This window comes from Magnolia sinica, unplaced genomic scaffold (assembly GCF_029962835.1).
Source record: "Magnolia sinica isolate HGM2019 unplaced genomic scaffold, MsV1 ctg169, whole genome shotgun sequence".
In the NCBI taxonomy this organism is placed as follows: domain Eukaryota; kingdom Viridiplantae; phylum Streptophyta; class Magnoliopsida; order Magnoliales; family Magnoliaceae; genus Magnolia; species Magnolia sinica.
The window spans coordinates 1-72,089 of NW_026682772.1; the positions used below are offsets into that span (position 1 = coordinate 1).

The 72,089-nt window shown below is 40.8% G+C and overlaps 3 protein-coding genes across 3 annotated transcripts; 2 read left to right on the top strand and 1 right to left on the bottom strand.

The window, feature by feature from the left end:
- The first annotated feature begins 5,282 nt into the window (after positions 1-5,282).
- Positions 5,283-23,128, top strand: LOC131236067 (cytochrome P450 71A1-like). The gene is made up of 2 exons (XM_058233156.1): positions 5,283-6,283; positions 22,294-23,128. Exons 1-2 carry the CDS (start codon positions 5,366-5,368, stop codon positions 22,906-22,908), a joined length of 1,533 nt encoding a protein of 510 aa, XP_058089139.1. The 5' UTR covers positions 5,283-5,365; the 3' UTR covers positions 22,909-23,128.
- A 22,838-nt stretch (positions 23,129-45,966) lies between these two features.
- LOC131236069 (CAAX prenyl protease 1 homolog) lies at positions 45,967-47,027 on the bottom strand. Its single transcript, XM_058233158.1, has 3 exons — positions 46,884-47,027; positions 46,589-46,673; positions 45,967-46,517 (listed from the first exon to the last, which is right to left on the bottom strand). The coding sequence occupies exons 1-3, from the start codon at positions 47,024-47,026 to the stop codon at positions 46,416-46,418; spliced, it is 330 nt and encodes a 109-aa protein (XP_058089141.1). The 5' UTR covers position 47,027; the 3' UTR covers positions 45,967-46,415.
- A 21,111-nt stretch (positions 47,028-68,138) lies between these two features.
- LOC131236071 (organelle RRM domain-containing protein 6, chloroplastic-like) lies at positions 68,139-68,732 on the top strand. Its single transcript, XM_058233159.1, has one exon. It carries the CDS (start codon positions 68,139-68,141, stop codon positions 68,730-68,732), a length of 594 nt encoding a protein of 197 aa, XP_058089142.1.
- Positions 68,733-72,089: the final 3,357 nt, after the last annotated feature.

Consider the following 72,089-nt stretch of genomic DNA (forward strand, 5'->3'; position numbering starts at 1 on the left):
AACCGATTTGACATACAGTTGGCCTACCCCGAACCGAGTCCGACTCGGTCAAGGGAACCGAGTCGGATCGGATTAGATACTATTCAGTTCGACTTTTTAAATAGTGAAAATCATTATCCTCGCTGCTATATTCGGTGTGGTCCATCTGAGCTTTAGATATATTCGTTTTTTTTTCCAAATGCTCTAAAATGATAACGAAAAATGGATAAACGGCATGGATATAATAAATCCTTCATTGTGGAGCCCATGTGATGTTAATCTCATTTGAAATGAGCGGAAATAGATTGGCTACTCCCCCTGCCACCTACTCGGTGACTGTGGTTGGTGCTCTGTGGGACCCAGCATGATGTTTGTTTTTAATCCATTCCATTCATCCATTTTTAAAGATCATTTTAGCACTTGACCCAAAATATGAGAGGGATATAAATCTCAGGTGGACCACACCATAGGAAAACAATAGTGATTAGATATCCATAATTAAAATCCTTGTGAGGCCCAATGACTGTTTATTTGAAATACAATCTGTTGATTAGGTCATAAACGTCCAGATGAATGCAAAATATAAAGAATAGATAGATCCAAAACTTTTATGGCACCCAAAAGTTTTTTAATGGTTAACGCTCATTCAACGCTGTTTCCTGTAATGTGTTCCACTTGAGATTTGGATAAACCTCAATTTTTGTCTATCACCATAAAATGACCTGGAAAAATATATGGACGGCATGGATGAAACACATTACATCATTTTGGGGCCCATGGACCACGGACCACTCCATTCCCATTTAAGCCGTTCGTACAACTCGGAGCTCGAGGCGGAACAAGGAGGCAGTTGCGTTGCGTGCTGTACACGGCATGCAGTACACAGCATGCAGCGTGCCGTGCACGAAACCTGTATTGCTGCTCCGTTTATGTTAGCAATTGATCATAGGATGTATTATACCCAAACTGTCCATCCATTTGGCGAGCTTGTTTTAAGGCTCGAGACGAAAAATAAGGTAGATCTAACTATCAGGTGGACCACACTGAAACAAGCAGTGGGGATTGAACGTCTACCATTGAAAGCCTTTTTGGGGTCACACCTCACAGAAGTTTTGGATCAATTTGAAATTTGTTTTGCCTCTTAATTCAGGTCTTTGTGACCTTATGAACAGATTGGATGGAAAATAAACGTTATGGTGGGCCTTACGAATTGTTTAGCGGTGAAAATCATTATCTCTGCTGCTATTTGTGGTGTGGTCCACATGATCTTTGGATATAATTCATTTTTTGGATAATGTTCTAAAATGATCTCTAAAAATAGATGAACGGTGTAGATATAATAAATACATCACTATGGGGCCCATATAACTTTGATCTCCTTTAAACCATTCGTATAACTCGGAGCTCGAGGGAGCGTCAGTACTGGAAATGGATTAGCTACTCCCCCTACATTGGCTGGTGGTCGGTGCTCTGTATATAGCTGTGTATGGTAATGGTACTCCAGCAAACCTCTTCTTATTGTACTAAGTAAACTCTGTTGGGGCCCACCGTGAATGCATGTGGTTTATCCACGCTGTCCATTCGATTTTCCAGATCATTTCAGTAGTTGAACCCAAAATTGATGCATATCCAAAGCTCTAAGTGGACCATACCACTGGAAAAAGTAAAATTACTGATAAGAACCACCCGGATCGGGTCAGATAGGGTCGGTCCGGATCCATTTGGATCGGGTTTTCGGATCGGGTCTGTCCGGATTGACCACAACCCATTTTCGATCCGAAAAAACATCGGATCTGCATGGCCCTACCCGATCCGTACCGATCCAGACCGTCGGTTCGGTTCGGAACGGCTCGGATCGGGTCTGATCGAGTCGGATCCACCGGATCGGACCTGATATGCCCAGCTCTAGATTTAGCTACACGATGTAGCTAAATTATTCTAAGATTGAGGGACTGAGTGAGCTGATGGATGGTTTCTAGGTGATACCAAAGCTTCCAACGGCAGGAAAGGGAGTGGCGGGAGGCTGCTTCGAAGAGAACACGGAAGTCGGTTTTGACTATGATTGAAGATAGCCCCATATCCCTGTAGAACATGAGACCATCAACCATCGATCGGGCTTCCGCTATCATGTTAGAGACCTGGCTGTAGCTATTGTGGAAGGCAAAGATCAGATTCCCCAAGTAGAAAAACAAATTTCACATTGAGCCTTTGAAATGACTCATTTTTGGGAGAAAGTGATCTCTCCAAATGAATGAATGCTGTGGATATGATAAATACAACATTGTGGGGCCATGTAACTTTGGGATAGATCTAAAGATTAGGTGGACCACACTACAAAAAATAGTAGGAAATTGAACGTCTACCATCGAAACCCTTTTGAGAGTCATATAAGTTTCGGATCAATGTGAAATTTATTTTTCCGCCTCATCCATGTATTTTTTACCTTATTGACAGATTGGACAGAAAATAAACGTTATGGTGGGTGCTACAAAGTTTTAACTGTGAAAATCATTATCCTCATTGCCATTTTTGGTGTGGTCCAATTGAGCTTTGGATATGATTCATTTTTTGTCTAATGCTCTAAAATGATCTTGAAAAATAGATGAACGGTATGGATATAATGGACAAATCATTGTGGGGCCATGTAACTTTGATCACTTTGATCTCATTTGAACCGTTCGTACAAGTCGGAGCTCGAGGAGCATCGGCGCTCATCTTCACACGACACGTATCTACACCAACTATAGCTAGATATGTATCTACACCAGCTATAGCTGGATATGTGTCGATGTCGTGCGCGCCACTGCTCCTCAAGCTCCAACTTGTAGGAATGGTTCAAATGAGATCAAAGTTACATAGTCCAACAATGATGTATGTATTAAATCCATACCGTTCATCTATTTTTTGATATCATTTTAGAGCGTTAGACAAAAAATGAATCATATCCATAGCTCAAATGGACAACACCAAAAATAGCAGCGAGGATGATGATTTTCACCGTTAAAAATTTGTAGGGCCCACCATAATGTTTATTTTCCGTCCAACCTGTTAATAAGGTTAAAAATACATGGATGAAGCGGAAAAACAAATTTCATATTGATCCAAAACTTCTGCCCCCCAAAAGGTTTTCAGTGGTAGACGTTCAATCTCCCACTACTTTTTGCAGTGTGGTCCAATTGATCTCTAGATTAGTTTTATTATTCAGGTCAAGCCTTAAGATGAGCAAAATTGATGGACGGTTTAGATATAACACATATCTCATGATGGGACCCACATTAGTTGTTGACGTCAATACACCAGCTATATAGCTGGTGTGTGGTACACCAGCCAATCCACAACGGAAGCGGATTGGCTGGTGTACCACACACAAGCTATATAGATGCTGTAGGTATGCATCGTGCAAAGATGAGCACCGACGCTCCTCGATCTCCAAGTTGTATGAACAGTTCAAAGGAGATCAAAGGTACATGGCCCGGCCCACGGTGATGTATTTATCATATCTACACCGTTCATCTATTTTTAGAGATCATTTTAGAGCATTATTTAAAAAATGAATCATATCCAAAGATCATATGGGCCATACCATAAATAGCAGCAAAGAACATGATTTTCGTCGTTAAACAATTTTTAGGGCCCACCATAATGTTTATTTTATATCAAATCTGTTCACAAGGTCACAAATATCGGAATGAAAAGAAAAAACAAATTTCATATTGATCCAAAACTTCCATGACCCCAAAAAGGGTTTCAATGGTAGACATTCAATTCCCCCACTGATTTTTGCAGTGTGGTCCAATTGATAATTAGATCTGTCTTATTTTTCCTCTCAAGCCTTAAGACGTGCTGGCCAAATGGATGGAAAGTTTAGATATAGCACATAGCTCATGATCAAACCCACAAAACTTGCTGGCGTTAATACAGCAGGTGTGAAGTACACCTGCCAATCCGCTACCACCTTGAACTGTTTGTACAAACCGGAGCTTCTTCTTCGCACGACACGTACCCACACCAGCTACGTTTGTGTGTACACGCGGATTAGCTACTGTAGCGGGACTGGCTATTGAAGTGATGTCATCAAGTTATATGGGCCCTACCATAATGTATATGTTGTATCCACACTGTCCATACATTTGGAGAGATCATTTCAGGATATGATAACAAAAAAACAGGCAGATCACCATAGAAAACAGTGGGGAGAGTGCCGTTGAAACCTTTCGAAGGTCCACCGTAATGTTTATTTGAGATGGTCCACCGTAATGTTTTTTTTTTTTTGATCCAACCTGTTCATGTGTTAACGCATGTATGAAAGAAGGGAAAGCATAAATATCAGTTTGATCTGAAACTTTTGTGGCCCTTCGAAAATTTTAATGGTGGCGTCACTCTCCCCACTGTTTTCTGTGGTGGGGTCCTCTCAAGCTTTAGATCTGACTCATTCTTTGAATCATGTCCTAATATGGTCTCTCCGAATGTATGGAAGGTGTGGATACAAAACATACATTATTATGGTGGGCCCACAGAAAATAGTTACGTCATTTCAGTAGCAAGTCTCGCCACTCAACCTGTCAGTAGCTAATTCGTGTCCGTGGTGTATGTATCGTCATTGGTGGACGCGGATTGCGTCCTACCCCGCCGGGACGGTAATCTGGAAGGGCCACGTGGATAAAACACTTACATCACGGTGGCCTCAGTCATTAAACCGAATTAGATTGCAACAACGATGATTTCTCAACCTGTCAGTAGCTAATTCGTGTCCGTGGTGTGTGGTACAGCAGCTAATCCGCTTCCGGGGAGGTCCCCAGCAAAACTCAGCATCAGCCTCCGCATATAGATAAGGTCCGGACCCTCTGTTAGCTAAAAGTCCTGCTTTTCTGTATCGTCATTGGTGGACGCGGATTGCGTCCTACGCCGTGGGGACGGTAATCTGGCAGGGCCACGTGGATAAAACACTTACATCACGGTGGCCTCAATCATTAAATCGATCGAATTAGATTGCAGCAACTATGATTTCTCAACCTGTCAGTGGCTAATTCGCGTCCGTGGTGTGTGGTACAGCAGCCAATCCGCTTCCGGGAGGTCCCCAGCAAAACTCAGCCTCAGCCTCCGCATATATATAAGGTCCGGACCCTCTGTTAGCCAAAAGTCCTGCTTTTCTGTATCGTCATTGGTGGACGCGGATTGCGTCCTACGCCGCGGGGACGGTAATCTGACAGGGCCACGTGGATAAAACGCTTACATCACGGTGGCCTCAAGCATTAAATAGATCGAATTAGATTGCAACAACTATGATTTTCCTGTTTGACACAAACGGAGGATCCGTATTCATAGATATGATAAATAGATAACATCAGAAGGTAGGCGAAAAGGAAGAAAGCCAATCAATCATTCAATGGCTATCTTTCCATCTCTTCTCCTCTTGGTTGTAGCCATTGTTCTTCTAATCTTGGCTACTTTCAATGGAGGTCGAAGAAGGAATAAATCCAACCAACCACCTTCTCCATCCAAGCTTCCGATCATTGGTAACCTCCACCAGCTAGGTGGGCCTAGGTCCCTTCTGCACCGTACTCTGCAGTCGCTTTCCAACAAACACGGCCCGCTAATGCTCCTCCACATGGGGAACATTCCTACTCTTGTAGTTTCATCAGCAGAGATGGCTGAAGAGATCTTGAAAACCCATGATCTAGTTTTCGCAAGCCGGCCTTCGCCTTGTCCGAACGCAGCCAGGCAGCTTCTTTACGGCGGCACCGACTTGGCCTTTGCACCCTATGGGGAGTTCTGGAGGCAAGTAAGGAAAATCTGCGTCATCGAGCTTTTGAGTGGTAAGAGAGTGCAGTCATTCGCGTTTATTTGGGAAGAAGAAGTTGGAAGTATGATCGAGGAGATTAAAGGTTCAAGTTCGATCTCTACCGTTAATCTGACCGATATGCTTCTCTCCTTATCGAGCGGCATAATCTCAAGGGTTGCTTTAGGGAAGAAGTACATAGGAGGAGAGAATGGGAAGAATAGATTCATGGATCTAGCCAGGGAATCGGAAGTTCTCTTGGGATCTTTTAGCGTAGGAGATTATTTTCCATCGCTCGGATGGATCGATGTTCTGAGTGGCTTGGATGCTAGATTGAAGAGAGTTTCCAAAGGCATGGATGATTTTCTTGATCAAGTGATTGAGGACCATCTCATTCGTAGGAATGTCAACAATGATATAAATGACGATGAGCATAAGGACCTCGTGGATGTCTTGCTCCACCTTCAAAAGGATACCAATGCCGACATCCATCTAACGAAAGATAATCTGAAAGCCATCATCTCGGTATCTCTCTCTCTCTCTCTCTCTCAACACAGATTATGGTATTCAATACAGGTAACAGTGGCCGTAATATGGGCTGTTAGGGACATTAAAAACTATACTAGCCCCATAACGGACCGTTCAAGGCCATTTCTAAAGTAGAGGTCAGGCCATTACAGCTTGTAACACATTAAGGTCCCACTGATACCATTATGGTAGGTAACTGCTTTTGAATACCATGGGACAGACACACATGTAGGTTTGTGCACACAAACACCTAATGATTAATGACTAGGTGGACCAGATTTTGTGGAGCAAACCTTTCCATGGCTCGCGCATGTGGTGAATGTTATGAAATCTGTATTTGATGTCTTACATCAAGCCATATATACATCTTGTCAATGCAATTGATAGATTGTTTGATGTTACCCTCGTTATATGGCATCGAACAGTGCTCGATCTTATCCAGATTTTTTAAATTTTCTCTAGTTGGTCGCTGGACTAACTGGGCATCTTTTCGATGCCATCGAATATGGCTCCGATGCAATCAAAGAAAATCGAATTTTCTAGTTTGGTCTTTGGGTAGTTTGGGTGTTAGTTCGATGCCATTGACATGGATTTGATGCCATCGAACGATAAGTTTTGATGATATCGTAGTGTATTCGATGCCATCAAAATATTTGGTGCAGATTTACACAGAATTGCGATTTTGCAGGATTTGTTTCCAATTTCATTTGGGATTCCTTCTTGGCTTATATGTATGGATGTTAGCGGGATTGGGAGAGTATCCTAGGCTTGTACATCATGGTTTGATTTATTTTCTTATTGATGCAAGTGATGTGTTGGAGGTCTCATATTTAATGATTCATATATTTTATCGTAGACGTAATGTGCTCTGGGTAGTGACCCTCTAGATCGGCATGTAATTCTATGAATTTTGGGTAGTGGTGTACAAATCGATATAAGTAATTCATAATGCGTATTACATCACTTTCGGGATTGGATGTCACAAATAGTCGTTTCATGAATAAATCGTGTCACGTAACTCATTTGATTCATGCGTTGTGCCGCCTCGAGTTGTTCATTTAAATCCACTGTAGCATTGGACATATTGGCAAATCTCTGTAGTGTGAGAATGCGGGGCGAGTTGAATTTTCTATGAATTATATTCCACATTGTGATGATCATTAAGTATGATGGACTGCATACACTTTACTAGGCATGCATTCATATATATTGGTTGCGCATACCGATACCACTCATAGTGGTAGAGTACGAGACGTATCAGAATCTTTACATTACTTTTATAAATCTCATGAATTATTATTAATCTTAGAGGATAACCATCACTATGAGTAGGCGTTAACCCTCTCCAACCATACAGATGTTGCATATAAATTACAGGTTGATGATACAGACGATAACCGTTCTGTGAAAGATATATTCGAATAGCGAAGAAGAATATCATATGATTTACTTTTATTTATTTTTTCACTGCTTACTTTAAGATAATGTAATAAGCTTCCATTAAGGGGGCATTAAAGAGTTAGTTAAACTTTTTTTACTCTAATAGAATAAGAAATATAGTCAATTTTATTCTCCTGAATGGTTACCTTCGTGAATGTAACTAAATGTGATCTATTAAAAAAAAGGTGTGATTTTTTTTCTTTACACACGCACACACACCGCCACACACTCACGCATAGTGGGATTTCACCACCTATGGATGCTCGAACCCTTGACTGAGTGTTAAAACTCCTAAGAGTCTACCACTGGAACAAGAGCAAGGATCCCTGCAAGGTGTAATTTTAAATCATCCAACTTTACATTATTAATACTCAAAATTCTTGGGCATGAGTATATATTCAGGCTAGGAAAACTCAGGCGGGGAGAATTCAGGATGTTACATGAAGGTACTTTTTGATAATTGTTTGATTCTAAGTTTTAAGAATTCTAAGTTAGATAATGCGAGCATTGTATATATGGTAAATAATTTAAATTATCTTTTAAATTTGAAAAATATGTATGTAAGAGAGTGCTTGATTATGTGCACTCTGACATTTAGGGGCCATCGCCAGAGGTTTTCGTTGGAGGGTCATCATGGTTTGTTTGATTCATTGATGGCTACTCCTAGAAAGTTTGAATTTACTTCATGAAACATAAATTTTAAGTTTTCACCACATTCAGACAATAGAAGTCAATGGTGAAAAAACCGTCAAGGCAATAAATAAAAGTTTTAAGGACTAACAATGGTGGTGAATTTACTTCTATTGAGTTTAATGAATATTGTAAATTAGATGAAGGAGTCATTATTCACAAAAAAGTGTGCCACACGCTTGAACAAAATAGTCTAGTTGAGCAGATGAATTAGACTCTCTCAGAGAGGGCCCAATGCATGTTACATAATACTGGGTTAGGCAAGGACCTATGGACTAGGGTTATCAATACGACTTGCTATTTGGTGAACTAGTCCCCTTCTACAGAAATCGATTGTAAGATTCTAGAGGAAGTATGGAGTGGTCATAAGGATGACTACTCAGATTTACGCATATTTAATTGTGAGACTTACTCTTATGTACCGTCAGTTAAGAGAGATAAGCTAGACAATAGATCTAAAAATTAGTACATCTTTGTTGGCTATGGTGTTGGTGTGAAGGGTTATAGGTTATATGACAAGGTCGCATAGAAAATCATCACTAGCTGGGATGTCATATTCAACAAAAGCTCCCTATTCCGCAAGAATAGCCATGAAGAGAAAAAGGAACTAGAAAGGTTGGTCATATACGTTCAGATTGACACAGGTGAAACTGAGGTAGAGATAGATGTGCAAATAGAGGTACAAGAAGAGGTGGAGCAGCCGCCTAGGAGAAATCCGTCGCGAGATCACAGGTTACTGGCAAGATAGGACAATTCTAATACCGTATATGCCCTCATTACAGATGAGAGGGACCCGTCTACTATTTAGGAAGCTCTTGATGAGCCTAATGCAGAAAAGTCAAAGACAACTATAGACAATGAGATGGACTCTTTGCACAAGAACAACACATGGGAGCCGGTGGAGCTTCCGGTGGGACGAAAAGCGATCGGATGCAAGTGGTTATTTAAAAGAAAACATGATAGATACAAAGTGAGGTTGATAGCGAAGGATTATGCTAAGAGAGAAAGAATTGACTTTATAGAGATATTCGTGCCAGTAGTTAAGTAGGTGTCTATCAGGTTCATGTTGGCACTGATTGCCTAATATGATCTTAAGCTGGAACAAATGGACATGGAGACTACATTCCTGGATGGGGAATTGTCAGAATAGATCTATATGAAGTAACCAGTGGGCTACAAAATTAAAGGGGCAGATAACAAGGTTTGAAGGTTAACGAGGTCATTGGTGGCTGGTGTGAAAGTTTTTGAAGGTGTCTAGCGATATGTTTGCCCTCCACCTTTCGTCGCACAGTTCGGTCGTTGAAAGGCTTTCCGCTTGGTAGCAAGCATTTCTTCCCAGAGGTATTACGTCCTATCTTCATTGCATCACCCATGCCTCATTATCTGGAAAATCTGGAGAGCTAGGAATTCAGTAAAGTTCGATGGCACTTGGGTTAATGTCGTCGTAGTGGTCGAGCGGATCAAGTAGCTACTGGCCAAAATCAATAGGGGGCTTCCCACTCCCAACCCCAACAGGATGATTTAGTGCTTGATCTTCCATAACCTGGGGATTGTAGTCTTGTCCCCCCTGCAAAGAAATTCCAGATCATGAAATGGGCCAGGCCAGGTATGGGATGGTTTAAAATTAATGTTGATGGCTTCGCTTTTGGCAACCTAAGGCCATCTGGGGGTGGTGGGATTTGCAAAAATTCTTCGGAAAATTTCCTCTTTGCTTTTTCCTTGGGATATGAGGAGGGAACCAACAATAGGGCTGAGCTCCAGGTGTTGCACGATGGTATGGCTAACTGTGTATCCTTTGGGTTCGCACAGGTGGTGATAGAATCTGATTCCCAATTTGTGGTGGATGCCTTCAGGGGAACGTCAAATCCAGTGTGGAAATGGAGGTATTGGCTGACCAGGATTAAGGGCCTTAAAGGGAGGGGGATCTTCGCTATATGCCTCATCCTGAGAGAAGGAAACAGGTCGACAGACGAGTTGGCTAGAGATGGTGTGGGTAGTCAAGGCAAGACATTCTTTAGGAAGGCAAATGACTTACTCATTCGTAGTAGGGGCTTGTATTTATTAGATAAGGTGGGTTTGGGGGCAATTAGAGAGTCTTAATGGAGCCTTTTGTCGCCGCCCGGGTGCGGTCCTATATATGGATATGATAGGTGGCTCGGATGTTTTTTGTTATTAGGGGGCCGCTTGAATTTTATGTTTGATTTTTCTCTGAATATATATAGAGATCATTTAAAAAAAAAATGTTAATGATGTCGTTGTATGGCCTGAAAGGGTCTCCTATGCAGTGGTATAAAAAATTTGATTATTTCATGTTGAGTTTAAAATTTACTAAGAGTAAATAAGATCATTATGTCTATTAGAAGACATTGATTGATGACAAGTTTATCATCATCATATTGTATGTTGCTGATATATTGATCGCTAGTCATGACATGTTTGAAATCGATGCACTAAAGACTCATTTATCAGGGACATTCGAGATGAAATATATGGGGGCTGTAAAGAGGGTTCTCGGCATAGATATTTATAGAGACATAAAAAGTAGGCTTTGGTTTTCCTAAGCAAAATACCTTGAAAAGGTGTTCATCAAATATGAGATGGACAAGGCAAAGCCAGTCAACGTTTCTCACGTGACTCACTTCAAGCTTTCCTCAGAACAATGTCCTAACTCAAATGAGAAAAAGCAGGCTATGACTCATGTGCTTTATTCGAATGTTGTGGGCAGTTTAATGTATATCATGGTCTGTATGAGATCAGATATTTCATAGGAACTCGGTGTTGTGAGTAGATGCATATCAAATCCCAACAAACAACATTGGGAAGCGGTGAAATAGCTACTTCGATACATTTGAGATACAAAAGACTACGTTTTAACTTTTGAGAAGACAGAGGCAAAGTTGGTTGGGTACGTGGATTTAGATTACGTAGGTAGTATGGATTCTAGAAAGTTTACTTCAGGTTACTTATTTATATTAGTGGGTAGAGTAATTAGTTGGATGTCAAAGTTTCAGTCTATGGTTACTCTTTCCATGGCTAAAGCAGATTATATGGCAGTGATGGAGGTGTTTAAGAAAGGTGTTTAGTTGAGAGGTATGATAAATTAGTTGAGAATTCAACAAGAGGCCGTATCGGTTAATTGTGATAGCGAGAGCGCTATCAATTTAGCTAAAAATTTTGTTTATCACTCACATACTAAACATATTGATGTTCGTCACCATTTATCTAATAGGTTTTAGAAGGAGGAGGCATAACTCTGAAGAGTATTCACACCAGTGTGAATCCGGCAGACATGCTCACTAAGGTAGTTTCTACAGAGAAGTTGAAGTTCTGTGCGACTTTTCTAAGCTTAATGATGACGTAAAATGAGGACGGATTGTGCACGAGAAGCGTTGATGGAGCAATGATAAAAGGTAAAGATAAGAGAAGAGAACAAGCAGCTACACGTTTAGTGATTGAAGACATGGTGAAACTTGTTGTATTTGATGTCTTAAATCAAGTTAGATACAGGTCCTGTCGATGTAATCGACAGGCTGTTCGATGTCACCCTCAATGGCATTGAATAGTGCTCAATCCCATCAAGATTTTTCAGATTTTCTCTAGTTGGTTGCTAGACTAACTGGGCATCTTTTCATTGCCATCGAAGATCTGTTCGATGGCATCAAACATGGCTCAACGCTATCAGAGAAAATTGAATTTTCTAGTTTAGTCTTTGGATAGTTTAGGTGTTAGTTCGATGCCATCGACATGGCTTCGATGCAATTAAAGGATAAGTTTCGATGACATCGAAGTGTGTTTAATGTCATCGAACTATTTGGCGCAGATTTATGCAGAACTGCCATTTTGTGGGATTTGTTTCCAATTTCGTTTGGGATGTCTTGTTGGCTTTTATATATGGATGTAAATGGGATTGAGAGAGTATCCTAGGGTTTTTAATTCATCAAGAGGGTTTCAAGGGTGTAGCAATGGTTGATTTGAGACTGTTCGAATTGGGTAAGCTCTTTCCTTTGTAATTTCTTCTTTCATAGTGATATATGTCGCTTTGTGTCGTGGTTTTTTCCTGTAAGAGTTTTTACACATTAAATTTATTGTGTCCTTTTCGTATTTAGTTGGTATAATTGGATTACTCTCCTAGATTTATCTTTATATGCTTATGCGGTCCCCCAACAAGATCTAGGTGGGTGTATATGCTGTAAGTAGGTCGAAATCTAGCGATATTAGCAAATATAAGGAATATATATATATATATAGGGAAATGGTACTATGAGGTCGACCTCATGGAAATGTCCCATGAGGTCGAGTTATGTGGGCCCCACCGTGTTGTGTGTTGAATATCAACACCGTGCATTTGATGGGTCCCCCTTTAGGTTATGAGATATCCCAAAAAACAGCCGTATATAGAACTTAAGTGGGCCATACCATCTAAAACCATGCGAAGACATGCCCAAAACATATAAAAGTACTTGGTGGGGCCCACTTGAGTTTTGGATACGGGTGAAACTTTGTTTGACCCCTCATCTAAGTGGGACACATGCAATAGATGGTCTGGATTTGTGAACCACATCGTGGTGGGCCCAATAAAAGTTAATGAATATTTTAATGGGAGGATAACCCCTCTCAACAGTTGTATGTGGTGTGGCCCACTCAAGTTATAGATTGACTTGATTTTTAAGCTTGTAGCCCACCATGTAATGGTGCATCTAGCTAATGGGGTAGATGTTAGACACACTTCAGGGTGGGGACCATATAGTTTGACCTTATGGGAAGTTCCCATGAGGTCAACTTCACAGTACTATCATAAATGAGTTCTCAAAAGGTTCTCGAAAGAACTCGTGAAAACTGGTGCGCATCTCAGCATTATATATATATATAATGCTGAGATGCGCACCAGTTTTCACGAGTTCTTTCGAGAACCTTTTGAGAACTCATTTATGATGATATGAGCTCAAAATCTAGATTGTCCACTTGATAAAGCACACCATGAAAACCCTGAGGCCCAACTTTTACCTTGATCTAAAAATTTGGTGGGCCATGATGAAAGAGAGGAAAATCAAGGGAGGGAACTATTTTCTTTTTTCCATGGACCACCAGAGTTTTAGATTATGGTAAAAGTTGGGCTCTTAGGGTTTCATGGGGTGCTGAATCAGGTGGACGCTTCCAATTTTGGGCTAATATCCAAGAAAATGAGTTCTAAAAAGTTCTCATAAGAACTTGTGAGAATTGGTGCGCAGCTGAGCATTCGCCACACACAGACAAACCTGTGCATGTATGTGGGTGGAAAAAAAAAAGAAAAAAAAGGAAAAAAGAATAAAAGAAGTAAAGGAACCAAAGTAGCATCATGGTAATGCCAAACGCCCTCAAAATTCGGGACCTTTAAAACATTTCTAGGGATAGCCCCAACAACTTCTCAAAAAAAAAAAAAAAAAAAAGAATAAAATTGCCCATGAATACCTTTTCTATTGTGCCTAGCATCTGATGACGAGATATATTTAGATGGGGTAAACATTGTAGGGCTCATTATGGTATTTTTGAGAAATTCTGACCATTCACATGTTTTGCCAAATCATTTTATGACATCTTAAAAATAAGGTAGATCTAAAGCTCACATGGGCAATGTAACAGAAATAGTGGAGATCATATGCCCATGATTGAAAATAGTGGAGATCATACGCCCATGATTGAAACATCTATTGGATTGCTGACGCAGGGATGAACGTGATGAGGACGATCACCGTCTTCCTCAAGGATAACTACTCCGAATCCACGGAGCTTCTATGGACTCCTCACAGAGACTTCTCGAATCCACGAGGAAAGAAAGCAAGAAAATAGAAATAAATTCTAATAAATTCGAAATTGATTAATTGATCAATAAAAACGAGTTCACAACCCTTTAAATAGGGCTACCAAGCAATGGGAAAGAAATTAGAAGCAAACTACAACTCAAACTCTTAGAATCCGCGACTTACTATAAATAGTAAACTTACTATTTATAGACGGTCGTGATGTCTACTAGTGCGCAAGGTTTTCGGCCAAAAATAGTAAGTGTCCTATTTGGCTTCACCAAACCGTTCTCCTAATTATTCTAAGCTCTTTTCACATTGGGCGCAACTCCTAAAGCCCGACGGATGAAGAGTTACAATCAAACTAAAACTTACTATTTATAGTAAAAATGAAATTAAAACAGGGAAACGACCATCAATCCAGGGGTTTTTCGCAATTCCGGGCTGCGCAACCCGACGTAGCGGGTTGGTTGGCTTCAGTAGCTCGTTCTACCCCAAAATCATATATTTTACGTCAGATAACTCATTCCGGATTGCAAGATACGCCCGATTTAAGGTTCGATGGTCTGGATCACTTCTGTCGTCGACCGGGCCTTTTCTGATCCATCTTGGCCATGTAATTGTCTGCGACCCGCTCTACATCAGTCTCCTCCACTTCAAAAGAACTCGTCCTCGAGTTCTCGTCATGCTCTGGTTCATGATACTCGGTCAGGTCCGCGACATTGAAAGTCTGTGAGATTGCCATATCATCTGGAAGATCAACAATATAAGCGTTATCATTAATCTTTCGGATGATTGGGACGGGTCCAATCTTCTTATTTTTCAACTTGTTGTACGTCCCGGTCTCTTTATGCAGATGGACCATAACGTGGTCGCCCACCTCGAACACTTTTTGTCGCCGATGCTTGTCCGCTTGTTCCTTGTACTTCTCGTTCGAGGCATGTAGCTTGGTCTGCACTTCTGCATGGATGCCCATGATCTTGTCTGCCATATGTTCTGCTGCAATGCTCGTGCCTGGGTGCTTGGGTAGAGAGACCAAGTCAAGTGTGTGGCGAGGCACTCGTCCGTATATAATCTGGAATGGTGATCTCCCTGTTGAACGGTTCATCATGTTGTTGAATGCAAACTCTGCTTGAGACAAGGCCAAATCCCACTGCTTCGGTTTTTCTCCTGAAATACAGCGAAGGAGGTTTCCCAACGTGCGATTCACAACTTCGGTCTGCCCATCAGTCTGTGGGTGGTAAGCACTGCTGAATTGAAGTCGTGTATCGAATCGATTCCATAAAGTCCGCCAAAAGTGGCTAATGAACTTCGTGTCACAATCGGAAGTAATGGTCTTGGGGACCCCGTGTCGCTGAACGACCTCCCTGAAAAATAAATTCGCCACGTGTGTTGCATCGAGCGTCTTCTTGCATAGGATAAAGTGCGCCATCTTTGAGAAACGATCTACCACCACGAACACCGAATCCATGCCGCGTTGTGTTCGTGGGAGACCAAGCACGAAGTCCATTGATAAATCCTCCCAAGGACCGTTAGGCACAGGTAACGGGGTGTAGAGGCCCGTATTCTGAGATTGCCCCTTGGAGGTCTGACAAACATGACAACGTTGTACGGCTTTTCCCACATCACGTACTAATTGCGGCCAGTAATACCGCTCTTCCACAAGAGCTCGCGTCTTGTCTCGCCCCACGTGTCCACCAAGGCCACCCCCATGCAGCTCCTGAATAATCTGCTCCCTCAGAGAACTTTGGGGGATGCACAATCGATTCCCTTTGAAGAGAAAATCGTCCTGTATATGAAGGTCACTGGGGTGACCTTCTTGACACTTCATCCAAGAACCTTTGAAGTCCTCATCCTCGGCATACAACTCCTTGAGACAATGAGGCCGACTACCTCGTTGCTCATTGTAACTAGTAGTGATGCACGACGGCTAAGTGCATCACCACCTTGTTCTGTTGCTCTGACTTGTGCTTTAGAACGAACGTGAATTCCCGTAAAAACGCAACCCATCTAGCATGCACACGATTCACGTTAGTCCGACTATTAATAAACTTTAATGCTTGATGGTCGCTGTACAAAACAAACTCTCTTTGAATCGATAATGCCGCCAATGTCGCAGCTCCTGAATCATTGCATACAACTCAAGCTCATAAGTCGACCACTTCTTTCGAGCTTCGCTGAGCTTCTCGCTGTAGAAGGCTACCGGCCTGCCTTCCTGTGATAATACTCCTCCAATTCCGACGTATGAAGCGTCACACTCAACCTCAAACAGTTTGTCGAAATTAGGAAGCACTAAGACCGGTGTTGTAGACAAACGATGCTTGATCTCATGAAAGCTCTTATCAGCTTTATCGGTCCACTGGAACAGTCCTTTTTTCATGCAATCTGTTATAGGCGCGACTATGGTGCTAAAATCTCGCACAAATCGACGATAGAAAGTCGCCAACCCGTGAAAACTCCTCACCTCATGAATGTTTGTCGGGATCGGCCATTCCCTAATAGCTCGCACCTTTTCATCGTCCACCCGAATGCCTGTGGACGTTACAACAAATCCTAGAAACAATAGGCTGTCAGTTAAAAAACTACACTTCTTCAAATTGAGGTACAACTTGTTAAGTTGTAGGACCTGTAGCACCTGCCTGAGATGTTTCCTGTGCTCCGCCTCATCCTGGCTATATATCAATATGTCATCAAAATATACTACCACAAATCGGCCAGTGAACGGTTTTAGAACTTGATTCATTAAACGCATAAAAGTACTTGGTGCGTTCGATAGGCCGAAGGGCATGACCAGCCACTCATACAACCCTTCCTTGGTCTTGAATGCCGTTTTCCACTCATCACCGGGTCGAATACGAATCTGATGGTATCCGCTCCTTAGATCTAGTTTAAAGAACACCTTGGCCCTTCTAACATATCGAGTATGTCGTCCAACCGTGGTATTGGGAACCGATATTTGATAGTAATTTTGTTGATTGCCCGACTGTCGACACATATGCACCAGCTTCCATCTTTTTTGGGCGTTAATAATGCTGGTACGGTACATGGACTTATGCTCTCTCTCAACAGACCCTTACGGATCAATTCCTCCACTTGTCCCTGAAGTATCTTACACTCCTTCGGACTCATCCGATAATGAGGGCGGTTGGGCAGGCTAGCCCCAGGGACGAGGTCTATGTGATGTTGGATGTCCCTCATGGGGGGCAATCCATCAGGTAAATCTCGTGCCAGACTTCTTTGAATTCGTTTAGAAGGCTTAAACTTGGAGGGATGTTTGAGGTTCCTCTTCCTCGCCCTTTACTATTACGGTGTATACCTCGCCAGCTTCCTTGATTCCTCCATGAAATCCCGAATGGTCAAGAGGGAACTCCTCCACTTTAGAGGCTTCGTGGTGGTTCTCTGGTGCCATAGGCAAGGATTATTTTTCGACTATCCTCGACGAATACGTAGACATTATCTCGTCCCCGATGGGTCGCATCACGGTCCGCGATTGCCATGGTCGACAGAGTAACATATGACAAGCTTCCATATCGACCACGTCACAAAGTATTTGATCCTTATAATTTTTGCCAATTGAAAACGAGATAGTGCATTGTTCAATTACCTTGGTCTCATCACCTTTTTTATCCAGCCAATAGAGTATGGGGAAGGATGCTTCATCGTTGGTAGCCGCAATTTGTCCACCATTACTCTCGAGACGATATTTTCGCTACTACCACCGCTTCATGATCACATCACGCACCTTTCCGCCGATTTGCACCGAGTACGAAATATATTGTGTTGCGTTGTGGATGTAATTCTTTTCGTGGGGCATACGAATCGCCTCACAACTAGAAATTCGCCACGATCCTCTCCCGTCACTTCATCTTTCTGATTAATTTCTTCAGTGGTTTGTTCATGTTCATCAAAGCGATGGTCTTCTTCTGCGGCCTCATCTTCAGTGCCCCCTTCGTTTATAGTTAAGTGTGTCATGGGACGTTGAGGACAAGTGTTTGATAAGTGGCCTGGTTGGTCACAGCAGTAAAAATTATTTGACCTTGGCCGATCATAAGGATTTGGAATCCTACTTAGACCTGCTGCTGTGGGTGCTACACGTTGAGGTCTAGATGAGCCGCTCCCCGTATCACGGTTTGCGGTTGTAGGAAGTTGAGGTACTGGATCTTTTCCTCGTGGCAGCACTGGATCCTGCGTGGGACCCGTCATGGGGGGTCGATTTGAAGGATATGGACGAGCAGGAGCTCTTGCAAGTTGTGTTTCTGCCCTACCCGCCAATTGAACTGCTTCATCCACAGTCCCGACTGGGTACATCTGAACTCGATCCTGAATTGTCGGTCGCAACCCACCTATAAATCGTGCCACCTTCTGTGACTCAGATTCTGATAGATCGTTTCGTGTAGCCAGCCGTTGAAATTCTTCAGTGTAATCTGTGACAGTTTGATTTTCTTGTCTGCAATTTTGATATTGCTGGAATAATATCTGTTCATAATCACTGGGGAGAAATCGAGATCGAAGAAGACGTCTCATCCGTGGCCATGATGAAATGGGCGCCTTGTTCTGGCGGGCTCGTGAGAGTTGTAATTGTTCCCACCATGCAGAAGCACCAGATTTTAATTTAAATGCTACCAATTTTACCCTTTTATGATCTGGCACGTCCATGTAATCAAAATATCTCTCTACTTCGGCTAGCCAATCGAGAAAATCTTCTATACGTAATAAACCGTTAAAACTAGGAAGTTCAGCCTTACCTCGATAGTCTCTTTCAGCACGATCTAGATGATCACCTCCATGGATTGGTCGTCGAGCAAAACCCTCATTAAGGTCCTCGTCGCTAGAACTTGAATCATCTGGTGTAGCTCTACGGTTTGCCACTGGTAGTGCTCTACGAAAATCGGGATTGTGTCGTATAACAACCATGGGTGGTGGAGCACCATCTTTAGGGCTCGGGCGGAAGTAGCGCATCGCAAGACGGTCGAGAGTTGCCTGCAGCCCTTGCATGGTCAATCGACTCTCGGTGGAAAGCTTCCATTCTTTCCGAAAGATAACGAATCCCTGGATCATCGTCCACAGGATTTTGATTCATACCTTCGTTGTTTGCCATCGGCCCAAGGGAAATCCTCGCTCTGATACCAATTGACACAGGGATGAACGTGATGAGGACGATCACCGTCTTCCTCAAGGATAACTACTCCGAATCCACGGAGCTTCTCTGGACTCCTCACAGAGACTTCTCGAATCCACGAGGAAAGAAAGCAAGAAAATAGAAATAAATTCTAATAAATTCGAAATTGATTAATTGATCAATAAAAACGAGTTCACAACCCTTTAAATAGGGCTACCAAGCAATGAGAAAGAAATTAGAAGCAAACTACAACTCAAACTCTTAGAATCCGCGACTTACTATAAATAGTAAACTTACTATTTATAGACGGTCGTGATGTCTACTAGTGCGCAAGGTTTTCGGCCAAAAATAGTAAGTGTCCTATTTGGCTTCACCAAACCGTTCTCCTAATTATTCTAAGCTCTTTTCACGTTGGGCGCAACTCCTAAAGCCCGACGGATGAAGAGTTATAATCAAACTAAAACTTACTATTTATAGTAAAAACGAAATTAAAACGAGGAAACGATCATCGATCCAGGGGTTTTTCGCAATTCCGGGCAACCCAGCATAGCGGGGTTGGTTGGCTTCAGTAGCTCGTTCTACCCCAAAATCATATATTTTACGTCAGATAACTCATTCCGGATTGCAAGATACGCCCGATTTAAGGTTCGATGGTCTGGATCACTTCTGTCGTCGACCGGGCCTTTTCTGATCCATCTTGGCCATGTAATTGTCTGCGACCCGCTCTACATCAATTGCAGAAGCTTTGGATGAGACCAATATTTTTATTCTTTCAGTTCATCCCCATGGAAAGGAGCTTATGAGCATTTGGGCCACTTTATGAACGGTTTTAAATGCATATAAATATCACAATGGAGCCTAAAAAGCTTTGAACGGTAGCCAACCCCTTTCCACTGTTTCCAATCGTGTGGCCCACTTGAGTCTCAGATTTAATTAATTTTTCGTATCATGCCTTAACATGATCTTCCAAAATGGATGGATGGAGTGAATTTCCCACAAATATCACGGTGGGCCCATCATAACTACTAGTGGCACTTGCTGCAGAAGGCTTTTGCTTGAATTTCGCATCAACGTGATAGGACATTATGCGGATTGGGTAGCAGGCCTAGCTAGAGACGAATGGTCCTGTGGGGCACACTATGATGTATTTATTTTATCCACATCGTCCATCCATTTTTATAAATCATTTTAGGGCATGAGCCAAAAAAATGAGGCATATCAAAGGCTAAAGTAGACCACACTACGAAAAGTAGTAAGATTGAAAACCTACCATTGAAAACCTTTTTGGGCCATAGAATTTTTAGATGTAACTTATTCTTTGGCCCATGATGTTAAATGAAATCTTGAATTCAATGGATGAAGTGGATTTAACATATATCCCATGGTGGGCCCCACAACCCTTAACACATGACAACCTAGACCCTTAACACATGATAACCTCGACGTTTAACACATGTCAATCATAACCTAGACCCTTAACACATGACAACCTCAACCCTTAGCACATGACAACCTCGATCTTTAACACATGCCAACCATGACCCAAACCCTTAACACGTGACAACCTCGATCCTTAGCACATGACAACCTTGACCTTTAACACATGACAACCATGACCCATACCCTGACAACCTCGACCCTTAATACATGATAACCATGATCCAAACCCGTAACACATGACAATCACAATGCATATCCTTAACACATGACAATTTTAACCTTTAACAAATGATATATGCTCATTATCTTTCAATGCAATGCATTGTAAAATCCAAATTGTATCTCATTCATTGTCTTCCAAATGATAACCACAACCGGTGGTGAATTTATCTCAATTGCTCACATTCCAAGGGAGTGTAATTATGTGGCTGAGAACTTGGCTCAAATGGGTAGCGCCAACCAACAGGACAGGGTCTTCACAAATCATTCTGATCTTCTATTCCTTTATAGAGGTCGGGACTAGGAGTGGTAAGGGTTAGTTATTCAGACCCGTCTAGCCGTATTTGAGGGCACAATAGGTTTCCCTTGCTCCTTTTTTTTTTTTTTTTTGTGAAAGGGAGTTTAAAGTAAGCTTTCTCTATTTAAGAGATATATATATATATATATATATATATATATATATATCCTTTAAAAAAATGATAACCACAACCATTCATACAATCACTTCTCCCTACAGCAATAACCATGACCATCCCATCTCTATCCACGATCAAAAGTGGCTTTCATTTCAATGAAAATGCTATTTTACAAAAAAAATTCATTAAAAATATCTTCTATCTATCAATGGCTTTCATCTCTAAGAAAAGTGGTCGTTGAAGCAAAAACAATCCTCATTTTTAGGGTCGTAAAATTTGTTGGCATTGCCCATATGCCAAAGAAGTTAATGGCGGTGATCGTATGCCGAAAATGAGGTCAAATGGGTGATGGTGGGTCCTCGAAAGACATGCTTAAAAATGAAGACGAATAATCTTATGAAAATAACAAAGGAAGAAAAAGGTCCGTATCGCCGGTATCGCCGGTAGGCTCCAAGCAAGGGCAATTTCATCTTAATTTTTTTGAAAAAAAGCTTCATGAGGCTAGCTAGGGCATTTTTTAAAGATCTCGATTTTTGGGACGTTTGGCTATACTACAACATTACTTCGGTCAAAATCCTTCCGGAAAAGAAAAACAGACAGACTTCTCCTTCTTACCCTTATGTGGACTTGCCTAAGTTTGTTTGACTCGACCGACTCAACTGAGTGAAGCATGGACTTGAGAAATCAAATTAGAGTCACACGCTGATCCTTGTGGACTTTTCCCAACCAGAGACCAGGATCGTGAATGGCATGGTTGACTGGGCTGAGTCAACTCAAATGGCGGCAAACTATGTACATGTGTACTTGCTCCATTTTCGTGCTCTCTACTTGTTTTTAATGGATGATTGATCTACTTTATCACTTACATGCTTTTTTCTTTTCTGTTTGTTTTTCTTTTATTCTCAGGACATGTTCTCTGCAGGAACCGACACCTCAGCAGTCACGTTGGAATGGGCTATGGCAGAACTCATGAGGAATCCACATGTGATGGAAAAAGCTCAAGCAGAGGTAAGAAGAGTGGTGGGAAGAAAAGCAAAGGTGGAAGAGGATAACCTTATCCAGATGGACTACTTGAAATTCATAATCAAGGAGACACTACGATTACACCCTCCAGGACCCTTATTAATTCCACATGAATCCACAACAAGCGTGACACTACAAGGCTACCATATCTCTGCAAAAACAAGGGTCCTGATCAATGTATGGGCCATTGGAAGGGACCCCAAATCATGGGAAAATGCTGATGAGTTTCTTCCCGAGAGATTTACCAACAATCCAATTAATTTCAAAGGTCGGGATTTTCAATTTTTACCATTTGGGGCTGGGAGGAGGATTTGCCCTGGAATGTCATTTGGCATTTTCACTCTGGAACTTGCTCTTGCCAACCTTCTCTATTGGTTTGATTGGGACTTGCCTGGTGGCGCAAAAAAGGAGGATATAGACATGAGTGAAGTTTCAGGTATTGTTGTCCACAAGAAATTTCCTCTTCATCTGGTTGCAAAATATCACTTTTCACCGTAAGTAATTAAATTGTACTGCTCTCTTAGAGGGAGATAGGGTTTTCTCTGCTCTATATTGCAAGAGAACTAGGTTAGCTCTCCCAAGCCTCTTCTTTGTTAGGACGTGGGTTGTTGCCATTTATCCTTTGCCTTATTTCTTTGCTTGGAATCTTTGCCAGTATATACTGCAATAAAATTATTATTTACCTTCCCAATAAGAGAGAGATGCTCTTTTTTGTTTAGGGAGCGGATTGCATCCTTCCCCGCCGGGAGGATAATCCGTCCACTTAGGGCTTTGTGGGGCCCACTGTGACGTATGGGTTTTATGTTTGCTGTCCATACAGTCTTCCCAAACCATTTTGGGATAAGAACCGGAAAATGAGGCAGATCCAAGGATGAAGTGGACCACACAATTGGAATTGAACTCCCACCATTAAATACTTATTGTGAGGGAGTAAAATCAAGTTGATATTTATGTTTTCCCTTTATCCAGGTCTTTGTAACCTTATAAATAGGTTAGATGGTAAATAAATATTATAGTGGCTCTGGAAAGTTTTCAACAGGGAGTTTTCATTATTTCTTCTGTTTCCTGTTTTAAGGTCCACTAGATCATTAGACTTGCTCAAGTTTTAGACTCGCACCCTAAAATGTTCCAATAAAATGGATGAACGGCGTGGATAAAAGCTATACATCAAGTTGGGCTCCACAGAGCTCTTGTTTGAACGCATTCAGCATTTAATGCGTCAGGTGTAGAGTCGGGCATATCTGACCCGATCCGGTGGATCTGACCCGATCAGACTATATCCGACTCAATTCGAATCGAACCGACGGCTTGAATTGGGCCGGATCGAGTAGGCCCACTCAAATCCGACCGTATATCGAGTCGAGTTCGGATCAGTGGTCAATCTGGACTGATCCAGAATCCGATCCGATTGGACCCGATCCGATTCGATTCGATCCGATCCGCACAATATTCATTTAACATTGTTTCTTATAATGTTGTCCACTTGAGATTAGAATATACCTCATTTTTTTTTAATACTATAAAATAATCTAGAAAAATAGATGGACAGCATGGATGAAATAAATATGTCATAGTAGACTCCACAGAGCACTAATTACCAGCGTGGCAGGGAAGTAACGAATCAGGCCACTCCTTTCAGGCAGCACATGGCTCGAGGTGCATTGAGCACTGAGCTTGCCAGGCTGCCAGGGGAGTAACGAATCGGTCCCAGTCAAGCTCACGGGAACTTTTCCCGAGGTCGAGCTGTGTGGGCCCCACCGTGAAGCGTGTCTAACATCAACACCATGCATTTGATGGGTTCCCTTTAATTTATGCGATATCTCAAAAATCAGCCTTATACAGAACTTAGGTGGGCCATACTATCTAAAATCATGTGAAGACATTCCTAAAATATATAAAATCACATGGTGGGGCCCACATAAAACTTGGATGCATCTGAAACTTGGTATAACCCGTCATTCAAGTGGGACACACATAATGGATGGCTTGGATTTATGAACCACACTCGGTGGACTCAAGAATAAATATTTTATTGGAGGGTAACTCATAACGTCACCCAATTTTGAACGAGAAGTGAACTGGGGGTGTACTGTGTCGTGCTTATGTACTGATGTACCTAAGTTATGTGGGTCCCATCATGAGGTATGCATTATATCCAAACCGTCCATCCATTTGGCGGGCTCGTCTTAAGGTGTTAGCCAAAAAATAAGACAGATATAAAGATCAAGTGGACCACACTGTAAAAAAAAAATAGAAACTTCGATCTAAACCGTACCCAATCCGATCTGACTCTGTTTCCCTGACCGAGTCAGACTCGGTTCGGGTCATGCCAGTACTGCATCGGATCGGATCGAGCCCGCAGACCTGCATCGGATCGGATTATGTATTGAAAGTCTCGGGTCGACTCGATCTGTACCAATCCAGTCCGACCGACTTGATGCCCACCTCAGGCGGGAGGAGGAGCCAATCCTTTTCCTTTTGCCACGCGGTTTGCCTACCACGACTCGCTAATGGAGGGTATTTTGTAGCCCCAATATGATGTATGCCTTTTATCCACACCGTACATCCATTTTTCCGATCATTTAAGGGCATGAGCTCAAAAATGATGCAAATCAAAATTTCAGGTGGACCACACTACAGGAAACAGGGGTGATTGAAGGACCATTGTTAAAAAATTCTTTAGGGTCACAAAAGTTTTGGATCAAGCTGATATTCTTTTTCCTTCCATTCAGATCTTTGTGACCTAATCAATTGATTGTATGACTAATAAATATTACAGTAGGCATTAGGAAGTTTTCAACCGTAAGCATTCAATCACCACTGTTTTCGTGTTGTGTGTTCAACTTGAGATATGAATCTGCCTCATGTTTAGGTTCATGACCTAAATTAACGACCCAAATAGGATGGACGGTATATATATATATATATATATATATATATATAGTAGAACCGTCCAGTAGCCACGTGGCTACTGAGTGCCAGTACGCAATCCCTGTCCTTCCCTTGGTTTATAAACAATGAAACAACATCAGTGACGCAGGGGAGGACGTGAGGTCGAGCACCGTCTTCCTCAAGAGGATAACTATTCCGAATCCACGGAACTTCTCTGGACTCCTCACAGAGACTTCTCGAATCCACGAGGAAAGAAAGCAGAAAATAGAAATAAATTCTAATAAATTCGAAATTGATTGATGAATGAATAAAATTGAGTTCACAACCCTTTAAATAAGGGTATCAAGCAATGGGAAAGAAATCATAATCAAACTACAACTCAAACTCCTAGAATCCGCGACTTACTATAAATAGTAAACTTACTATTTATAGACGGTCGTGATGTCTACTAGTGCGCAAGGTTTTCGGCCAAAAATAGTAAGTGTCCTATTTGGCTTCACCAAACCGTTCCCCTAATTATTCTAAGCTCTTTTCATGTTGGGCGCAACTCCTAAAGCCCAACGGATGAAGAGTTATAATCAAACTAAAACTTACTATTTATAGTAAAAACGAAATTAAAACAGGGAAACGACCGTCAATCAAGGGGTTTTTCGCAATTCCGGGCGGCGCAACCCGGCATAGCCGGGTTGGTTGGCTAAAGTAGCTCGTTCTACCCCAAAATCATATATTTTACGTCAGCTAACTCATTCCGGATTGCGAGATACGCCCGATCTAAGGTCCGATGGTCCGGATCACTTCTGTCGTCGACCGGGCCTTTTCTGATCCATCTTAGCCATGAAACTGTCCGCGACCCACTCTACATCAATCAGAAAAAAAAAAGGTAAAAAAATAGGTTTAGCAAAATGCACAAACAAAGCCCAATAACAGTCGTTAATGTAGTTTTTTTTTTTTTTTCTTCATGCATAGGGATCTCTGTCACACATGGAAGTGGGCATGGGATGACTCGACTAGGCACGCTCATTCAGTCCCTATTGGATCCGAACCGAGTGGGTGAGTCGATCCAAATTGAGTGGACTTTGTCTAATCTGAACTCAAACTGTGTCATGCTCAGGTCACCTAGTAACTCAACTCAACTTGACCTGAAATCCAACTCGGTACTGACTCCGCTCAATCCGAAATCAGACTTGTACACACATATGTAAACCCAAATCGGCAAGTGCATATAGGCTTTGGGTTGTGATTTCAGCCTGTGGTTACTTGTTGTATGTAACTCGACTCAGCACCTGTGACCAGGTTGAACTTAGTCTGGATTCGTCTAGGCTAAACTTGGACTTTGATCAGGTGAAGCATGCTGTACTCGGTGCCGAGTTAGGTTGAGTTCGGGTTAAGTCTGTTTTAAAATCCAATCGAATCGGGTCAACCTTAACTCGGTCCGACTCAACTCATGCCCAGCTCTAGCCAATCCTCACGGCCAAACAATGTGTAATGTTCCTCGCATGCAGGGTGGGTTTCCACTGATTTGATTTGAGCATGAAAAAAATCCACAAAAATCTTTTGGCAATTGATATGTGGGATCCACACAGCTTCATCGGGAAGTAGATTAGCTGGTGTACCACACAGCACGGGCCTGACTAGTGTGGGTACATGTCGTGTGAAGACGCTCCTCAAGCCCCAAGTTGTATGAACAATTCAAATGAGATCAAAGTTACATGGGTCCCACAATGATGAATTTATTATATCCACTGTTCATCCATTTGAAGAGATCATTTTAGAGCATGAACTAAAAAATGAGTCATATCCGAAACTCAAGTGGACCACAACACAAATAGTAGTGGGGACAATTATTCCGTAACATTTGTAGGGCCCACTATAATGTTTGTTTCCCATCTAACCTGTACATAAGGTAATACAAACCTAGATGAAGAGGAAAAACAAATATCATATTGATCTAAAACTTATGTGATCCCTAAAAGGGTTTCAACAGTAGACGTTCAATCCCTCACTGCTTTTTCCAGTGTGGTCCACTTGCTCTTTGGATCCATCTTATTTTTTGGCTCTAGCCTTATGAGAAGCTCATCAAATGGACAGACGGTTTTGGATATAACACATACCTCATGATGGGACCCACAGTACTTGGTGATGCCAACTCAAAAGTCAAGTCATATGGCTTACCTTTCCCACCGGTACAAAAACTTCAACACCAAAAATATTACAAAAGAAGCTGTATTAATAGAATACATTTCTACCTCCCTCTTTCATAAGAGAGTGCACTTCAAAAAAAAAAAAAAAAAAAAAAACATAAGGAAATTAGGATTCATAAACACCCGAAAATGCGTATGTCCGCAGGTACTCAAGGAGGGAGGTGGGCAGACGTAGGAGACTACTGACATGACATCTCCTGACTAACAGTGTAATGGGTTGATTTTTGTGTTGGGGTGTGCTCACACTAACTAATGCCAATCATTTACAACCCAGCTCGGTGGGGCCTACCACATTGTATATGTTAAATTTATTATGTCCATGCACTCAGGTGATGATGGTTATTTAGACCATGCATTTACAAGATAAGATCGGTTAGAAACTCATCCAGGTCACAAAAATGTGAGTAACGTAAAATTGCCCCCAAAACCACTAAGCTAACCAGGCACGGATTGCATGAGTGTCGGATCAGGGTGATATTTGTATATTCTCTTCTTCCTCCTAATTTACACCTGATTAATGGATTTGATGAAGGATACCATAATAACCTTGCACACAGGCCTATAGTTGGCATTTCATCCCCATTATTCCTAGCCATGGTCCATCTGAGGCCTGTGTGATCCTTATAAACGGGTAGATTTTACATATTCAACATGGTTGGCCTCACAAACTCAGTTGTATTAGGCACCACGTAAAGCAGGTGTTATAGAGGATTGTAGCCCACACTTACCCCTGCTCAATGAATGAATCCGATCTGACACTATTCTGTTTTGAGGAGCCAAATTGCGTCCTAACCCCGCCCATCTCTAGCCAGGATGGGCAGATCTGTGGGGTCCACCGTTTATCCCCGCCATCTATCTCTTTTCTCATATCATTTTAAGGTATGAGGCCAAAAATGAGGTAGATCTAACACTCAAGTGGACCACACCAAATAGTAATTTAATGCAATCCAAGATTATTATTTGGTCTGGTCTACTTGAGCGTTAGATCTGCCTCAAATGATTTCAGAAAGGTGATGGACAGGGTTGATAAACTGATACACAGATCTGACCATTCCCGGTTGGGTAGGACACAATCTGCTTCCTATTTTAAGGGTCATCTCTCAAATTATAAATTAATAGTACACATTTGATTCATGGGAACCTCCCTACCGTGCACTGAGTTTGTACATGCGGCCTTAAATTAATTATACGGATTATTAAAAAAAAAATTAATTCCATGATGGATTGAAGTTTAATGACACGTGTCCCATTTCTTTAAATGCCTATGTTAACCATCATACTCTTCCAGAGTATCAACTAATTCCCCTTTAATAATGGATGATTGGGCTTTTGATAGGACCTGGGCCAAAAATCGCACCTAACATGTCAGTGGGACGCGAGTTTTCCAGTAACCCAAAGGTCTAGGGCCACCATCATGTTAGTGTTAAATCAACGCAGAGGAACTATTTTGCCAGTTAATACTAGGATACGAGTAGATCCAAAACTCAAGTGGGCCATACCATAGGTAACAGTGGGGATGAAAACACCCGTCATTAAAATCGTTCCTCGGTTTCAAATGTTTATATGTCATCACTCATGAGTTGATACCCACTTGGATGAACGGAAACACATATCAGCCTGATCAAAAAAGTTGTGTGGCCCAAGAAGGTATCCACGGGCATTCTATCCCACTGTTTCTTGTGATGTGACCCACTCGGGTCTTTAATCTACGGATATGTTTTGACTGGTGACCTGAACATCAGCCAGCTAGCTGGTGTCAATGCTTCGTGGGCCACACAACAATGTATGTGTTTTTTCCAAGTATCCATATTTCTAGCTGTTTTTAGGGCATGAACCTAAAAATAAGGCAGATCCAATGCTCTAGTTGACCATATAATAGAAAACAGTGGGGAGAATAGTGTCCACAGATGAAACTATCACAGGGCCCACAGTAAAGTTTAGTCGTCATCCAACCTGATGGTTGGTCACATAGACTTGAATGAAGGGAAAATACAAATTTCTGCTTGATTCAAAAATTTTGTAGCTCAAAGAAGTCAACGTAAGCATTCAACCACCATTATTTCTTGTGGTGTGGTCCACTTGAACTTCTGATTTGCATCATTTTTGCGCTCATGCCCTAAAATTAGCTGAAAATGGATGAACGGCATGCATAAAACACAAATATTATTGTGGGTCCTACAAAGCTTTGACACTACCAAAATAATTTAGGTGGGTGCCACAGAAAAGAAAAGGCACACCACCTATCATATGCCGGGCTCTCATCCAAACGTTAGCTGGAGAAGTTGACCGATGGAGAGCATTTCACCTGGACATCAAAGTGGGCCCTGTCCCACAATGGGGTAGAATGCATGCATGTTACACATCAACTCCTGTAGCCTCATCATTTATATGTACTGGTTGTCGGCATCAGTGTTGAACGGCACTTTGGTGAAGAACGTTGGATGGATCCCACCCAACAAGGTGCACCCAAAATTAGCACCCTTTCTTTGCCAAACGGTGGGCCCCACATTGGCAAAGAAATAATGAACGATTTAGAAAAGATTTAGTGGGCGGACGAATTATGTATGTTAAATCGTTTCCCACGTTAGGACCAGTTTGCTTGCTTTATTTTATTTTATTTTATTTTACTTTTACCAAAAAGACTTGAACGTGTTAATCCCCATTTACCCTATCCTGTCTTGAGACCCATGTGATGTACGTAGGGCTGTCTTAATTTTCCAAAAAACCCACCTCATCAATCTATTTTAATTGTCAGCTTCTGTAAAGGGATGTACCGAATAATGATGTAGATCCAAAACTTATCAGAAGGAAAAACAGAGGGGGAGGGAAATGCCTACCGTTGAGGCCTTCTGGAAGTCCTCCCTGATGTTTATATGTCATCAAAACCACTCGTAAGGTCATTTTCACTAAAAAGAAAACATTAGGGGCACGACTCAAAACTTCTATCGACTCACTGCTGTGTTGTCAGAAAAGATGTCTTAAATCCGTTTTGGCAAGCTCGACCGGTCGAGGGCCTGGCTTGACCGGTCGAGTGGGCCGCTAGACTACTTGAGCCCCGCTCGACTCAAAGTCCAACGAGCTTGTGTTTTGGGTGTCCATGATGCTCGACCAGTCGAGGGGATGGCTCGATCGGTCGAGGGGGTCCCTCGACCATTCGAGGCCTCGGCTCGACTAGTCGAGGTTACACAGATCTAGTGTGGTCTGCGTAAATTTGAGGCGGTTTCTGGAGTTTTCTAGACTAGGTGCGTAAGTGGAGTTTTCTAAACTATAAATAAGGTTCCCTAAGGCTATTCTAAAGTATTCTAAGACTTTCTAAAGGAGTTCCTAAAAGGATTTTAGGGTTTCTAAAGAGTGTAACAAGGGTGAGATTCGAGGTTGTTTGAATCGGATAAGTCCTCTTTCTTTGTAATTACTATTTTCATAGTGGAGATTTGTCGCTTTGTGCCGTGGTTTTTTTTTCGCAAGGGTTTTCCACGTTAAATCTTTGTGTTCTCTTATGTGTGCTTGGTGCCATTGGATTGCTATCCTAGATCTAGATCTGTGTGATTCCGCAGCTCAAATCCCCAATAAGTGGTATCAGAGCAATTGTTGGGGCATAGATCTGAATCTGAAAGATTAGTAATAATGGGAAGCACTAGGTATGAGATTGAGAAGTACTTAGGGAAAAATAATTTTGAGTTATGGAAGATCAAGATGATGAGTTCCTTAATTAAGCAAGGCGAAGATGGTGCTCTTGAGGAGTGAAAGTCTACTATGACTGATGATGAATGAAATACTCTTGATAATAAGGCTTTATCATCGATCTGTTTATGTCTCAAGGATGAGGTGCTCTACAACGTCATAAGGGAGAAAACTGCGGCTAAGTTATGGGTGAAGTTAGAGGATGTCTATGCGAAAAAATTCTCTGAAAATCACCTACACTTGAAGCGGCAGTGGTATAACTTCAAGTTGACAGAGGGTGGAGATCTAGAGGCTCACATAAGCAACTTTAATAAATTGGTTTGCAAATTGCTGGATATGGAGGAAGTGATGAAAGATGAAGAATAAGCATGTATGTTGTTGAATTCTCTTCCTGCGTCTTATGAGTCATTCAAGGACACAATGTGCTCCATAAATAAAACCCTAAGTGTCGACATTGCTATCTCAGCCCTTCAAGGGAAGGCTATGAGAAAGTTTGACATTGACATGGGGATATCTTCTGATGCACTGGTTATAAGGGGTAAAAATTTTAAACAAGGTACAAGTTCTTCAGGTTCTGATCCAAATCTAAGGGCAAGGGCAAGGGAAAGGTAAAGTGCTGGAACTATGGAAAGGAAGGACATGTGAAGAAGGATTTTGAAAATCCTAAATCGAAGAGGGAAAATTCTGAGGCTTCGTATAGGGAGGCCAATACTGCCACATCAGATGAATCGAGTAGATGTGATGTTATGTTTTGTCTGTGTCTTCGCTCAGATGACCATATGACGATCTTAAGGATGAGTGGATGCTTGACACAGGGGCATCTTGTCACATGACTCCTCATTGGAGTTGGTTCACCAGCTATAGGGAGTGCGATGATGGACAGGTATTTATGGGCAATGACAGTGTCTGTAATGTTGTGCTTGTTAGTACGGTGCGTATTAAGATGTTTGATGGGGTGGAGCATACCTTGACTGATGTCAGGCACGTTCCTGATTTGAAGCAGAATCTGATTTCTCTTGGTCTGCTTGAGGCAGAAGGATGCAAGTACACATGTATTGATAGTGCTCTTAAGGTATTTAAGGGGGCACAGGTAATCATGAATGTGTGATGACTCGGTAACTTATATAGGTCGATCGAGAGCACTTCAAAAGGTGGAGCTGCAGTGGATGTAACCACTACCAAAAAAACGGGTAAAGGCTACGGATTTAATCCGTAGCCATAGACCTAAGGCTACGGATTAAGTCCGTAGCTAGTCCGTAACACGACCGTCGTCGTAGGTGCCATAACGATAGGTCTGGAACCTATGGCTACGGATTTAATCCGTAGCCGTAGGTCTATGGCTACAGATTAAATCCGTAGCCTTTTCCCCTGTAGCAAAAAAAATAAACAGCTACAGATATTATTTGTAGCTGAAAGTCCGTAGCAATAGGCCAAAATTTAAAAGGCTATACCTATCTGATTATTGGCTACGGATTTAATCCGTAGCTATATTGTAAATAGCTACAGATATAATCCATAGCAATTATATCTATAGCAAAAACTTCAAACAGCTACGGATATTATTTGTAGCTGAAAGTCCGTAGCAATATGCCAAAATTAAAAAGGCTACACCTGTTTGAATAGTGGCTACGGTCAATATCCGTAGCTATTTTGTACATTGAAAAATTAAATCACCTGTTCATTCAATTACCACCTGTTCATTCAAATACCACCTGTACAATCATTCATTCATTCATCACCTGTTCATTCAATTATCACCTGTTCATTCAAATACCACCTGTACAATCATTCATTCATTCATCACCTGTTCATTCAATTACCACCTGTTCATTCAATTACCACCTGTACAATCATTCATTCATTCAATTACAATCATTCATTCATTCAATTACAATTACAATCCTTCATTCATTCAATTACAATTACAATCCTTCATTTAATTAATTACAATTACAATCAATTACAGTTACAAATACAATAATGCTGAAAATACAAATCTTTGGCTTCATTAGAGAAATGTGTTCGACTTCACCGAATTTCAGCAGCTTCGTATATTCCATCATCCTATAAACAGTCATGTCATTCATAAATTAGAATGCCCATTAGAGAAAAGAAAGACAGTAAAAGAAGTGCATCACGTATAACCACTTTTTTTTCTTAATGAATTTTAAAAAAAAAACTCAAAGAGGAATGAAATTGACACAAAAGAAATGGTCTCACCATATGATTATAGGTTTAAGTTTGGTTTAAGTTTAGGTTATAGGTTTAGGTTAAGGTTAGGCTATAGGTTATAATTAAGTTTAGGTTATAGGTTAAGGTTTAGGTTATAGATTTTGGTTTAGGTTTAGATTAAGGTTTAGATTATAGGTTATAGCTTTTGGGAACTTGATTACAGGTTAAGGTTTAGGTTTAGGAAATCGGGTTCGGGTTCGGGATCGGGTTTAGGTTTGGGCTATAGGTTTAGGTTATAGGTTTACGTTTAGGTTTAGGTTTAGGTGTCGGTTTGGATTTTGGTTATAGGTTTAGGTTAGGTTATAGGTTAAGGTTTACGGATTTGAGTTTAGGTTTAGGTTTAGGATTAGGTCTAGGTTGAGGTTTAGGGAATTGAGTTTAGGCTATAGGTTTAGGTTTAAGTCTAGGTCGAGGTTAAGGTTTAAAGAATTGAGTTTAGGCTATAGGTTTAGGTTTAGGTTTAGGTTGAGGTTTAGGGAATTGAGTTTAGGCTATAGGTTTAGGTTTAGGTCTAGGTCTAGGTTAAGGTTTAGGGAATTGAGTTTAGGTTTAGGTTTAGGATTAGGTTTAGGTTGAGGTTTAGGGAATTGAGTTTAGGTTATAGGTTTAGGTTTAGGTTTAGGTTGAGGTTTAGGGAATTGAGTTTAGGCTATAGGTTTAGGTTTAGGTCTAGGTCTAGGTTAAGGTTTAGCGATTTGAGTTTAGGCTATAGGTTTAAGTTTAGGTCTAGGTTGAGGTTAGGTTATAGGTTTAGGTTTAGGTTTAGGTTTAGGTGTCGGTTTGGGTTTTGGTTATAGGTTTAGGATTAGGTCTAGGTTGAGGTTTAGGGAATTGAGTTTAGGTTATAGGTTTAGGTTTAGGTCTAGGTCTAGGTTGAGGTTTAGGGAATTGAGTTTAGGCTATAGGTTTAGGTTTAGGTCTAGGTCTAGGTTAAGGTTTAGGGAATTGAGTTTAGGTTTAGGTTTAGGTTGAGGTTTAGGGAATTGAGTTTAGGCTATAGGTTTAGGTTTAGGTCTAGGTCTAGGTTGAGGTTTAGGGAATTGAGTTTAGGCTATAGGTTTAGGTTTAGGTCTAGGTCTAGGTCTAGGTTAAGGTTTAGGGAATTGAGTTTAGGTTATAGGTTTAGGTTTAGGTTTAGTTGAGGTTTAGGGAATTGAGTTTAGGCTATAGGTTTAGGTTTAGGTCTAGGTCTAGGTTAAGGTTTAGGGATTTGAGTTTAGGTTTAGGTTTAGGATTAGGTCTAGGTTGAGGTTTAGGGAATTGAGTTTAGGTTACAGGTTTAGGTTGAGGTTTAGGGAATTGAGTTTAGGTTATAGGTTTAGGTTGAGGTTTAGGGAATTGAGTTTAGGTTATAGGTTTAGGTTTAGGTTTAGGTTGAGGTTAAGGGAATTGAGTGTAGGCTATAGGTTTAGGTTTAGGTCTAGGTCTAGGTTAAGGTTTAGGGATTTGAGTTTAGGCTATAGGTTTAGGTTTAGGTCTAGGTCTAGGTTAAGGTTTAGAGATTTGAGTTTAGGCTATAGGTTTAGGTTTAGGTCTAGGTTGAGGTTAGGTTATAGGTTTAGGTTTAGGTTTAGGTGTCGGTAAGGGTTTTGGTTATAGGTTTAGGATTAGGTCTAGGTTGAGGTTTAGGGAATTGAGTTTACGCTATAAGTTTAAGTTTAGGTTTAGGTTGAGGTTTAGGGAATTGAGTTTAGGCTATAGGTTTAGGTTTAGGGATTTGAGTTTAGGCTATAGGTTTAAGTTTAGGTCTAGGTTGAGGTTAGGTTATTGGTTTAGGTTTAGGTTTAGGTTTAGGTGTCGGTTTGGGTTTTGGTTATAGGTTTAGGATTAGGTCTAGGTTGAGGTTTAGGGAATTGAGTTTAGGTTCAGGTTTAGGATTAGGTTTAGGTTGAGGTTTAGGGAATTGAGTTTAGGTTATAGGTTTAGGTTTAGGTTTAGGTTGAGGTTTAGGGAATTGAGTTTAGGCTATAGGTTTAGGTTTAGGTCTAGGTCTAGATTAATGTTTAGCGATTTGAGTTTAGGCTATAGGTTTAAGTTTAGGTCTAGGTTGAGGTTAGGTTATAGGCTTAGGTTTAGGTTTAGGTTTAGGTTTAGGTTTAGGTTTAGGTGTCAGTTTGGGTTTTGGTTATAGGTTTAGGATTAGGTCCAGGTTGAGGTTTAGGGAATTGAGTTTAGGTTATAGGTTTAGGTTTAGGTCTAGGTCTAGGTTGAGGTTTAGGGAATTGAGTTTAGGCTATAGGTTTAGGTTTAGGCCTAGGTCTAGGTTAAGGTTTAGGGAATTGAGTTTAGGTTATAGGTTTAGGTTTAGGTTTAGGTTGAGGTTTAGGGAATTGAGTTTAGGCTATAGGTTTAGGTTTAGGTCTAGGTCTGGGTTGAGGTTTAGGGAATTGAGTTTAGGCTATAGGTTTAGGTTTAGGTCTAGGTCTAGGTCTAGGTTAAGGTTTAGGGAATTGAGTTTAGGTTATAGGTTTAGGTTTAGGTTTAGGTTGAGGTTTAGGGAATTGAGTTTAGGCTATAGGTTTAGGTTTAGGTCTAGGTCTAGGTTAAGGTTTAGGGATTTGAGTTTAGGTTTAGGTTTAGGATTAGGTCTTGGTTGAGGTTTAGGGAATTGAGTTTAGGTTACAGGTTTAGGTTGAGGTTTAGGGAATTGAGTTTAGGTTATAGGTTTAGGTTGAGGTTTAGGGAATTGAGTTTAGGTTATAGGTTTAGGTTTAGGTTTAGGTTGAGGTTTAGGGAATTGAGTGTAGGCTATAGGTTTAGGTTTAGGTCTAGGTCTAGGTTAAGGTTTAGAGATTTGAGTTTAGGCTATAGGTTTAGGTTTAGGTCTAAGTCTAGGTTAAGGTTTAGGGATTTGAGTTTAGGCTATAGGTTTAGGTTTGGGTCTAGGTTGAGGTTAGGTTATAGGTTTAGGTTTAGGTTTAGGTGTCGGTAAGGGTTTTGGTTATAGGTTTAGGATTTGGTCTAGGTTGAGGTTTAGGGAATTGAGTTTAGGCTATAGGTTTAAGTTTAGGTTTAGGTTGAGGTTTAGGGAATTGAGTTTAGGCTATAGGTTTAGGTTTAGGGATTTGAGTTTAGGCTATAGGTTTAAGTTTAGGTGTAGGTTGAGGTTAGGTTATTGGTTTAGGTTTAGGTTTAGGTTTAGGTGTCGGTTTGGGTTTTGGTTATAGGTTTAGGATTAGGTCTAGGTTGAGGTTTAGCGAATTGAGTTTAGGTTTTAGGTTTAGGTTTAGGTTTAGGATGAGGTTTAGGGAATTGAGTTTAGGCTATAGGTTTAGGTTTAGGTCTAGGTCTAGGTTAAGGTTTAGGGAATTGAGTTTAGGTTATAGGTTTAGGTTTAGGTTTAGGTTGAGGTTTAGGGAATTGAGTTTAGGCTATAGGTTTAGGTTTAGGTTTAGGTTTAGGTTGAGGTTTAGGGAATTGAGTTTAGGTTATAGGTTTAGGTTTAGGTTTAGGTTGAGGTTTAGGGAATTGAGTGTAGGCTATAGGTTTAGGTTTAGGTCTAGGTCTAGGTTAAGGTTTAGGGATTTGAGTTTAGGCTATAGGTTTAGGTTTAGGTCTAGGTCTAGGTTAAGGTTTAGGGATTTGAGTTTAGGCTATAGGTTTAGGTTTAGGTCTAGGTTGAGGTTAGGTTATAGGTTTAGGTTTAGGTTTAGGTTTAGGTGTCGGTAAGGGTTTTGGTTATAGGTTTAGGATTAGGTTTAGGTTGAGGTTTAGGGAATTGAGTTTAGGCTATAGGTTTAAGTTTAGGTTTAGGTTGAGGTTTAGGGAATTGAGTTTAGGCTATAGGTTTAGGTTTAGGTTTAGGTTGAGGTTTAGGGAATTGAGTTTAGGCTATAGGTTTAGGTTTAGGTCTAGGTCTAGGTTAAGGTTTAGGGAATTGAGTTTAGGTTTAGGTTTAGGATTAGGTTTAGGTTGAGGTTTAGGAAATTGAGTTTAGGTTATAGGTTTAGGTTTAGGTTTAGGTTTAGGTTGAGGTTTAGGGAATTGAGTTTAGGCTATAGGTTTAGGTTTAGGTCTAGGTCTAGGTTAAGGTTTAGCGATTTGAGTTTAGGCTATAGGTTTAAGTTTAGGTCTAGGTTGAGGTTAGGTTATAGGTTTAGGTTTAGGTTTAGGTTTAGGTGTCGGTTTGGATTTTGGTTATAGGTTTAGGATTAGGTCTAGGTTGAGATTTAGGGAATTGAGTTTAGGTTATAGGTTTAGGTTTAGGTCTAGGTCTAGGTTGAGGTTTAGGGAATTGAGTTTAGGCCATAGGTTTAGGTTTAGGTCTAGGTCTAGGTTAAGGTTTAGGAAATTGAGTTTAGGTTATAGGTTTAGGTTTAGGTTTAGGTTGAGGTTTAGGGAATTGAGTTTTGGCTATAGGTTTAAGTTTAGGTCTAGGTCTAGGTTGAGGTTTAGGGAATTGAGTTTAGGCTATAGGTTTAGGTGTAGGTCTAGGTCTAGGTCTAGGTTAAGGTTTAGGGAATTGAGTTTAGGTTATAGGTTTAGGTTTAGGTTTAGGTTGAGGTTTAGGGAATTGAGTTTAGGCTATAGGTTTAGGTTTTGGTCTAGGTCTAGGTTAAGGTTTAGGGATTTGAGTTTAGGTTTAGGTTTAGGATTAGGTCTAGGTTGAGGTTTAGGGAATTGAGTTTAGGTTACAGGTTTAGGTTGAGGTTTAGGGAATTGAGTTTAGATTATAGGTTTAGGTTGAGGTTTAGGGAATTGAGTTTAGGCTATAGGTTTAGGTTTAGGTCTAGGTCTAGGTTGAGGTTTAGGGAATTGAGTTTAGGCTATAGGTTTAGGTTTAGGTCTAGGTCTAGGTCTAGGTTGAGGTTTAGGGAATTGAGTTTAGGTTTTAGGTTTAGGTTTAGGTTTAGGTTGAGGTTTAGGGAATTGAGTGTAGGCTATAGGTTTAGGTTTAGGTCTAGGTCTAGGTTAAGGTTTAGGGATTTGAGTTTAGGCTATAGGTTTAGGTTTAGGTCTAGGTCTAGGTTAAGGTTTAGGGATTTGAGTTTAGGCTATAGGTTTAGGTTTAGGTCTAGGGTGAGGTTAGGTTATAGGTTTAGGTTTACGTTTAGGTGTCGGTAAGGGTTTTGGTTATAGGTTTAGGATTAGGTCTAGGTTGAGGTTTAGGGAATTGAGTTTAGGCTATAGGTTTAAGTTTAGGTTTAGGATGAGGTTTAGGGAATTGAGTTTAGGCTATAGGTTTAGGTTTAGGGATTTGAGTTTAGGCTATAGGTTTAAGTTTAGGTCTAGGTTGAGGTTAGGTTATTGGTTTAGGTTTATGTTTAGGTTTAGGTGTCGGTTTGGGTTTTGGTTATAGGTTTAGGATTAGGTCTAGGTTGAGGTTTAGGGAATTGAGTTTAGGTTTTAGGTTTAGGTTTAGGTTTAGGATGAGGTTTAGGGAATTGAGTTTAGGCTATAGGTTTAGGTTTAGGTCTAGGTCTAGGTTAAGGTTTAGGGAATTGAGTTTAGGTTATAGGTTTAGGTTTAGGTTTAGGTTGAGGTTTAGGGAATTGAGTTTAGGCTATAGGTTTAGGTTTAGGTTTAGGTTTAGGTTGAGGTTTAGGGAATTGAGTTTAGGTTATAGGTTTAGGTTTAGGTTTAGGTTGAGGTTTAGGGAATTGAGTGTAGGCTATAGGTTTAGGTTTAGGTCTAGGTCTAGGTTAAGGTTTAGGGATTTGAGTTTAGGCTATAGGTTTTGGTTTAGGTCTAGGTCTAGGTTAAGGTTTAGGGATTTGAGTTTAGGCTATAGGTTTAGGTTTAGGTCTAGGTTGAGGTTAGGTTATAGGTTTAGGTTTAGGTTTAGGTTTAGGTGTCGGTAAGGGTTTTGGTTATAGGTTTAGGATTAGGTCTAGGTTGAGGTTTAGGGAATTGAGTTTAGGCTATAGGTTTAAGTTTAGGTTTAGGTTGAGGTTTAGGGAATTGAGTTTAGGCTATAGGTTTAGGTTTAGGGATTTGAGTTTAGGCTATAGGTTTAAGGTTAGGTCTAGGTTGAGGTTAGGTTATAGGTTTAGGTTTAGGTTTAGGTTTAGGTGTCGGTTTGGGTTTTGGTTATAGGTTTAGGATTAGGTCTAGGTTGAGGTTTAGGGAATTGAGTTTAGGTTTTAGGTTTAGGTTTAGGTTTAGGTTGAGCTTTAGGGAATTGAGTTTAGGCTATAGGTTTAGGTTTAGGTCTAGGTCTAGGTTAAGGTTTAGGGATTTGAGTTTAGGCTATAGGTTTAGGTTTAGGTCTAGGTCTAGGTTAAGGTTTAGGGATTTGAGTTTAGGCTATAGGTTTAAGTTTAGGTCTAGGTTGAGGTTAGGTTATAGGTTTAGGTTTAGGTTCAGGTTTAGGTTTAGGTTCAGGTGTCGGTAAGGGTTTTGGTTATAGGTTTAGGATTAGGTCTAGGTTGAGGTTTAGGGAATTGAGTTTAGGATATAGGTTTAAGTTTAGGTTTAGGTTGAGGTTTAGGGAATTGAGTTTAGGCTATAGGTTTAGGTTTAGGGATTTGAGTTTAGGCTATAGGTTTAAGTTTAGGTCTAGGTTGAGGTTAGGTTATAGGTTTAGGTTTAGGTTTAGGTTTAGGTGTCGGTTTGGGTTTTGGTTATAGGTTTAGGATTAGGTCTAGGTTGAGGTTTAGGGAATTGAGTTTAGGTTTTAGGTTTAGGTTTAGGTTTAGGTTGAGGTTTAGGGAATTGAGTTTAGGCTATAGGTTTAGGTTTAGGTCTAGGTCTAGGTTAAGGTTAAGGTTTAGGGAATTGAGTTTAGGTTATAGGTTTAGGTTTAGGTTTAGGTTGAGGTTTAGGGAATTGAGTTTAGGTCTAGGTCTAGATTAAGGTTTAGGGATTTGAGTTTAGGTTTAGGTTTAGGATTAGGTCTAGGTTGAGGTTTAGGGAATTGAGTTTAGGTTATAGGTTTAGGTTTAGGATTAGGTCTAGGTTGAGGTTTAGGGAATTGAGTTTAGGTTATAGGTTTAGGTTGAGGTTTAGGGAATTGAGTTTAGGCTATAGGTCTAGGTTTAGGTCTAGGTCTAGGTTAAGGTTTAGGGATTTGAGTTTAGGCTATAGGTTTAGGTTTAGGTCTAGGTCTAGGTTAAAGTTTAGGGATTTGAGTTTAGGCTACAGGTTTAGGTTTAGGTCTAGGTTGAGGTTAGGTTATAGGTTTAGGTTTAGGTTTTGGTTTAGGTGTCGGTAAGAGCTTTGGTTATAGGTTTAGGATTAGGTCTAGGTTGAGGTTTAGGTTATTGAGTTTAGGTTATAAGTTTTGGTTTAGGTCTAGGTCTAGGTTGAGGTTTAGGGAATTGAGTTTAGGCTATAGGTTTAGGTTTAGGTCTAGGTCTAGGTTAAGGTTTAGGGAATTGAGTTTAGGTTATAGGTTTAGGTTGAGGTTTAGGGAATTGAGTTTAGGCTATAGGTTTAGGTTTAGGTCTAGGTCTAGGTTGAGGTTTAGGGAATTGAGTTTAGGCTATAGGTTTAGGTTTAGGTCTAGGTCTAGGTCTAGGTTGAGGTTTAGGGAATTGAGTTTAGGTTTTAGGTTTAGGTTTAGGTTTAGGTTGAGGTTTAGGGAATTGAGTTTAGGCTATAGGTTTAGGTTTAGGTCTAGGTCTATGTTAAGGTTTAGGGATTTGAGTTTAGGCTATAGGTTTAGGTTTAGGTCTAGGTCTAGGTTAAGGTTTAGGGATTTGAGTTTAGGTTATAGGTTTAGGTTGAGGTTTAGGAAATTGAGTTTAGGCTATAGGTTTAGGTTTAGGTCTAGGTCTAGGTTAAGGTTTAGGGATTTGAGTTTAGGTTTAGGTTTAGGATTAGGTCTAGGTTGAGGTTTAGGGAATTGAGTTTAGGTTATTGGTTTAGGTTTAGGATTAGGTCTAGGTTGAGGTTTAGGGAATTGAGTTTAGGTTATTGGTTTAGGTTGAGGTTTAGGGAATTGAGTTTAGGCTATAGGTTTAGGTTGAGGTTTAGGGAATTGAGTTTAGGCTATAAGTTTTGGTTTAGGTCTAGGTCTAGGTTAAGGTTTAGGGATTTGAGTTTAGGCTATAGGTTTAGGTTTAGGTCTAGGTCTAGGTTAAGGTTTAGGGATTTGAGTTTAGGCTAGGTTATAGGTTTAGGTTTAGGTTTAGGTTGAGGTTTAGGGATTTGAGTTTAGGTTATAGGTTTAGGTTTAGGTTGAGGTTTAGGGAATTGAGTGTAGGCTATAGGTTTAGGTTTAGGTCTAGGTCTAGGTTAAGGTTTAGGGATTTGAGTTTAGGCTATAGGTTTAGGTTTGGGTCTAGGTCTAGTTTAAGGTTTAGGGATTTGAGTTTAGGCTATAGGTTTAGGTTTAGGTCTAGGTTGAGGTTAGGTTATAGGTTTAGGATTAGGTGTAGGTTTAGGTTTAGGGAATTGAGTTTAGGTTATTGGTTTAGGTTTAGGTTTAGGTTTAGGCAATAGGTTTTGGGATTTGGGTATAGTTTTAGGTTATAAGTATAGGTTTAGGTTAGGTTATAGGTTAAGGTTTAGGGATTTGAGTTTAGGATATAAGTTTAGGTTTAGGTCTAGGTTGAGGTTTAGGGAATTGAGTTTAGGTTATAGGTTTAGGTTTAGGGTTAGGTTTAGGTGTCGGTTTGGGTTTTGAGGATTTGAGAATGGGTTCGAGTTTAGGTTATAGGTTTTGGTTTTGGTTTAGGTTATAGGTTTTGGGATTTGATAATGGGTTCAGGTTTAGGTTATAGGTTTTGGATTTGAGAATGGGTTTAGGTAATAGGTTTTGGGATTTGGGAATAGTTTTAGGTTATAAGTATTGGTTTACGTTAGGTTATAGGTTAAGGTTTAGGGATTTGAGTTTAGGCTATAGGTTTAGGATTAGGTGTAGGTTTAGGTTTAGGGAATTGAGTTTAGGTTATAGGTTTAAGTTTAGGTTTAGGTTTTGGGTTTAGGTTTAGGTTTAGGTTTTGGTTTAGGTTATAGGTTTTGGGATTTAATAATGGGTTTAGGTTTAGGTTATAGGTTTTGGATTTGAGAATGGGTTTAGGTAATAGGTTTTGGGATTTGAGAATAAGTTTAGGTAATAGGTTTTGGGATTTGGGAATAGTTTTAGGTTATAAGTATAGGTTTAGGTTAGGTTATAGGTTAAGGTTTAGGGATTTGAGTTTAGGCTATAGGTTTAGGATTAGGTCTAGGTTTAGGTTTAGGTAATTGAGTTTAGGTTATAGGTTTAGGTTTAAGTTAAGGTTGAGGTTTAGGTTATAGGTTAAGGTTTTAGGTCATGGGTTTTGGTTTAGGTTATAGGTTATAGGTATAAGTTAAGGTTTAGGTTTTGGGATTTGATTAAGTTTAGGTTATAAGATATAGTTTTAGGGAATTGAGTATAGGTTAAGGTTTAGGTTTAGGATATTGGGTTTGGGTTCGGGATCGGGTTTATGTTTGGGTTTTCAAGTTTAGGTATAGGTTTAGGTTAGGGAGTTAAGATTAGGATTAGGTGTAGGTTTAAGTTTAGAGAATTGAGAATACATTTAGGTTATAGGTTTAGGTTTAGGTTTTAGGTTCTAGGTTAAGGTTATATGTTTAGGTTAAGGTTTAGGTTTAAGTTAAGGTTGAGGTTTAGGTTATAGGTTAAGGTTTTAGGTCATGGGTTTTGGTTTAGGTTATAGGTTATAGGTATAAGTTAAGGTTTAGGTTTTGGGATTTGATTAAGTTTAGATTATAAGATATAGGTTTAGGGAATTGAGAATAGGTTAAGGTTTAGGTTTAGGATATCGGGTTTGGGTTCGGGATCGGGTTTATGTTTGGGTTTTCAAGTTTAGGTATAGGTTTAGGTTAGGGAGTTAAGATTAGGATTAGGTGTAGGTTTAAGTTTAGAGATTTGAGAATACATTTAGGTTATAGGTTTAGGTTTAGGTTTAGGTTTTAGGTTTTAGGTTAAGGTTATATGTTTAGGTTGAGGTTTAGGTTTAAGTTAATGTTGAGGTTTAGGTTATAGGTTAAGGTTTTAATTCATAGGTTTTGGGTTAGGTTAAGGTTATAGGTATAGGTTAAGGTTTAAGTTTACGTTTAGGTTATAAGATATAGGTTTAGGGAATTGAGAATAGGTTAAGGTTTAGGTTTAGGTTTTAGGTTTTAGGTTAAGGTTATATGTTTAGGTTAAGGTTTAGGTTTAGGTTAAGGTTGAGGTTTAGGTTATAGGTTAAGGTTTTAGGTCATAGGTTTTGGTTTAGGTTAAGGGTATGGTCCCTGCAAAGCAAACATAGATATAAACACGGCCATCCGACACAAATGCCAGGCCCTTCCAATGCTGTCCATAAAAAATGGATAGCTTCATCATGGTCATAATAGCGGTTCCCTCTTTCCAGGGAACCCTGCTCTTCCGAATAGCTCCGACGCACATCCGGGTCTACTCCATTAATTTCGATCAAATACATAAACACGGCCTGTCCAAATGGCCAGGCCCCTCCAATGCTGTCCATAGGAAATGGACAGCTTCATCATGGTCATAACAGCGGTTCCCACCTTCCAGGGACCCCCGCTCATCCGGATAGCTCCGACGCACATCCGGGTCTGCTCCATTAATTTTGAGCAAATTTAATGGAGCAAATACGTAACCACTTGGTCCCAAATACTTACTTTATAAAAGAAAATCTCCCCTGTTTTCTCAAATTTTCCATTTCGATCTTTTTTAGCTCAAATCCATGTCAATGCATGAGAATCATGCATAAACATGGATTTTAAGCAAAATACATGAGGGAAATTACAACATACATATCATGCACACAATATCACATAATGTACTGTTTAATGAACTACACATGTGCATTCTTGACAAGAGACGTACCAGATGCTTGAATCTGAAATATGCAGCTCCAATCTTCCCACATGCAACATCCACCTAAAAGAATACGCATAACCGTCATGCTTGAGTAATTAACTACCCACTCAATGAAAAGAGCACAAATACCTTTTCATGATTCAAAGAAGGGACTCGAGGGTTTTCCTTACCTTCCATTGTATGCTTCCAAGGTTTTCCTTACAGACCAACAAAACTGATAGCAAGAAAGAACCCATCAACAACAATTTATATTCAAGAGAGCCTTAAATCTCAGGAACTGAGGAAAAGTTTCTAGTTTAGAAGATGGGTATGTCTAATCTTACTTTCTTTTTAAATGTAAAGTAGGCCGAATTTGAACAGTAATGTCACATGGGTAGTTGAAAGTGGCATTTTACTGTTGTTAATATCCACTAGCATCAAGGGAAGATGTTAATTTTCTCAATGGTTCTCTTAAACTCAATATATTTGGTCTAAACTTTCCTCTATGACGTGCTTTTGCAATAGTCTACCTAAGTGGGTCTGAATTAACACTCCTTGAAAGAAGTCAAGCTCAACAATATCAGATATAACCAGTTTAATCGTAGTGAGAGAAGAAACAAACAAGTCATGACCACATAACAAAGAAAACCTTTAAGTAGCCCACTTTGCTGCAATTGTGAAATATAATGGGCATAAGATGCATCATTCATACCAGGAAGTTCACAAATCTGACACCATTCAGTGAACAGATGAGAAACCTGCAGCATTTTAATGGACATCATTGAGAAAAGCAACAAATATAACTATCTACCAGCTTCTTAGTGATTGTGCCCATAACAAATCATTTTGCAAATAAATGGACTGATTATATCTTTTCCCTATATCAAGCACCAAAATTTTCATGTGTGACATGAAGAACTTCTTTAACAGTTTAGGATGTGTTGTTGTCTTCTATTCTAGTTGAAAATCTCTGTTTTCTCGTGGAAAATTGTTAATGCAACAGTCCCTTTGGCCACTATTTAAACATATGGGACTATTTAGCACCACAGCCATACATTTGGCCATTGAGTTAAAAATCCACTCATCAGGTAAGTCATCGCATAAAAGATTCCTTGTAAGCATAATTTTATCCTTTTAGCATAAATACATCTGTTAATGGCACATAATTTTATCCTTCAAGGACAAAGGCATCTATTAATAGTGTGATCAAAAGGTCGTCTGCTCATTAGAAACTGATGCTTCTCAAGAAATATGGATCTCCCCTAATCATGAGAATCTCCAAATTCTCCAGAAGAATTGCATATTTATTACCCTTCAAAAAAAATTGCATATTTCTGCACATGTATCTATTTTCACTGTTCCCAGACCAGATAAAAGAGGTCTAATTTCAGGCAGACAGCCAGTAGTCATGCCCTTGCCAAGCGACCAGAAAGAATGGGCTCGCTTATTTATAGGCATGTATCTAATTTTCTGGACCCCCGCCCAGATAAAAGAAAGCTGAAGTTAGATGGATGCCAGTTTTCATACGGTTTCCAAGCAACCATGGGAATTCCAATTTCAAATGATTGGCATAACAGGATTCATAAAGCCAGACCAAATAGTTGGGACCAGGCTATTATGATGATGATGAATACTCTTTGAAGATTGGCAGTTCAAGGAATGGAGGATCTTTTTAATTCAATAGTTGACTAGTTCTTCTCCCCTCTTAATTAACTGCTTGGATGCAAGTCGAATAAATATTTTTAGTGGTCAATACACACACACACACACACACACACACACACACACACTGCACTACACAATATAGGCAACATCATAACTATCCTAATTTTTTGGCCAAGACACATACAAGCTGGGGCAATGGGCCACCTGCTAAACGACTTCGACCTTGCATGAACTTCCTTGCTGACTTTAGCATGTACATGCAATCCCGCATATATTAATGACAATAAATAACAATATGTATTGTGTTGGACATACAATCAATCTATTTAACTAGTGAAGTTGGATATGGATATCCATGTACTGTTTTATATATCCACATTAGAAAAAGGAAAAAAATTACAAGAGAAGATTTCTCAACTTCACAAACTCAGTGAGGAAAAAAAAAATGAGATATCTCATCACATGATGGTTACGTGAATGAAATTCAAGTTTCCACACCAAATACAAGAAAAAGGGTACTACGAGACATGAAAACTGTAGTCAATTTTTTGAAAATGAAGTGCAATTTAAATATTTGAGAACCATTGGAAGATTTTATATCACACCTGTGACCAAATCATAACACCTCCTAAGAATGCAAGGGTGTGAAGTATTTCATTCTCTGAATTAAGGCCCATGTGTACCAGAAAGTCTCCAGATCTCTGCAGCCCAAAAAGCACAGCAAATGAATTTCTGCCAAAAGAATAACAGTGACACAATTCTCTTGACTCACCTTCCAAAACCATGGCAGCACACCAAAGAACAAAATTGTGGTATCCATTAGTATGGTTACAGCCCCATGAATAAAGTGGAAGTTGCTAAAATATATAAACCTCAAAGAAGTTAGTCTCAGCCAGCCAGAGATTCCAATCTATATAACCAATTTAATTTCATGTAATAAGAAGACCGATGAAGCTGTAAACTAATTCAACCGCTGAAATGGATCGACAACATGTTTAAAGCAGATTTTTGAATCACAAGCGCATACACATGGGATGCAGAATGATCCTCAATGGATAAAAACAGACCTTTTATCAAGACTAAATGCTTGAGAATTCTCAACTTTTTCTTGACTGACCACTCCAACCAAAGGTTTAGGAAGAATTGGCAGCTTTAGAGATGCATGTTGCCGTATATCCAGATATGTCTCAAAGATGTACATCAAGACCATAAAGCCTGCAAGATGGGATTCTCATAACCAAGAAATTCAAGCAGAAATTAAACTTGAAAATGCAGAAAATGATCAAACATTTATTAAGCATTTTCTAACAATAGTCAAAATAAAAATACAAATACATGACACCAACCACATTTATTAGTATTAAAAAGGAGTAGGAATACAAAGAGGTTTATATACATGGACCTGAAAGTCAAGTACCTCTTGCTAGAAATTAAACAGTTAAAAAAAAAAAAAAACTTCCATGCAGACAACAAACCAAGTAACTAAAGTATGGATGACAGTGTGAAAGTTCCTTGTTTATGGATACTCCACAATTTATTAAAAAGGAAAAGAAGCACAAAAATGAAAGATGGCAATGCAACATGAACAGTAGTAAATACATCAATCAGCCAGGAACTGCAGTGCGCAGCAGATATCGAGAATTTCCTCCAATAATATCGGCCAAATGCTGAGGAAAGTACATGAGTTCTCATACTATCATATCCTAAACTTAAGAAATTAAGGGCACATTTGGTCATCTTCCAAACTGACTATCTGAGGCAGAACAGATGCTCATCTGTCATACAAGAATTTGCCAAATTCTGAATCTAAATAAGCAACATTTTCAATAGTTCTTTGCTCCAAACTGATAGAAGTGGGGAAACAAATCTTCGGCCATTACTTTTTTAGATATCCTTCAATCCCAAAATGGTTACATGGGACATCCAACGGGCCCTAAACCTGTTAAATGAGCTAGAAAGTATAGTTGCAGCCAAAGTTTTTGTTTTGTACCCACAGTTAATTTGATTCAAACACTTTGCAAATTTCATGGAACTCCTAGGACCCATTTCTCATTTCCATCTCACATAAAAACACCGTATACAGGGACTGTAAACTTGAGAGCCAAAATTCTATATTTATTTACAGTTTGTGAGGCCTAAATCCAATGGCTGCCAAAAAAAAAATACCTCACATTACAATCCGGGCACCTGAAATATTCCGAATCATAAGCTGATAATAAAGCCACATATATCACAATGCAATATTGTTCTTAAGGAATGGTCTTGAGAACTTCATGAAAATTTACACTACCAAAAAATCGAGCAAAGGTTATGGAATTAACATGTGTTATGGCAATGCACATCTTAGTAGCTTCATGCCACTACTTGATACCTGAAAAATGCAGTGAGGTGAATTAACATGTGTTATGGCACATGTTTGGTGGATGAAACACCACCATTTAAGAAATGGTGGAAATGCACATCTTAGTGACTTAGTCTAGCCCTTCAATCACATTTCTGAATGTATATGAATGCTCGTTCTAGTAACATAACAGACATTATACCAAATTAAAAGACATTCAAATTGATCTCGCAAACTGACAAACCAACAAATTTTCTGAAATTCCCTTCAAGATTTTATATATATATATATATATATATATATATATATATATATATATATATATATATATATATGTGCTGAATGAAAGTTAGTTGATGTTTGCAAACACTATGACCAATCATTGCAGTAGTGTGCAATAAAGTCAGATGCATCTCAGTAGCTACCCCCAAGCTTGATTCCTGATGAATGCAATGCAGTGGATTAACATGTTTTATGACACGTGTGGTGGATGAGTCACCAACATTTAAAAAATGGTGTAAATGCACATGCTAGTCTAGCACTTCAATCATATTTTTCAATGTATATGAATGCCTATGCCAGTAACATAAAAGACATTGAAAAAAAAACATAGAAATTCAAATTGATGTCACAATCTGACAAACCCCAAAAAAAATAATAATCTGGAATTCCTTTCAGGATCTTAAGACAATCCACTGACATCACCATCATTACCTTTAAATCCCATCCAATCCACCCCTAATCCCTTCAAAATTGCTTGGGACATGTTTGGTTCAAGGGATTAAAAGGGATTTGAAGGTTTAATCCCGGTATTGGCCGGGCATCCCAAATAGACCGGAAATAGCAATCCCAGGATATAGCAATCCCATAGATCTTGCACCAATCCACTGACGCAACTATCATTACCTAGAAATCTGTGCAATCCACTCTAATACCATCCAATTCCATCCAATCTGCCTGGCCAAACAGGCCCTAATGGTGGGCGTTCCATGCGAGGTTGGCATGTATCTGAAATGCCCAAAATGGCCAATATGGGTGGTTGACTCTGTTTGGCACGCCCGGCCAATCCCAGGATTTAACTTCCAATCCCTTCCAACAACATCCAATCCCTTCCAATCCGACCGGCCAATTGGGCCCTTAGATTTCAGAAACAGGGAGAGGGGAATGCGGATTGAAGGATTGAAAGTTTTGAGAAAGAGATAAAGAGGGAGAAAGAAAGAAACTAACCGTGCTCCGTCTTCTTCTCCTTCTCCTTCTTCTTCTCCTTCTTACAGCAAAATGGGTTTTTGAAAACAGACAGGAGAATGCGGCCTTGAGACAGGGAGAGAGGGTGAGGGAGATCGGGAGATCGAGAGAGGGCAAAGGAAAGAGAGAGAGATTGAGTGCGAGAGAGAGATAGAGAGATGGGTTCGTCGGGCGAGCGGGAGAAAATGGCGGACGGGCGTTTTGGGTTTTGAAGGGATTTTGAGGTTTCGGAGGGGCGCGTGACGGACGGCTCCTGGACGTTTTATGTTTTTAGGACCGTGGGGCCCACTGTGATGTATTTCATATATCCACTCCGTCCATTAATTTTAAATTATTATTATAAGTGTTGATAAAAAAATGAGTTAGATCGAATCTATAAGGAGACCACACAATATATTAACAGTATAAATTTAATTTCTATTATTTCTTATGGTGTGGTCCACTTAGAGATTTAAACTACATAATTTTTGGGCTCATACACTAAAATTATATATCAGAATTTTTGGACGGCTTAGATCAAACTCATATATTCAAGTGGACCTCATGGATCCCCTAGAGCACCATTTATATTTAATATATATTTAATATATTTTAGGTGGGGAGTAGCTTTAGCGACAGAAAACTTAGGCTATAGCTATGGCTTAAATCCGTAGCTATATTACTACGGATTAAATCCGTAGCTAAAAGCTTCCACTCTCCATAGCCTTTGCTCGATTTTTTGGTAGTGAACGGATTTCACCTCTACACGTATGTGGCATGTTGGGCATGGCCACATGAGCGGGCAGGGCAGGAAGGCTAAGATGCGCGGACAGGGATACAGAGTAGGTGCAACAGCCACTTGTGAGAAGAATCACACGGTATGATCGTAGGATATTGGCATGGTACATGGACGACTCCAATATCGCAGGAGATTCATCTTCTATTCAGATGGCTCTAGGTGAGTCTAGTGCTGAGAAGTGAAAGGTGATTATGGGTGATGTGATGGATTCGTTGTACCAAACCGACATATGGGAGCGGGTGGAGCTTCCAGTGGGCCGGAGAGCGGCTAGATGCAGGTGGATCTTTAGGAGGATACAACATAGATACAGGGTGAGATTGGTAGTGAAGGGTTATGCTCAGAGAGAAAGGATCAACTTCTCAGAGATATTTGCGCCGATGGTATAGCAGGTGTCTATTAGATCCGTGATTGGCATTTTTTGGCCAATGTGATCTTGAGCCGGAAGGATGGATGTGGAGTTTGCACTTCTGCAAGGGAAAGTGAAGAGTAGATCTACATGAAGCAACCAGAACGGTTCGAAGTTAAAGGGGTTGAGAAAAAAGTTTGCAGGAGGTCGTGCTACGACCTGTCGCCTAGGCAATGGTTTGATTCTTTAATGGTGGGTTAAGTATTGTATGTTGATGACATGTAGATCGCCAATCATGACATATCTGAAATCAATGTACTAAAGACTCGGTTAACTGAGACATTTAGGATGAAGGATCGGGGGGCCGCAAAGATGGTTCTCGGCATTGAGACTGAAAGAGGAGTAGGCTTTGATAATCATAGGAGGAATACTTTATGTGTAGGTATTGATCAAGGATGTGATGGGCCAGGTAAAGCTGGAGAGCGTTCCCTACGCGTCTCTCCTTAAGTTTTCCTCAGGATATGTCCCAAAACAGATAAGGAAAAGCAGGATATCTCATGAGCCTTATTCGAATGCGGTTGGCAGTGTATGCCATGGTCTGGATTAGATCAGTTATTTCACAGGCTATCAGTGTTGTGAGCAAGTACCCCGGCAAGTAATATTGAGTAACGGTGAGATGGTAAGAAGACTACGTCTTTACTTTTGGAAAGACAGGAATAAAGTTGGTTGGTTATGCAGAATTAGATTCGGCGTAACACCTGGTCCATTCGGTACTATTTTCCATGCTTATGATGATTGAAGCCCTTAGCTAGACATGGATTGATCATTCATAGTACACACCTAACTGACCGGAACCCCAAGACCTTGAAACCTATCTCATATCGACCGCCCCATCGCCGCGATCGTGGAGGTACCACCCGTGCGTCGGTATGATACTCCGTTAGTGAGATACGCCGTGAAGAATAATAAGTGTATCATGTGCGCATGGCACCATGTACTTCATTCAACACATGTGCACAACACATGTCAAGCACACATATACATGCCACACATGGGTGAGAGAATCTCTACCCATGTGTGTGATGTCACATACCCATACCTCTTCTCTCTCATGTGCATAAAAGTCAACCTTTTTCCATGCCATGCACTATGCATGACATCACCACACCATGCCATCCCATGCTTTTTTAATCCACCATTATTTACAAAGCATGAATTAAGTACCATAATCCTAGCCTAAGCTAATATTAATCACATTAGCTTAACTTAACAAAAATTTTATCCATTTCTTTATAAATACCCCTCCATCCCTTAGCATTTCACCATTTTTCCATGAGAGAGAGAGAGAGGAGCGATCTTGGTGGGCCATCAACTCCATCAATCCTATACCTTTCATCCATCTCAACCATCAATTTCATCTCTTCCCTACATCTCAACCATCCATCTAATTCATCAAGGTGAGTACACCCACCCTACTCATTCTTATTTTATTTTTGTTGTGTTTATGTATGGTGGAAATGATGTTAATGATGATGTGATTAATGGTGTGGATGGTGAAGATAATATGATTGATGGTGAAGATAATTGCAATAATGATGATGATGCTATTAATGGTGTGGATGCATAGGAGAAAACATATAAAAATCAATTTATTATAGAGTTCATGTGGGACCCATTGATAGTAGGACCCACCAAAATGTTTGTATGGCATCCAAGTCATCCAACCATTGGCCCATTGGGCTGGCCAAACTCACACACACCTACACGTATAAAAAAAAAAAAAAAAGAAGAGAGAGAGACGCTGCTTGCTGGTAGCAGCGTCCCAGTAATTTGATTTAAAGGGGCAGGGGCTGTGGGTCCCCAACGGGCCCCACCCATGATGTATGTATTAAATCCACGCCGTCCATTCAATTTTTCAGATCATTTTAGGCGTTGAGCCAAAAAATGAAGCCAATACATTTCTCTGGTAGGCCACACCATCAAAACTCATGTGAAAACATGCTAAAACATATAAAAGTACTTTCTGGGGGGCCTACCTGAAATTTTGATGTATTTGAAACTTGGAATGACCCCTTAACTTAGTGGGACACACGCAATAGACGGACTAGATCGTCCTATTATGGGCCCCAAATATGAAAAACAAAAAAAAAAGTTGCAAACAGCAATGACGCTGTTGCTGCGAGCATCGCTGTAGCAGCAGCGTCTCAGTTGACGCTGGAAGAAGTGATCCCCACCACAGGCCCTACCTTGATGTATGTCGAACATCAGCACCGTGAATTTGATGGGTGCCCTCTTAAAAAGGGGTCACGCCAAAAATCAACCGTAAAAAGAACTTAGGTGGCCCACACCGTCTAAAATAATGTGCAGACATGGCTAAAACATATAAAAGCACTTGCTGGGCCCCACCTGAAATTTGGATGCATCTGAAACTTGGACTGTCCCCTCCATCAAGTGGGACACACACAATAGATGGACTGGATCGTCCTGTTGTGGGCCCCATATATGAAAAAAAATAAAAAAATAAAACACAACAGGCGGTGACGCTGTTGCTGCCAGCGTCTCCACTGACGCTGGAAGGAGGTGGGCCCCACTATAGGCCCCACCTTGATGTATGTCGAACATCAGCACCCTGCATTTGATGGGTCCCATTTAAAAATGGGATATCCAAAAAATCAGCCGTACATGGAATTCAGGTGGCCCACACCATAAAATATATATATATATATATATATATATATATATATATATATATATATATTTAATAAATAATAATTACAAAAAAAAAAACAAAAGATTTGGATCAATCTGATCATGAGGTATGTGTTATATCCAAACCGTCCATCCATTTGGCAAGTTTGTCTTAAGGCTTGAGAAGAAAAAAAAAAATAAGATAGATCTAACTATCAAGTGGGCCACACTACAAAAGTGGCAGGGGTTGAACGTAAACCATTGGAACCCTTTTTGGGTCAGAAATTTTGGAGCAGTATGAAATTTATTTTTCCCCTTAATTCAGGTCTTGTGACCTTATGAAAAAATTGGATGGAAAAATAAAAAATAAGGTGGGCCCTGTAAATTGTTTAACGGTGAAATCATTATCTCCACTACTGTTTGTGGTGAGGTCCAGATAATCTTCGGATATGATTCATTTTTGGATGGTGCTATAAAATGATCTCAAAAAAAAAAGAAGAAGAAATAAAAATAATAAAAAAATAAAAATAGATGAATTGTGTATATGCAATAAATACATCTCTCTGCACCCATTTAACTTTGATCTCCTTAACTTTCTGTACAACTCGAAGCTCGAGTATGTAAATCACCTGTTAGGTCCACCTGAAATTTGGATGTATCTGAAACTTGGTCTGACCACTCAACCAAGTGGGACACACATAAGGGATGGGTTGGATTTATGAACCACACCTCTGTGGGCCCAACAAATAATTATGAATATTTAAGGGAGGGTAACCCTCTCAACTTGTGTGTGGTATGACCCACTTTGATGTAGGTGTTATGCCACTTAATCCACCATGGTTATGACATGATTTATATTTAAGATCCTCATCGTTTATCTATTTTATCAACTCTTTTGACGATATGTTACTAAGACTTAGGCCCATCCAATGATTAGATAGTCGTACGTTCTGAAATAATGCAAATTAAACTCTCATCATTGAAAATTCATTATGGGCCATCCTGACGATGTATTAGATATCGACCCATATACCGGGTTCCTTTAGGCCATTATCCCACAGAACAGTCAATCCAACCTGAATTGGACCATGCAATACAAGGCTGTGAGGATAAGTACTTAACTATTGAATCCAACCTAAGGCCACCATGGTGTATCTATTTAATCCATGCAGACCATCCACTTCCTCATATCATTTTAGGACTTGGACTAAAATAATCAAAGCAGACCTAAGTCGTAGGTGGGTCATACACAACTCAACCTCATGGGAAATCTCCATGGACTCTACTGCATAGGATCCATTATGAATTCCATTGATATGTGAGCCTAAGAATGTTAAGGCCCATTTTGAGTGAACGCCATGTGGGCCCATCAGTGATAGCCTTGTTTGGGCCAACCATTGGGACTCTTCAATAAGAGTTTGTAAATTCCATGTGTGGAATGTATGATGAACTGGTATTGTATTTTTTGAAGTAATGATGATTAATCCTTTAAATGGGCTGATTATGGACATCCCTTGATCACTTGGCACTTTGGTTAGAGTGTGGCCCCAAGTAATAGGATTATGATACTTGTGTTAAACTCTTGAAAACATGTTTAATTATAACAAATATATAAACTCTAGTGGTGTGGGGGTGTGATATTACCTGTTTGGCCCATTGATCATGTGGGTATTTGATGTATGTATAGCCACCTAATCATAGGCAATGGTGGAGTACATGTAGTATACGTAGTCATCTAATTGTATGAATGTGAAATACGTACAAGGCCACCTAACCATATGAAATCAAGTGGCATTGATGGCCATTCAATGACATAGGTTTGTGCTTATCGATATAGATACCGCCACTTGAATCACATATAACTAAGTTGTACACTAACCGAATGTGGTATAGAGTTATATTACCCAAGCTAATGCTATTAAGGTCCTGGATTCTATATGCTTTGATCGCTAAACCGTAAATGGTACGATGAAACGTGGCTCTTGGCCCTTAACTATGCAGCACCAAATATGAACCATTAACTACGTGACGTGTGAAGTGGTTGTAGTATGAGACTTATCATAATTGGTGTAGCCATGTATTTGTGGCCTATGGGCAAGGCCCATTGAGATATATTTCTGGCCCATATGATGAGGCTCATTGTGATGTATTTGAGGCCCATGTGTAGGGCCCACCTATTGTGTATTTGAAGCTCATGGGTCGTACAGCCTGATGTGGTGTATTCATGGCCCATGAGCCAAGGCCCATTGCGATGTGTAGTGCACATATGATACGGCCCAATGTGATGTATATGCGGCCCATGAGTGAGGCCCAATGCGATGAATGTGCGGCCCTTGTGTGAGACCCGAAGCGATGTATCTGAGGACCGATGTGGTGTGATTTCACCATGATGTATGTATTGATATTTATGTGGGCCATTCCTTGGGGACAATGTTGGTTAAATGTCCACATTGTCGAAGCCGATTGTTGAGGCCGGTTATTGATACCGATTATGAGTATGTGACAGCATAACATCATGATACATGCCCATACGCATCATCTGCATGTTTGTTATGAGATGTGGTTGACCATTGCATATGTCATTGGGTAGGTTGTTATGAGACTCCCTGATAGGTGGAGGTTATCTCACATGAGTGCACGGTATGCGCAGGATTGATGTATGACTGTATTGTATGACTCATGCATCTTGCATTGTGTGCCCTAGCGACATCAGGGCCGTAGCCTCCACAGGCATATCGTGGATGGCCAGATGGGACACCGAAAATATTTGGTTCTAGCATACGGGCGCCATAGATGTCCCTGGGTGAAAATTCCTAAACCTCCGAGGCCAGGAGACGCCCCAACGTCGAGACCGAGTGGATACATGAGCGCCCGAGTGCCGAATACCAGGAGGCCGCGTCTCCCACTGTGTCATGGTCGGTTGGGAGGGGGTGTGGCCTTACCCGCCCGAGGGTAGGGGGCATTACTAGGCTGAGTTTGACCAGCTCGTGAATGGGTCCGCTATCGATGTGCCGGATAGGTATTGGCAGACTATTGGCCAGGCGGATAGTGAGGTTTCTTACGCTCACTTGGACTGTGCTGCTAGGAGAGAGACAGTGTCATTTGGAGTGTACTAAACCCCGGTGATGATCCCAGAGATGAACTGTATTGATATGTGGACTTATTGAGCAGGAGTTGCATACTCATTCATTCATTCATTTACTATTCACTCGGGCTGGTGGTGCGCAACTATTTATTGTTTGTACCTTCGCAATGGCCAGGATTTCGGTTGGGGCGCGCGACTAACCTGAGATCAGGGGTTTACCACATTGAGTCTGACTATCCAAATTAGGTATGAGACTATTTTGGATAGAAGTTCCTTGTGATAGACCCCATAGTCTGCGATACTACGTACTACCATCCCGACTTCACTCCAGCATAGTCATTTCATTCGCACCACATATTGCATTGCATCCTCGACATCTGATATTTGGTTCTTTATAACTCCTCATTTACATGCTGATTTATATTGCGTACTCTGATATTGTATGACTCATGGACTTATCAGTATTTTCGATATTGTATAATTATGGCATGACAATATGATGATGATGACGTGATTACGGATGCATGTAATATGGTTATGGCTGTGGTATGATTTCCTTGTAGTATATTTATCTTGCCTGCTTGTAGGACACACTGCACACACGTGTGTACTCACTAGGCTTTTTGCCTAAGCCTCCTATTTCTCATTTTTTTTTCAGGGTTGGAGTAGCTTGGAAGACTTAGCTTTCTCGATGCATTGCATCTATTCTTCGATTTGGCAATGTTCACGTTACGTATCTTTTGTAAAGCATTATACTTATAACCATCGGGACTTATGATGGAGAGTGTTGCTTGGTAGTTTGATCATGGATCTTCATGCTCAGGTATTACTATGTATATAAAAAAAAATCAGTTAAAAATCTTCCTTGTGGTGCGCCGAACTCGGGACTTGGTGTATGGAAGTCGAGTACCGAATTCGGGGCATCACGGAAGCTGTCCGTCCCTAGGTTTGGGGCTTGACAGAAGATGGTATCAGAGCATAAGATTTGGGATCAATTACGAGCAAAGTCCGCAAGTGGAAAACATAGAGGAAATTTAACTATGTCTCCCAGCGTCGTTGATCGAGAACCTAGATGCTATTAGTACATCTGATTTGTATGAATCTAGAGACGTGAATCTAGGATTCCCGGTTTGAGAACCTAGTCAAAACAGGATCCTCTATTTGAGAACCTAGAGGATATACTTAGTACCTTAGCATAAGGGAGATAGCGGTGAGCAGTACCCTTTAGAGTTTGATGGATGATTGTTTGATATATATGGTGATATATATGTTTGGATTTCATGTTATGAGTTTGATAGTGTGCTTAGAACTAGAAATTTCGAGGACGAAATTTTTATTAGGGGGGTAGATTGTAACACCTGGTCCATTCGGTACTATTTTCCATGCTTATGATGATTGAAACCCTTAGCTAGACATGGATTGATCATTCATAGTACACACCCAACTGACCGGAACCCCAAGACCTTGAAACCTATCTCATATCGACCGCCCCATCGCCGCGATCGTGGAGGTACCACCCGTGCGTCGGTATGATACTCCGTTAGTGAGATACGCCGTGAAAAATAATAAGTGTATCATGTGCGCATGGCACCATGTATTTCATTCAACACATGTGCACAACACATGTCAAGCACACATGTACATGCCACACATGGGTGAGAGAATCTCTACCCATGTGTGTGATGTCACATACTCATACCTCTTCTCTCTCATGTGCATAAAAGTCAACCTTTTTCCATGCCATGCACTATGCATGACATCACCACACCATGCCATCCCATGCTCCTTTAATCCACCATTAATTGCAAAGCATGAATTAAGTACCATAATCCTAGCCTAAGCTAATATTAATCACATTAGCTTAACTTAACCAAAATTTTATCCATTTCTTTATAAATACCCCTCCATCCCTTAGCATTTCACCATTTTTCCATGAGAGAGAGAGAGGAGTGATCTTGGTGGGCCATCAACTCCATCAATCCTATACCTTTCATCCATCTCAACCATCAATTTCATCTCTTCCCTACATCTCAACCATCCATCTAATTCATCAAGGTGAGTACACCCACCCTACTCATTCTTATTTTATTTTTGTTGTGTTTATGTATGGTGGAAATGATGTTAATGATGATGTGATTAATGGTGTGGATGGTGAAGATAGTATGATTGATGGTGAAGATAATTGCAATAATGATGATGATGCTATTAATGGTGTGGATGCATAGGAGAAAACATATAAAAATCAATTTATTATAGAGTTCATGTGGGACCCATTGATAGTAGGACCCACCAAAATGTTTGTATGGCATCCAAGTCATCCAACCATTGGCCCATTGGGCTGGCCAAACTCACACACACCTACACGTAAAAAAAAAAAAAGAAAAAAAGAAAGAGAGAGAGACGCTGCTTGCTGGTAGCAGCGTCCCAGTAATTTGATTTAAAGGGGCGGGGGCTGTGGGTCCCCAACGGGCCCCACCCATGATGTATGTATTAAATCCACGCCGTCCATTCAATTTTTCAGATCATTTTAGGCGTTGAGCCAAAAAATGAAGCCAATACATTTCTCTGGTAGGCCACACCATCAAAACTCATGTGAAAACATGCTAAAACATATAAAAGTACTTTCTGGGGGGCCCACCTGAAATTTTGATGTATTTGAAACTTGGAATGACCCCTTAACTTAGTGGGACACACGCAATAGACGGACTAGATCGTCCTGTTATGGGCCCCAAATATGAAAAACAAAAAAAAAAGTTGCAAACAGCAATGACGCTGTTGCTGCGAGCATCGCTGTAGCAGCAGCGTCTCAATTGACGCTGGAAGAAGTGATCCCCACCACAGGCCCTACCTTGATGTATGTCGAACATCAGCACCGTGAATTTGATGGGTGCCCTCTTAAAAAGGGGTCACGCCAAAAATCAACCGTAAAAAGAACTTAGGTGGCCCACACCGTCTAAAATAATGTGCAGACATGGCTAAAACATATAAAAGCACTTGCTGGGCCCCACCTGAAATTTGGATGCATCTGAAACTTGGACTGTCCCCTCCATCAAGTAGGCCCCATATATAAAAAATAAAAAAAATAAATAAAAAAATAAAATAAAATAAAACACAACAGGCGGTGACGCTGTTGCTGCCAGCGTCTCCACTGACGCTGGAAGGAGGTGGGCCCCACTATAGGCCCCACCTTGATGTATGTCGAACATCAGCACCCTGCATTTGATTTGATGGGTCCCATTTAAAAATGGGTCACCCCCAAATTTCAGCTGTACACAGAACTCAGGCGGCCCACACCATAAAATATATATATATATATATATATATATATATATATATATATTTAATAAATAATAATTACAAAAAAAAAACAAAAGATTTGGATCAATCTGATCATGAGGTATGTGTTATATCCAAACCGTCCATCCATTTGGCAAGTTTGTCTTAAGGCTTGAGAAGAAAAAAAAAATAAGATAGATCTAACTATCAAGTGGGCCACACTACAAAAGTGGCAGGGGTTGAACGTAAACCATTGGAACCCTTTTTGGGTCAGAAATTTTGGAGCAGTATGAAATTTCTTTTTCCCCTTAATTCAGGTCTTTGTGACCTTATGAACAGATTGGATGGAAAATAAACGGTATGGTGGGCCCTGTAAATTGTTTAACAGTGAAATCATTATCTCCACTACTGTTTGTGGTGAGGTCCAGATAATCTTCGGATATGATTCATTTTTGGATGGTGCTATAAAATGATCTCAAAAAAAAAAGAAGAAGAAATAAAAATAATAAAAAAATAAAAATAGATGAATTGTGTATATGCAATAAATACATCTCTCTGCACCCATTTAACTTTGATCTCCTTAACTTTCTGTACAACTCGAAGCTCGAGTATGTAAATCACCTGTTAGGTCCACCTGAAATTTGGATGTATCTGAAACTTGGTCTGACCACTCAACCAAGTGGGACACACATAAGGGATGGGTTGGATTTATGAACCACACCTCTGTGGGCCCAACAAATAATTATGAATATTTAAGGGAGGGTAACCCTCTCAACTTGTGTGTGGTATGACCCACTTTGATGTAGGTGTTATGCCACTTAATCCACCATGGTTATGACATGATTTATATTTAAGATCCTCATCGTTTATCTATTTTATCAACTCTTTTGACGATATGTTACTAAGACTTAGGCCCATCCAATGATTAGATAGTCGTACGTTCTGAAATAATGCAAATTAAACTCTCATCATTGAAAATTCATTATGGGCCATCCTGACGATGTATTAGATATCGACCCATATACCGGGTTCCTTTAGGCCATTACCCCACAGAATAGTCAATCCAACCTGAATTGGACCATGCAATACAAGGCTGTGAGGATAAGTACTTAACTATTGAATCCAACCTAAGGCCACCATGGTGTATCTATTTAATCCATGCAGACCATCCACTTCCTCATATCATTTTAGGACTTGGACTAAAATAATCAAAGCAGACCTAAGTCGTAGGTGGGTCATACACAACTCAACCTCATGAAAAATCTCCATGGACTCTACTGCATAGGATCCATTATGAATTCCATTGATATGTGAGCCTAAGAATGTTAAGGCCCATTTTGAGTAAACGCCATGTGGGCCCATCAGTGATAGCCTTGTTTGGGCCAACCATTGGGACTCTTCAATAAGAGTTTGTAAATTCCATGTGTGGAATGTATGAGGAACTGGTATTGTATTTTTTGAAGTAATGATGATTAATCCTTTAAATGGGCTGATTGTGGACATCCCTTGATCACTTGGCACTTTGGTTAGAGTGCGGCCCCAAGTAATAGGATCATGGTACTTGTGTTAAACTCTTGAAAACATGTTTAATTATAACAAATATATAAACTCTAGTGGTGTGGGGGTGTGATATTACCTGTTTGGCCCATTGATCATGTGGGTATTTGATGTATGTATAGCCACCTAATCATAGGCAATGGTGGAGTACATGTAGTATACGTAGTCATCTAATTGTATGAATGTGAAATACGTACAAGGCCACCTAACCATATGAAATCAAGTGGCATTGATGGCCATTCAATGACGTAGGTTTGTGCTTATCGATATAGATACCGCCACTTGAATCACATATAACTAAGTTGTACACTAACCGAATGTGGTATAGAGTTATATTACCCAAGCTAATGCTATTAAGGTCCTGGATTCTATATGTTGTGATCGCTAAACCGTAAATGGTACGATGAAACGTGGCTCTTGGCCCTTAACTATGCAGCACCAAATATGAACCATTAACTACGTGACGTGTGAAGTGGTTGTAGTATGAGACTTATCATAATTGGTGTAGCCATGTATTTGTGGCCTATGGGCAAGGCCCATTGAGATATATTTCTGGCCCATATGATGAGGCTCATTGTGATGTATTTGAGGCCCATGTGTAGGGCCCACCTATTGTGTATTTGAAGCTCATGGGTCGTACAGCCTGATGTGGTGTATTCATGGCCCATGAGCCAAGGCCCATTGCGATGTGTAGTGCACATATGATACGGCCCAATGTGATGTATATGCGGCCCATGAGTGAGGCCCAATGCGATGAATGTGCGGCCCTTGTGTGAGACCCGAAGCGATGTATCTGAGGACCGATGTGGTGTGATTTCACCATGATGTATGTATTGATATTTATGTGGGCCATTCCTTGGGGACAATGTTGGTTAAATGTCCACATTGTCGAAGCCGATTGTTGAGGCCGGTTATTTTATGAGTATGTGACAGCACAACATTATCATACATGCCCATACGCGTCATCTGCATGTTTGTTATGAGATGTGGTTGACCATTGCATATGTCGTTGGACAGATTGTTATGAGACTCCCTGATAGGTGGAGGTTATCTCACATGAGTGCACGGTATGCGCAGGATTGATGCATAACTGTATTGTATGACTCATGCATCTTGCATTGTGTGCCCTAGCGACATCAGGGCCGTAGCCTCCACAAGCATATCGTAGATGGCCAGATGGGACACTGAAAATATTTAGTTCTAGCATACGGGCGCCATAGATGTCCCTGGGTGAAAATTCCTAAACTCGATGGTACCAGAGGATGACTCCAACGTCGAGACTGAGTGGATACATGAGCGCCCGAGTGCCGAATACCAGGAGGCTGCGTCTCCCACTGTGTCATGGTCGGTTGGGAGGGGGTGTGGCCTTACCCGCCCGAGGGTAGGGGGCATTACTAGGCTGAGTTTGACCAGCTCGTGAATGGGTCCGCTATCGATGTGCCGGATAGGTATTGACAGACTATTGGCCAGGCAGATAGTGAGGTTTCTTACGCTCACTTGGACTGTGCTGCTAGGAGAGAGACAGTGTCATTTGGAGTGTACTAAACCCCAGTGATGATCCCAGAGATGAACTGTACTGATATGTGGACTTATTGAGCAGGAGTTGCATACTCATTCATTCATTCATTTACTATTCACTCGGGCTGGTGGTGCGCAACTATTTATTATTTGTACCTTCGCAATGGCCAGGATTTCGGTTGGGGCGCGCAACTAACCTGAGATCAGGAGTTTACCACATTGAGTCTGACTATCCAAATTAGGTATGAGACTATTTTGGATAGAAGTTCCTTGTGATAGACCCCATAGTCTGCGATACTACGTACTACCATCCCGACTTCACTCCAGCATAGTCATTTCATTCGCACCACATATTGCATTGCATCCTCGACATCTGATATTTGGCTCTTTATAACTCCTCATTTACATGCTGATTTATATTGCGTACTCTGATATTGTATGACTCATGGACTTGTCAGTATTTTCGATATTGTATAATTATGGCATGACAATATGATGATGATGACGTGATTACGGATGCATGTAATATGGTTATGGCTGTGGTATGATTTCCTTGTAGTATATTTATCTTGCCTGCTTGTAGGACACACTGCACACACGTGTGTACTCACTAGGCTTTTTGCCTAAGCCTCCTATTTCTCATTTTTTTTCAGGATTGGAGTAGCTTGGAAGACTTAGCTTTCTCAATGCATTGCATCTATTCTTCGATTTGGCAATGTTCACGTTACGTATCTTTTGTAAAGCATTATACTTATAATCATCGGGACTTATGATGGAGAGTATTTCTTAGTAGTTTGATCATGGATCTTCATGCTCAGGTATTACTATGTATATAAAAAAAAATTCAGTTAAAAATCTTCCTTGTGGTGCGCCGAAATCGGGACTTGGTGTATGGAAGTCGAGTACCGAATTCGGGGCATCACGGAAGCTGTCCGTCCCTGGGTTTGGGGCGTGACATTCGGCAAACATGCTCACCAAGATCGTTCCTTAAGAGAAGTTCAAGTTCTGTGCAACTTCTCTGGGCTTGACTATGACGTAAAAGGAAGACGGAGTGTGCATGGGAAGCTATGATGTGATGTAGAGATAAGAGAAGAGGTCAATGAGTTACATGATTGAAGATTGAAGACATGGTGGAAATTGTTATCAGAACAGATGTCTTAAATGTATTTTGGCAGGCTCGACCGGTCGAGTGGGCCGCTAGACTAGTCGAGGCCCGCTTGACTTAAAGTCCAGTGAACTTGTGTTTTGGGTGTCCGTGATGCTCGACTAGTTGAGGCCTCGTCTCGACTAGTCGAGGTTACGCAAATCCTGCGCAGACTGCATAAATTTGAGGCGATTTTTAGACTTTTCCAAACTAGGTACGTAAGTGGAGTTTCCTAAACTTTAAATAGGGGTCCCTAGGGCTATTCAAAAGTATTCTAAGGCTTTTTAAAGGAGTTCCTAAAATGATTTTAGGGTTTTTAAAGGGTGTAGCAAGGGTGAGATTCGAGGTTGTTTGAATCGGGTAAGTCCTCTCTCTTTGTAATTTCTATTTTTATAGTGGAGATCTGTCGCTTTGTGCCTTGGTTTTTTCCCGCAAGGATTTTCCACATTAAATCTTTGTGTTCTCTTGTGTGTGGTTGGTGCTATTGGATTGCTATCATAAATCTAGATTTGTGTGATTCCGCAGCTCAAATCCCCAACACGCTGCTCCACTAGTGTTTGAATAGTAGAAGTTCACGGTTTACTATTTCCTGTCGTGTGGCCCCCTTGAACTTTGGATTTACTATATTTTTGTGCCCACCTCTAAAATGATGCGGTGAAACTGGTGGATAGGGTGAATTTCATAGAAACATCATAGTGGGCCCTAAGTGTTTGAATGGTGACTGTTTATTTTCAACTGTTTCATGCCGTGTGACCTGCTTGAGTTTTGAATCTGGCTTGTTTTTTTAACTCACTCCCTGTAATGATCCGGCAAACATGATGGACATGGTGAATTTTCTCAAAAACATAACAGTGGACCTGTGATAGTTTCAAAGGTAGGCGTTCAATACATAGTGTCCTGGCTTGTGGCCCACTTGAATTTTGGATCTAACTTTTTGGGTCCATCCCCTGAAATGATCTTGTGAAAATGATGAACAAGGTAGCTTTGTCAAAACCGTCATAGTGGCCCTGTGAGTTTTTCAATTGTGGGTTCAGGCACTCACTGTTTCAGTTGGAATGAAAAGCAGAAAGGGGCTTTAAACGTGAATATTGAGGGGGAGAGAGTGGTGTTTCAAATGTGGACATCAAAGAGAGAGAGAGAGAGAGAGAGAGAGAGAGAGAGAGAGAGAGAGAGAGAGAGGTGTTTCAAACATGGACATTAAAGAGAGGGAGATCAGAGAGGTGTTTCAACGTTAAAGAGAGACAGGTTTTCAAATGTGGATACTACCTCTTTGGTATTTGTCGGTAGGATGTTTGCTCTTCTTTTTGTTTGAGGCTGCTCCTGTATAGTTTACTTCTGGACTAGCTTTATATGATAGGTGCAGACCAGTTCTTTTTTGCCAGCCCACGTAAATGGATGTGTAGTCACCACTCTATCTCTGTAATAATACTATAGGTGGTTAGGGGTGTCCAGGAACCGGGCTAGCTCGGCTAGCTCGCTCGACTCGACTCGACTCGAAAAAGCTCGATTTGACTCAGTTTGAAGCTGAGTTCGAGCCGAGTCGAGCTGATTTTTTTAGCTTGAAAATGAGTTCGAGCATGCCCCAGCTCGACTCGTCTCGGATCGAATCCAGCTCAAATCGAACTTGAATCGAACTCAGATCAAACCAGTTCGGTAACTCGGTTACTTTGCCATTGGCGTTGCTCACCAACTGTTTGATAAAATGACTCAACGAAATGTGGCTGGTGGCAAGGAAGGTTTGTACATGAAACTAATACCTTTTTTCTCTCTCTTTTTATTTTTATTTTTATTTTTTATTTTTTTTATGTTACTTAGAAGGTGTTTGAGAAAATACCTGTAAAACCATTGTCTCTATTTGTAAAACAGTAGGGTTTTGAAGTTGCAGTTTAGGTGTTTGTGGAAATGCCTCAATGACAAACTCGGCTTGATCTTGGCCCAAGCTAGCCCGAGTTGCTGATCGAACCGAGCCGAGCTGGCCAGTTAGGCTCGAGGACCAAGTCGAGCCGAGTTCGAGCTGAGGTCAGCCAGTGTTTGAGCCAAGTAGAGCTGAGGCGAACTCGACTCGGTTCAACTCGATGTACACCCCTATAGGTGGTGTGCTCTCTTTTTCTTATATAAATGAACTTTTCACCATTTGTTGCCACATGATACACTTGAGTTTTGGATCTATCTTATTTTTTGGCCCACCCCCTAAATTTACATGGTGAAACTGGTAAATGAGATGGATTTTGCAGAAATTATCACGATGGACCCTGAATGTATAAACTGCGACAATTTATTCTACATTATTTGCTACTATGTGGCCCACTTAACTTTTGGATTGTCCTCTTTTTTTGCTCTTACACCTTAAAATGATCCGATGAACTTGATGGATGTTGTTGATTTTCTCACAAATATAACGGTGGACACTACGATAGTTTCAATGGTACTCAATGTTTCCTGATGTGTGGTCCCTTAAAGTTTTGGATCTGCTCACCTTGGGCCCACCCTGTAAAATGATCTAGTGAAATTGGTGTACTTGGTGGATTTGTCAAAATAATCAAGGCGTGATGTAGAGCAGGTCGCAGACACTTTCATGGCAAAGATGAACCCAAGAGGCCCGATCACAAGCAGAAATGAATTAAATTGCTAGAACCTTAAATTAGTCGTATCTCGCAAACCGGGATGAGTTTTTCGACATGTTATATATGATTTTGGGGGTAGGAGAACCTACTTAAGTCAACAAACCTCGCTATGCTGGGTTGCGCATGCTGGTTTCGTGAAATTTTATCTGATCGATTGTCAAAAGTCCCATTTTATTTCATTTTTTACTATAAATAGTAAGTTTTAGTTAGAGTATAACTCTTAATCCTTTGAGTTATAGAAGTCATACCCACATTAAAAGGGCCTAGAAAACTTAGGAGAATAACATGGTTGGGCTAAATTGTACACTTACTATTTTTGGTCAAAATCCACAAAAATAGTAAGTCACATTTTTTGGGTGTTAGAGTTGGAGTTTCAGTCTAAAACTCCCTCCTAGGTTTGAGTTCATTATTTAAAGAGTTGTAATTTCATTTTTTTATCGTCAATCAAATTGTTTCAAATTTATTAGGAATTATTCTTGCTTTTATCCCTCCTAAATTTAAGGAAGCTATGTGAGGAGTCCAAAGAGCTCCATAGATTCAAAGTAATTATTACCTGAGGAAGACGGTGATTGACCTCATCATGTCCCTCCCTGTGACAAGAGGTATTAGACCGAGGACTCCCCTTGGGCTAATCGCAACTAACAATAGAAGGAACCAAAATCCTTTATATAGTGATTTAGGGATTCATTATCTATTAGAAAGAATGAAAGCTTTTCACAAGGATAGTCAGTTGACCATGCAAGGGCTACAGTCAACTCTTGACCGTATTTTGGATGCAGTAATTCCGCAGTAATTCCACCCCGAGCCCAAAGCGATGCTCTGCCACCCGTGATTGTTATTCATCACAATCACGTTCTCCATAGAGCGCTTTCAAAGGCAAATCGCAAGGCTATCCTAGATGAGCCGAGCTCCAGCGATGAGAACGTTGGTAGTGTCGTTGCTTGACAACTAGTCCATTGAGATGATCAATTAAATGGTGTTAAAAGAAACTATCAAGGTAAGGCCAAACTTTCTACTTTTAATGGCTTCTTGCATATAAAAGACTTTCTCATTTGGTTAGCCAAAGTAGAGCAGTATTTTGATTACATTGACGTGCCGGAAGGAAATAAAATAATGTTGGTGGTGTTCAAATTGAAATCTAGTCCTTCTGCATGGTGGGAGCAATTATAGCTCTCACATAACCGAGAGAACAATGGGTTTATCCGTTCATCGCTATGGATGCGACGTCTTCTTCGATCACGATTCCTCCCAGTGATTGCGAGTGTTGTTCTAACAATACCAAAATTTTTAGTAGGGGGATCAAACCATTACAAATTACACTGAAGAATTCCAACGGTTGGCAACGTGGAATGATTTGTCAGAGACTAAATTGCAGAACGTAGCATGGTTCGTAAGCGGTTTACAACCGACAATTCAAGACCGAGTTCAGATGCACCCAATTGGGACCTTGGATGAAGTGATTCAGTTGGTGGGTAGAATAGAAACACAACTTGTAAGAGTTCCTACTCCACCTTATCCTTTGAATCGGGCTCTCATAATGGGTCCCGCATAGGCTTCGACGTTAGCTAAAGGAAAGGAACTAGTAGGAGGGCGTCTTGAACCTCCTACAACTGCAAACCATGACATGAGGAGTGATTTATCTAAGCCTCAACGTGCAATTTTAAGGCGTGAGCTCAAAATTGAAACAGATCCAAATATTAAGTGAGACATCTAGGGCAAAATGAGGGGTCGCTCGAGATCGGCAATACGGAAAAGGGATAGGGCGCCATCTTGCTGCCCATCCTCGATTCAACATCCTTGCTCTCACACCCCGTTTAAAGCGGCTACTCTGATTTCAAATTCAAACTTCAGCCTCTTTGTAGGTAACTTGCCATTTGACTGCTCTAAGGAAGACCTCTGGAATATCTTCAGCAGATATGGCAGATTACTTGATGCATTCTTACCGACATTCCAAGGATCCCTAAAACCTAGGGGTTATGCTTTTGTGAGGTTCAAGTATGAACAAGATGCAATGGCAGTAAAAGAGATTCTGGATGAGAGACATATCGATGGGAGAGTGGTTTCGGTTAGATGGGCGAAAGTTAGAAACCCAAAATCCCAAAGTAGGAAACTGAGAACTCATCAGAATCATGCAGTAGCTTCAGATCTAGGTCGATCATATACAACAGCAGTATCTTCGCCTGTGCCAGTACAAGCTAATCTGCAGGTCTCGTCTTTAGAGATTTCATCTATTGCAGACCCTAGAGCAGTGGAGAATTGTCTGCGTATGCTGAGTCTCGCCTTTGTTGGGACTGCTTTAAATCCAGAAGTATAGATTGTTAGAATGACAGGCGCTATTCGGGCATCGAGTTTTAAATCTGCTGAAATCGAGGTTGTGAGGATCTCTCCCTTGAAATTTCTAATAACCTTTAAATCTAAAGTCGAGCTTGAGGACTTCATCAGTAAAGTCGATTTGCACAAGGAAATGGGGTTATTGTCGCTAGACCCATGGTCTCCGGAAGAGGTTATAGGTGGAGATGGTGTTTGGATTAGGCTATTCGGAATCCCAGCCCAAGCATGGATCGAGACTGTTATTCTCGATCTGGCTAGCTATTTTGGAAAGATCACTCAGATTGATGCCAATACCAAATTCAGATATTTTCAGGCATTTGCCTGTATTAAGGTGATTCTGCAGCCTGGAGTAAACCTCAATCAGGTGTTGATACTAATGGTGTTGGAGAAGTCTTACCCCAATTTTGCTGAGATGGAGCCTCTATTTAGGTATGTAATCTCAACATCCATCAGACAGGCAACCAAAGCGAGCACCAAAGAGTGGGTAATCAGGAGATTTTGGGGTCCTACTAACTGCCCACCAGATGTTTGTGGAAATGCTAGTAGGGTGGAAGGGGAAAAAGGAGATGTCCTGGTGTGTCTAGTTGAAGATAGTGATAAGTCTAATGGCGAGATACAACCTTGACCGCCTACTGCCTGACCCTCCCCCTCTTGCTATTAGAACGAAGGTCATTACCAGAACGTCATGTGCTTTGAAGGGCGACCCGCCCTCACACCCAATTAGGCAGCAAAACAAAAACTTGGTCAGTTAATTGCCAGGTCGCGCAGCCTCGAATTCCATTCAGGTTAGATTATCTCAGGGTGAAGCATATATGGTTTGTGGAATGCAGTCATATTCTCTGCCCCAACCGATCTTAATTCCAATGGTGAGTCAACAGGAAATGACAACAGGATCATTAGATCAATATCCGCTGGAAACTCCTCGATGAATAAAGAAAAAGATTGGCACCATCAGGAGTGTCTAACCGAGTTGTGGTTAGTCTCCATGCCACTTAGAGGAAAGGAGAACACCCCACCTCTGATCAACCAAGGTTCAGCGAGAGACAGGTCTGATGTTTGTGAGACCAGAGAAGGTAGAGCTGAACTATGATGATGTACTAATTCTGCCCGGCAATTAGAATTTGCAAATAGGATGTTTGTGAAGGAGAGATTTGAACTTGAGGTAGACCTCTCACCATATTTCTTAACTGCGATCAGAACTGTTAACCAGCCTAGTGTAGACCTGGACATTGCTTTCAGTAGCCCTTAGGCCAGTCAAGGAGCTGATCAGGATCCTGAACCTGCTAATGATATGGGGAAGAATTCAATTGGGATAAACAGAACTAGGAAATGGATGAACAAGGGCTACAAGAGGGACAAAAGAATTATGATACGAAGAGAGCATCGAAAAAGCTGAGAAGACACAGAATCCTCTATGCCAAAGGAAACTTGGGTTCAAGACTACGTCGGCTAAAGAGAAGGGCCATGAATACTAGATGTGTAATGGATGGATAAGATCATTGTGTGGAATGTCCGAGGAATAGGCAACCAACGGTTTATAAGGACTGCTAGAAGGATTATCAGGGATCATGATCCTTGGATTGTGGCGCTTCTTGAACCTATGCTTAGTGATGAGAAGAGAGTTCGAATGGGCCTTCGTTGGGTTTTCACTCTTCCTGTTCTAGGGAGGAAAAATATGGATATTTTTTAAAACCCTATTTCTCTTTTGGTTTTATATAAATCTGACCAATGCTTATCAATTGCAGTATCCTTGCAAAATTTTTCGTCCCCATTATATATAACCTTTGTCTATGCCAGGTGTGCTAGGATCTTGAGGAGATCTCTCTGGAATGACCTAGCTTCCCTATCTTCTTCGGTTCAAGGTCCCTGGGCAGTTTGTGGGAACTTTAATGCTATTCTTGATGACTCGGAAAGAAGAAGCCGCAGGGCTGCGGATAGAGCTTCCTCTACTGAATTTGTTGATGCGATTAATTCCACGGGCCTCCTAGATGTTGGTTTTTCTGGCAACAGGTTTACTTAGAGCAATAATCAGGCGAATGCTTCCCATGTTTGGGCGATTTGGTTAGACAAAAACGTGCACTAATTTTAGGATCTCTAGGGGAGTTTGGCAAGAACCATATCGAGGGTTCAGAGATGGTTTGTAACATCTCGTCCAAACCAGAACAATGTACTGGGGCGCCCATGTAGGATTTGAGGCAGGACCGTTCATTTAAACTACTCGTGGTGAGGTACCGCAGGTAAATTAATCAAGGATTAGCCCGACTAAGTAGACCAGATGGGTCACGAGAGGACCTAGTGCCGGCCGCTAAGCCAGATGACCGTTTACACTTAGTAACAGCCTGTGTGGGCTATACCGCAACGCGGGAAGGTCAGAAAATTATAAAAATTTAGGGAAGCATAGATTTCACTGGGCTTATGGGCCATCGCAGACCACGGACCTAGTGGTCACCCAAAAGTGGAATATGACACTAGCCAAATGTGCCCCACCAATGCTAGAATTGGAATTTGACACTTGTAAATAAAACTGAGACACCGGGATTTTCAGCTATCGGATCTCTTCTACATTTACGGTAAAGGTCTAAGGTATTTTTCTATGCCTGTCCACAAACTTTGGGACTCGATCGTGGAACGGTGATCGTTGATCGCAAACCGGACCTGTGCGACCAAACCCCATTTCCGATCATTCCCAAATTTTGCATGGCCCTTTATCGGGCCATGGAGCATCTACCCTATGAGTTTCAGGGCCAGAGGGCCACCGGAACCACTCCAATCACCGGAATGGACCCCACAGGGCCATTTAAAGATCGGAACCGTATGATCAAACCCCATATTCGTTCATTCGTTTGTTCCCAAACTTTGCATGACCTTTCATCGGGCCATGAGACACCTACACACTAAAATTTGGTGCCCAAGGGGGTGTTAGGGCTGCCCCAACACCAATAGGGAGTCCTAGATGGCTATTTTGGAAAGTTGTTGAAACTTAAGGCCAAAGGGCCCAGGTTTAGGGAATAAACCCTAGCTCCCTCCCTCATAACTTCTGACATCCTCCAAACAACCAAGCTCTCTCCCCCATAACTTCCATCTCCAACAACCAAGCTCTCTCCCTCATAACTTCCACCATTCTCCAACAACTAAGGAGAGTAAAGAGAGGAAGAGAGTGTGAAGGAAGAGCAAGGTGGACCTTAGATCGAGGTGGGGCCCAAGGAAATCAAATCTTGTGATTCCCTACCTCTCCTCTAAGAAAGAACTCTTCACCACAACCACACTAATCGTTCCGTTGATCGTCTAGGTAAGATCCTCCATCCCTTTTCTTGAAACCCTTATGTTGAGGAGGGATTTG

Coding starts and splice junctions, on each gene's coding strand:
- LOC131236067 (XM_058233156.1), top strand. CDS start 5,366: ATGGCTATCTTTCCATCTCTTCTCCTCTTGGTTGTAGCCATTGTTCTT. Junction 6,284..22,293: donor ATCTGAAAGCCATCATCTCG/GTATCTCTCTCT, acceptor TTTTATTCTCAG/GACATGTTCTCTGCAGGAAC.
- LOC131236069 (XM_058233158.1), bottom strand. CDS start 47,026: ATGGTCTTGATGTACATCTTTGAGACATATCTGGATATACGGCAACAT. Junction 46,674..46,883: donor GCATTTAGTCTTGATAAAAG/GTCTGTTTTTAT, acceptor TATATATTTTAG/CAACTTCCACTTTATTCATG. Junction 46,518..46,588: donor TGCTGCCATGGTTTTGGAAG/GTGAGTCAAGAG, acceptor TTTGGGCTGCAG/AGATCTGGAGACTTTCTGGT.
- LOC131236071 (XM_058233159.1), top strand. CDS start 68,139: ATGAGGGGTCGCTCGAGATCGGCAATACGGAAAAGGGATAGGGCGCCA.